Here is a 60,202-nt window from a genome sequence, read left to right as displayed (position 1 = left end):
GCAGGGGGAGGGGGCGGCTCTGCCTCTCAGCAGGCCGCTGCTCCTCTTCTGCCGGTGGGTCGCAGGCCCGCCTACCTTGCAGGAGTGATTGGAAGCTCTGCCCCTCCGCGGGCCACTGGGCCTTTTCTGTCGGTGGTCACAGTTCCGCCTACCTGGCAGGCGCGGGGGGTGGGGGGCGGCTCTGCCCCTCAGCAGGCCGCTGGGCCTGCTCTGTGGGTGGTCACAGTTCTGTCTCGATGATAACACTTTCTGTGAACATCAGCCAACCTTTCTCCAGTCACTTCAGCTTGAACAATGGGCTCATACACAAGACAGTCAAGGCATCAGGTATAGAAGCAAGACATGTGGTCATAAAGGGTAGTTTTCCCTTCAACAAGACTATTCCAACTGCCACTTTCGTTAAACACATCACATGCCATCAGTGGTACTTGATACTGACTCCTTGTGGCTCCATTCCCACTGGGATCTGCTCGCCAATTTGACTATTTCCATGATGGAAGAAGGAACATCCTTCACCAGAACAAACACAGTAGATATAAATTGCCTTCCCTGAGTGCTCTACTTTTTCAATAAATATTAACCATACGCTAATAGTTATTATGGTTCTCTATAATGATACCTACTCAACTTAGCTTCTGGCCAAAGAACACATTACCAGTAAAGAATTAGGGAGAGCTTCACATCTGTGGAACCTCTTATCCTATACCACATCACCTCAGGTTGGCTTGCTTGAGACAGCAGTGAAATATCCTATTGAAGAGTTATAGTGCTGGCTAAGCATTAATAATACCTCATTAGGGATGTCCTACAAGATTTTGTGTATTTTCTGAACCTGCTAAAAGTATGATACTACCTTTTACCATAGCCAGGTACATGCATCAGGGAACCATAGTTCTTCTCTCCTGCAATCCTTAAGGGCCAGTCACAAAGCTTTGCATCCTGTTTTCCCCTTTTGGCTCTTCAGGTTTAGAGGACTGAATTTCTGAAAACTAAATGCTTCCACTAGAAGACCTAACAATGAGTCCATGGAACTTGCCTAGTCACGTTGAATTCTTTATACCATCAAGGAAATAGACAAAGGATTTGCATACTAACTTGAGAGCATAATACTAATTACCAAAGAGAAAAAAGAGTTGTGGCTGCATGATAAATGCAAGAAGGATTCAAGGAATTCACTGAGTTGCCTCCTAGTACTCATATAGCTAATGTAAAAGGTTAACAGAGGAGAAAGCAGTCCAATGAAGGGAAAACTCTAATAACTCCAGACCTTTAAAAAGAAGGATGGATTTGCATTACATTTTTAGATAAAGAATGATGATGATACAAGGTATTTACTGAAGACAAAAGGAATGGGTAGTGGAAAGCGAATTAAAAATACAATTATGGGGCTGGGGTTGTGGCTCAGCAGTAGAGTGGTTGCCTAGCACATTCAAGGCCCTAGGTTCGATCCCCAGCACCACGTGAAAATAAATTAAAAAAAAAATAAAGTGTTTGTGTCCAACTACAACTAAAAATATAAATACTTTTTAAAAAATACTAATATGCCTCTTTATTTATTTGTAGAAATGAGGCATGTAGAAGTTAGGCCTATTTCTTTCCATTTTTTACCAATCATTCTCTTCTAATGATGCATATTAGTAACATTGGCCTTATAATTCAGCCTAAAAGTTACACAAAATTAATGGAGAATTGGAACCAAGTCCAGAAAAAAATGAACATCACTCAGAGATAGATGCAGTGGTTCACAAAACTTTGTATCCACCCCTCTGTGGAGAGGGTAAACTGGATGGCTATATAAGGCAGAGTTATCATATCCTGTGGAAGATGAAGTCAGGTGGTGGTTTTTGAAGCTCAAATATGCACAGAAGAGAGTCTAAGGATTCTGAATTGACAAAATTTGGGCCAGTTCAGATTTCAGTTCAAATTGACATCATTATTTTCCCTCTCATATATTTTTGTGTGCTTCAAAGGAGAGAAACCTGAAAGTCAATTTTCCAGAGCTCTTTTAACTGGATGGTTACTGAATTAGTCTGCAAATGACAAACAGGCATTATGATGCAGAAGGAAGCAAAAAATAAAACAAAACAAAACATTGATTTCTGGCAGAAATTTAAAGAAATGCACAGGGAGACAGGAGCTTCAGTGTGAAAGGGCTTCCAAATCAGTCACTTTGGGTGCTTAAGGCGGCTTGAACATTAGAAGCCACTTCCAGGAGATTTCTGAGATTCACAGTAGCATCCAGGTGAACTTGAGGATCCTCTTTGGGACTACTGGCCTCTGATATCAGCAGATAGGTTTCCCTGGACTTCACCCCCACACTTACAATGGCTACACCTATAATTTATTTATTGTAACCCCTGCTATTTGAATATTCAGAGTGGCTTCTGACATCTGGACTAAAATCCACTCTTTTCATCAGCTTTTTTACTGTTCTGGCCAAAAGATCTGACAGGAACAATTAGAAAAAGAAAAGTTTAATCGGTGCTCAAGGTTTCAGAGCTCTCAGTACATAGATAGTTGGCTTCATTCCTCAGGGCCTTAGATGAGGCAGAACAACATGGCAGAAGAGGATGAAAGTTTCCACTATATTGCATCAGGAATCAGAGAGTGAGGGAGAGAAAGAGAGAGAGAGAGAGGGAGAGAGAGAGAGAGAGAGATCTACTCTTCAGGTACAAAACATATACCCCAAAAGTATATCCCCAATTACACTTCTTCTCCCACCACAACCTACCCACTACTACTCAGTTAATTCTGTATCATCAGATTAATTTAGTGATTGGTTAAGGCTTTCATAACCCAATCATTTCACCTCTAAACCTTACACACATGAGCTTTTGGTGGACACCTCATATTTAAACCATACATCTACCAACAGGGAAAAATGCAATAAATTTGAAATGGCCCAAGTCTTCTTTTAGAGTATTTTAAATGGAAAACAAACAACATCAAAAACTACATCAATGTTGGTCCTGGTGAAGTCCTAGATCAGGACTTCATGCTATGCAAATTGTCTTCTTCAAGCCTGTGTGTATGGTATAGAAAGGCTATTGAATTTATTCAAAATAACCACTTTTCTCTTGTTACACTTTTTAATAGAAAATGAAGGGAAAACAGTTCACCACATAAGCATGAACTCAAAATCTTTAGTCCAATGTCTGAACCCCTTCACAGTCCCTAATCACAAGGCAGGATAATCCTTGATAGATATCTCTACAGACTCCACTGTTAATCTCAGAAAATTCATTATTAGATGATATTATTACATTTAGTCTAACAACATATTTAACCTAAAAACAACTGAAATATTTTATGAATTACCCATCATCTGAGTTTATTAAAAATATGGCATTTAATATGAGGTGATATTAAATCATGACTGGGACTGTGGGAAAGGAGAAAAAAATTCCAGTCTCCTGGGCCCCAAAACATTTCATGCCAATGACCCTAATTAAGGTTTTTATTTTAAAATTAGTCCTAAAATTAATGCTGATTTAGAACAGATTCTTATGCTTCCATAATTAGGGACAATACTCCATGGGAAATCTGAAGGCAGGCTGAATTCTAAGTATTAAAAATTCAATACAAAAGTCTCTTATGTTTGTGATTTTACATTTAGTTTTAAAGAGATTACCCCTGCTTAAAAGAAAATACTTGTGAGTGTCAAAATGATATTGTGGATAAATGCTCCCAGTTAAAGCATTCAGATATTTAATTGTTGTAGAGAATCCATCATTCAAATCACTGATTATTTATTCCCTTTTCATGTCTTAAAAACAAGACTAAGTTAAAGAAGTTATTCATTAAAGATCTATTTAGCCTATAAGCAGTAAATGAAGGTCTGGGGTTATGGCTCAGCAGTAGATTGCTAGCCACACATACAAGGTCTTGGGTTTGTTCCTTAGCACCACATAATAAATAAATAAATTAAAGGTATTGTGTCCAACTACAACCACAAAAATAAATATTTTTTTTTAAAAAATTAAGAAGTAAATGAAGCTTTTCAAAATAAAAATAATCCTGGCCTCTTGGTATGTTTTCAGCAAAATGGCAAATGACAGGCAATATGGGAAGAGCTAAACAGCCAGAATGAATTCACTGTCTTTCAGCACAGAGTCAAAAATCTATCAAAATTCTATCAAGCTTCATGACTGTCTACTATACAATGTGACACCTACACCTATCAGTTACATCATCTTTAGCTTCCAGATAAGTTTCACTGTTGACATGTTCTTCTTAGCATCAAGTGACAAGAGAAAGTTTCCAGTAAAAGTTCTGAACTGCAAGCACTCCAGAGGCAGGACAACCTAATCTACACCCAAGGAAGCATTTGGGTCAACTGATAAAAATGTAGCCAGTGGCAACCAATTGTGAAGGAAGTTGATTCTGAGGCAGTTTCACAGAGGGCAGAGTGCCTGAAATGATTCCATAACTCAGCACAATTTAGCCTGAAACATGCAGGGACAAGGAGAAGAGCCAGAATAACAGCAGAGCAGCCATCACTGTCAGAGAGAGTGCAGGGGAGAAAATGTGAGTTTGAGAAAGAACAAATAAAACTGCAATCAGCAAATATCTCTGAGAAGTAGGATTTTCTAAAGGAGAGAAAGCAGAGTGGAGAAGAGAAATGCTGAATATTTTTAGGGAATACCCTTAAGTCCTTTAAAAATATAGTATATGATGATTGGCACTGTGGGAAAGGAGAAAAAAATTCCAGTCTCCTGGAATTATTTTTATGAGAAAATAATGATAACTGCCATTTGTTGACGCTTAACGATATGCCAGACATTGTATCAGGCCCATTATTTCATTATCTTTTTCCATCCTTGGAACAGACAACACCTGAAGACACATGTTATTATCATTTTGTACATGAAGACACTATGGTCTGGAAGCTAAGTGACTTGTCCAAATCACAACCAGCAAGAGTCAATATTTGATTCCAAATCCACCTGGCTTGTGGTCCAAACTCTCTTCTCATTGAAAACTGTGTGAACCCTATACTTCACAGGGTATATGTACATATGTAGACACATTTAAACATAGACCAGTCATATGTACATATTCTCACAGTATCATTCATACACATATCTCAGGGCATTGTGACCACTGTGCTCAGCACTGTGAGGATAAAAATTAGACCATATCTGCACTTGGCTCACTTACTACTTTGAAAATCTGAGAAGGCATAAAAATCATGAGGAAAGGGATACATGTTTAAGAGATAAATTGCAATAGGTTAGGTTAGAATATGCAAAACATTCATAACCCTTTTCAGGGACTTTCATTGTATTGCAGCCTTTTCCCTAGAGAGGGCAAATACTACATAAAATTGTAAAGTGTAGAAATCAAGGAAGGACATTGTAAATTTCTTTTACAGGAAAAAGTATCAGTATTCAGTAAAATTCTGGTATCTCAAAGGGAATTTTAAAGTTCATTGATATTATTTATCACATAAATAAGTAGCCTTTGGGGGTATTGCAGGGGAGAGATGGGAAAGCACATAGAAACTATCCAAATGATTCATGAACTGAAGGTTGAGTTCCCAGATAAAGAGCTAAAACATAAATATACATGTTTCCAATAAAGAAACTTCCAGAGATTGGTAAATACTGTTATTGTGTTTTTACCTGCAATTTGAAACTAAAAATGGAGGCTTCTACAATGTATTCAAGATGATAATGAAATCATAAACTACCACTTTGTTTGTCCACCTTATTCAGCTCTCCTTTTTAAAATCTCTTCCATGCTCATTTTTAGTTCATGAAATCTAGGATAACTTTCCCTGGTAATGTAAAGAGGAAAAAACATGTGGATAAATAGTTTCTGTGCCTATAGGTGACATGAGAGCAAACCAGGATCTTCTCAGTACCTGCCAAGCTTCAGCAACTCCATAGCCTTCTTTGTATCTCATTGTTCTCTAAACTAAGGGAATTGGATTAGAGGATGTGTACAAATTTTCCAGGCCTTTCTTTTATGATTCTATGTGTTCAGCTGCTAACCAAGGCTGACTCCAGGGAGTAGCTTTCCATGGGAATGTCACCATCCATATCATGTACCTTAATTTCAGCTCCGGTTTATTTTGTTTTGGTATGAACTGCTTCACGTTTTTAACAGAAACATCAATATCTATTTGTTTAAACTGATATTGTGATAACTGACATGATGGAATTTTGTTACTTTGAAACCTCTCATGGAAACTTCCCCCTAGGTGTGTTCTAGAAATAATGCCCTGTCCACACATTTTAAACACCTGGCAGTGTCTTCTTTTCCTCCTTTAACAGAGGAGATCAGTTTCATTGGTCCTTTTCAATGAGGTCAATGAATACCTCATTCTTTCCAATCTCTCCTTTTCTTTCCCAACTTTATTTTATATATTCTAACAAGTGACTTTGCTGAGCCTCTTACACACTATGTGACCAAACTCAGTGTGACTTGAATGTCAGAAAAGAAAGCCCTTGCATTTCCATTTTGATCATTTGAAGAGTACGCCAATCACTTTCTTATTCTAGCAAGAATAAGTCTGGTCACCACTGCCAAGTGATTATCAAATTTCTCTTGCTTTTGTAATAAGCGTTTGGGATTTCAGCTAACTGAGGAAAGGCTCCCTGAGACTCTCGCTGCAGCTGGATTCCCTGAATTATCTTCATCTGGCCCACATCTCAGTACCTCACTTGAGCTAAGGCCTGACAGCTAGATTATAATGTTGCCTTTGTGTAACATGAAAAATTGTCATATTTGTCCATCATATGTAAATTTATCAAGTCTGGCATCCACCAGATAGTTTTGAGAAAAGAATGCTTTTGGAAGTGGTCTCTTTTGAGTTTTGAAGCAGCAGAGGTTTTTTGTTAGTTTTGTTGTTTTATTTCCAAACCAGTAATTTAATCCATTCATTTAAAAAGAACTGTTGTTCAGGTCGAGAAAACTTAGTCTAGAAACTTCCTTTATAATGGTCTCCATGTTGATAAACTATACCATAAATCCTGTTTACCAAAATCCATATGATTTTGAAGAGTAATGCAGAATTTTGAGAAATAACAAATGGACTATGGCCCCATTTCCCACCTAGGACAGTAACCAGAAAACCATCTCATCTGGGTGGTTCAGTGGAATATGTCAACTGAAAGAGAGACAGGCACCTAGGGAGGAACCCCTGCCCTCACGTGCTCCCCCATCAGTCTCCTCCCCTGTGGCCTTATGATAGCAAGTGCTCTTACCACTGTTCTGCTGACCTACCACCTCTGCAGACCTGCTCTTCAAAACTGATTTTACCTCTCATAGAATTACCAGCACACTATTTAGAAGGACTTCATCATAGCCAATCACACTGAGGATGTTCTCCAATGTAAGGGTTATTTTTTTTATTGGTTGTTCAAAACATTACAAAGCTCATGACATATCATCTTCCATACATTTGATTCAAGTGGGTTATGAACTCCCATTTTTTACCCCAAATACAAGTTGCAGAAGGGTTATTTTAATCACTGTATTCACTTGCCAGTGCTGCCCTAAAACAAACTACCACAAACTTCTTTGCCTAAAAGCACAGGAATTTTTTTCCTTATGGTTCTGAAAACCAGAAGTCAAAAATCAACATGGCACAGAACTGCAGTCCCTCAAGTCGCTGGTGTCTTGCCTCGCTTCTTCCACCCCTGGTGACTCCAAGCACATCTTGGCTTGTGGAGTCATCACTGCAATCTTTACCTCTATCTTCAGATCACTGCCTCCACTTCTGTTTGGCTTCTGTTGGTATTTCTGCATGGAATCTCCCTCTGCCTCTATTTTATAAGGACCCTTGGGACAGTATTCAGAGTCCACCAAGGTAATCCAAGGTAATCTTTTCATTTCAAAATTTAGTCCAACTGCAAATGACCCCTTTTTCCAAATAAGGTTAAAATATAAAAATTCCATAGCTTAGGACTTGATACTTTGTGCAGCCAGTATTCAACCTACTATGGTCAGACAGAAGTTCAGGGCCATAAAAATTTAAGTCCTTAGGATCCTTAGGAAAAAAAACAATTTACTATTTCCTCTGTTAAAGACTTACTACCAAGTACCTCCGTGTTCACATATATCACACTATAAACTGTCCTCTTAATATTCCTTATTAACAATGAATATTTGTCCGAAGATGGGGCATTTATCCTATGAAATCCTCTATATCAAAGTGTTCTCTGTATTTTATGTCATACCCACATCCTACTTATTCTCTGAAACACTTTTTAATATTTTGTTTAATAAAAATATTTGCTATATTAAAAACTATATTTATTTTCAGACAGGCAGGGTATCTAACTGGCAATACTAGAGTTATCATTCTTTTCTTCATCAACTATTTCTTGAGTTCCCTACACTGTACCAAGGTCTCTGAGAGAAACTGCCTTTAATGCCCAAACCCCTTACTTTTAATTTACCAAGGTGTCCTAGGGATTCTTAGGAGAACATTCTGGTAGCCTATTTTACCAGCAAACTCCTCAGTGGAGACAGGCATATGTGTAGTGAGGTGGAGCCAAGTTTCTGAGAAATGAGGCCCGCTTGATGTACCCACTTGACATCCCCAAGTTTTAAGTAACATTTGGGGCATTCAGTATATTACTAGAAAGTCCTTATAAAATTCCTTCAGGAAAGCATGAATTCAGCCAGGGTGTCAGTGAGCAAATGAAGGTAGAATGGAATGATTTACATCTCCATCCCAGAATGTATTCAGATAAGGAAGTTCCATAATCAATAGTTGACTATGGTGGGGGCTAAATGCCTAAGAAGAATAAACTAAAATCTTCTAAGTCTACAAAAAAAATCACTCTACTCTGAAGATTCAAAAATTAGCCAAAGATTTTATTTTCAGACAGGCAGGGTGTCTGACTGACAAGGTAGTTGGGCAGGGAGCCATGTGAAGGAAATCTTCCTGAAGAGAAGCCAGGAATCACACTGAGCCAGAAAAAATTAAGCTTATTATTGGAATAATAAATTGAATGTATATTTATTGTAGATTACTTGTAAATGCATTCTAAAAGACTAAAATCATTCATAATTCCTATCACCCAGATACAATTACAATTAACATTCTGCTCTATTTCCTCTCCTTCTGTAACAGTATCTGTTTATTGTTCAGTAATTTGAAGCTGTTTTACATATATTCTTTTGCATTTCACTTTTTCACTTAACATTGCAATCAGAATACTTTTCCACTTTATTAGGTATTTTTTGCAAACATGATTTCAAGAGTGTATAATATCCTATTATGTAACTGTACTTAAGCAGTCTTCATTGTTAGACATTTGTTTCAAATTTCATGCCATATAAATCATGCTGAAGCAAATACCTTAGTACATAATTCTTTATATGGATATTGATTATTACATAGTATATGGTCCTAAATATAGAAATACTAGATAAGGAAAATTAACACTTCTAAGACTCATGACACATCACAAATAATTGTTATTAAATTATATGTATAAACAGCATAGTTCCTGTCATATAAAAAGTACTAAACCATATGTAATTTTTATTAATTGGTTGCAATTCAAAAACATTAGACCAATTTATATTCCCATTTCCGTATCCTTTAACTATCATTTTATCAGAAATACTTCTCTGGATCCCATTTGAAGTTTGTGATGAATCCCAAGTTCTATCCATCCATCAACACCAACTACCTACTTCTAGTTTCTGTGCTGGAGTCAGATGTGGCACTAGCTGTATTTCAGTCCCTCTAACTGATCAATCAGAAATGTTCCAATGTTCCAACAAGCTCTCTCTAAATCTAATCCATTAGGGACATTCAGTACACAGTTAATACTTTCTAAAATGTGGTGTTAAGATAAGAAAGATTTGACACAGAAACAGACAGACAGCATATATGTCCACATCAAAATGAGGATTGTTCTGCATGGTTTGGTATTTCTACAAAAAATCTTTCTTTTACATAAACCCTGTCCAACACAAAAGTAGCAAAGTTAACTTTCTATTTCATAAAGCACTTAAAACACTGTTACTATAAACATTTGCTTCTCCATCCCATATTGTAAAAGACACTCTTGATTTAATACATAGACTTGTGTTGCAGTTGCCTTGCACTTGAACATAAGGATGATTTATAACAGCTTCTTACAAATGTGTTCTGCACACAATCCAAAAGGACTGACCTTTGGTCACTATTAAAATTGGGAAGAAATTAGCTTGCTAAAAGGCAATATCATATCCCTTATTCAGCTATTATGAACTTCCACTTGAAATATAACATATTTTAAACCTATGTTCCTATTCTTTCCATGTCTGGATTTGATATCATACTCCATACTATTACATCAGTGGGTCAGTGTGTTTTGTAAAATTGTAAAATTTCACCCCAGTGTTTCTTATAATAAGAAGAACTCATTTATCTTGTAAGAAAAATGATCTCTTCCTTGAAGTTTCATCATGAATTTCTCTTGTTTATCACCAAGTCAACATGGGGCCATTATCAAAGGCTTTGTGCACCACTGTTACAAGTGAACTCTACTTTACAAGATCAGTAACTGTAGACATTACATTGCATAGAATGTTCATTTCAGTTTGAAGGTCAAGGGTAGAGTTTCTGCCCCAAAGCCCATAACTTTCCACAGCACAGGCCATGTGTTCAGCATTACATTCATATTTTAGATTGTGAACAACCAAAACTCTGCAGATGAGCATTCAAGATAAATTAAACAAAGACAAATATTAACCTATGGTCTCAACACACATAGTCTGAGAACACTGTGAGGACAGGGAACACACATATTCATCATTATATAGACACTTTAAACAGTGCATTTGGAGAGATGATTGTTGGAAAAGGAAGAAAATGGGAGAAGGAAGTTGAAGGAAGAGAAAGGAGGAAGGGACGGCGAGAAGCAGGGAAGGAAGAGAATCAGAGTCAACACCCACATGCAACAACTCACTTAGCTTTACCACTCATTTCCTACTGGTCCACCTGTCCTTAAACTCTGATGCTATTTGTTTTGATTTATAACCTTTGTCATACCTGACTTTGACCTGGGTTCCTGGCTTTATTTTCTTTTATTGCTGATTTTGGCTTTTGTAATACAATCTTACCTGTTGGTGATTGTGTCTCTGATTTCTAATTACTATCCTTAGTCTGCTCTTCAAGTGCATTACTTTATTTTTTCCAGGTTCTTCTGTGTGCATCATTGATTTAACTTGGAACTCTCTAAACTGGACTTTAGCTAAATTTGCCTTTAAACAGAAACAGCCAAATCTCCTAATGCTGAATATGAACCTCACCATAAGTTCAACTAGCCCAGCTATTTCAAGAGAATCTATAGTCAGATTTCCCTAGAACTCTAAATTTTTAATTGCTCTGAAGGTAATTCCAAATGTTTTTATGAATCTTCAATAACAACCAATAGAATTCAAAAAGAAAGGATTGTTACATGCAATTTAGGAAGGATTTCCCCATCTGCCCAAAAGTAATTATCATGAAGGTTGTCTACACAGAGAACAGCTATAGGTAAATAGAGGCTCTCTGACAGATGTGCTTGTGTGCTTCCCACCCTCCCCTCTCTTTCCCCGTCCCTCCCTCCCTCTCTTTCACTCACAGACACCCAAACACCAACAAAAGTATTTGAAAGCTTTTCTTAGACTTAGGTAGTCAATCTTTGATAATAGTAAAAAGAATATAACCTTATGTTTCAAATCTGAGTTCTTATGTTTACAATTATGTGTATATGTATTATTGTTTTTTTCATTTCTTCTTTCCTTCTTTCCTTTTGCAGTACTGGGGGTGGAACCCAGGGCTTCACAAATGCTAGGCAAGTGTTCTACTACTGAGCAACATTCCCAGCAAAAATATATTGTTGTTGTTAAATAAAACTGAGACTAGAGACTTGGGAAGCCAAAGCAGGAGGATTACAAGTTTAGGCTAGTCTCAGCAATTTAGCAAGACACTGTATCCTGTCTTAAAACAAAACAAAACAAAACAAAAAATCGGGAAAAGGACTGGGGATGTAACAGGATTCAATCCCTAGTACTGGTGGGGATTGGGAGGGTGGGTTGAAAGAAAAGAAAACACCTTGTGAAATACTCATAGTCAGAAATTTAGAGTAAATAAAAGAATGAAAATAACCTGTAATCTATTACCCTGAAATTAATGCTAAAGCGAATTTTAACAGGTTTTTCTATTTTTATGTGATTCGCTGTTTTTATGTGATTCTGTGAGTCTGTCTTATGTTTTTAACTTACTTTTTAAAAAGGTGTACACACATTAAAAAAAACATGTATGCATCTTTTATCTATTTTTAATTGCCAATATCTACTATGTATTTTATGTCATCAAATAATAATAACTTACTACATTTTCTTTGCTTATTTTGTGTTGTGATAAAGAGACTATGAGCTTATTTAAATAATTGACTTTTGACTTTTTTAGAATGTTTACACCTTAGTTACTTAACTTCTTGGTATTTTTTTTTTCTTCAAACCCTATAAAATGCAAAAGAAAAAAAGAAAGAAAAAAATGAAGAAAGAAAAAAAAAGACAGAAAAACTCAGAACCTCAAAAACCTCAAAAGGCAATTGTGAGATTACTTATACAGTGCACATAATAAGCATTAAATAAGCATAGATTCTTATCTTTTATTTTTCCTAAAGTGAAGACATATTATTACCTCCTACACTCCTCCAAAAAAAAATTATCAACAGTAAAAACAGATCATAAGTAAATATTGCATGCATTTTCAAACTGTACAGATAATCTGGATAAACAAGAAGTTGACTTTTCCTATTATTACCAGGAATTGCAAACAAATTTTAGATGGCATACTAAATTCAATCAATTTGAATTGGAAATTTTGAGATTATTTTTAGAGTACATTTAGAGAAAACAAAATTCAGATTATTTCTATAAAATGAAACTTACTTTAGAGAATATAATTAATTGTAGAAATTAATTTCAAAATTATAAGATTAGAACTATTTCAAAATTAAATTAATTTACTTACTCAAATTCTAAAATAAATTAATGTTATGCACATCCTTTCTATTGCACACATTTAATGGTATTTAAATGTGTAATTTATTCCTCCTAATGTATTTTGAATCTTTTAATTCAATTCATATTTTTTATTTTTTTGAAAGCTATGATATAGACTATCTCAGAATATCCAAAGTTTATTTTAGGACCACAATATTACCTTCTAGAATATCATGTCTTTTAATCTTGATATTCCATGGAAATAAATTTACATGTACTTTGAAATTAATCACTTAAAGACTTTTAACTAAGTCTGTGAAGTTTTACTTATGCATATTGGAATTTGGAGAGAATGAGTAATTGAAGAAAATAAAATCTTATGTTTGAATGTTCTATATTGCACTTGATTTAAGGGATAATTATAGAAACAGAACTGTCCCTAACAAAGACTTCAGAACCACTTAGCACAGAAATGGCCATCAGACAAACTAAAGGGGAAGAGCTAGATGAAAAAAAAAAAATCCCTGGAATATACTGATATACTGAATAGCAATACTGAAAAACATTGGTATTATACTGAAAATATATGTATTTTTTTCAGTATATTGTTAATATACTTAAAAGCAATCACAAATACTGTATTCTATACCATGCCCTGGCTCTTCTTTCCATTTAATCCAATAAAAAAATGCTTAAATTTATCTTACAAAAGAGCATGCCAGGGTTGTAAGAGACAAAGTGAGGAGAGCCAAGAAGAATTCTAAACTCAAAACTCAGAGCTGACATTTCTAAAATGGGATCCAAAGTCAGAAGTAAAATTATGTTCATGAGTTGGAAGTACACAAAAGTCAAATATCCAGATGAATTAAATGATTGAATAAAAGTGCAGAGATAAGATGACCTTGTAATTGTACCACTTTTGACTTCCACAAAGAAACATTTCATGCTCTAGCCAACTGGCACATGACCATTGTGAAAATCAACTGTAGGAAGCAAGTGAGTAAGACAAAAATATAATAAACAAGCCATGGTGATAAGAGTGAAAAGCAAAAAACATGTGTGGACAAAAGAGAATTCGTCTGTCCATAGACTAGCAGGATGCCTTCTATTTTAGGCCCATTTGCACACTTCTGATAAAGAACATTTTGGCCAAAGTGTCTTCTGTCTGTCCTTTAAAATGCTTTTATACCTGCCTACTCTTCCTCTCTGTAATTTAATTGAATTAAAAATGAAATATTTGAGCATCAGATGTCTATCTGTTTATCCATCTATCTGATATTGGTCTAAGGAGACAAAGAATACATATCTCAACAAGAAACTGTGTTCCTTCCAGGAAGTTGAAAAAGAGTGTGGGAAATGAACAAGTAATACAAGTGGATGTCACAAGGTGAGGAGTGAGATTCTTTACAAGGGCAGCAGAAGGAGAGATTACATTCAGTTGAAGAGATTTAGAAAAGGCTTTAAAGCAGGTGACATTTCAGAAACAACCTGAAAACATGTAAGATTTTTGTCAGGTGGAGCAAGGGAAGGGTTATTTTCTAGATAGCATACAACCTATGAATCTAGTTGAATAAAAGAGATAGGAGCTGGGTGTCAGAAAGGAGTCACCCATATGTGGCCAGGGGTTCACAAGCAGGAGCTAAGAAACTGCCTCAACATCTCTAGTGTCAATTTTATTCATTCCAAATAGAGATTTTGATGCACTTTCTAATGCTTTTTAATTGTTCCCAACAGCCCTCACATTTGGAAAACTGGAAATCAATCTTATGAAATAATGTTTTATTATATCTAATAATAACTAGGATGTTTCTTAGGATCACAGAAATTGAAATACTTTTTCTTTGTGGGCAACTTTTGGCTATCATTGGTTTAATAAACTTTCTAGAGCTATATGCCTCTTTTACAAAGTATCTTTGTGCAGTTCTTTTAAAAATTATTTATGCCCATCAAGCAAGACATGAAGCCTTTTCTAAATCTCTTCAACTGCATGTAATTTCATGAAGACTTGAAAATTTTTTGTCAGAGTTTAATCTTACATTTCCTTAGGTTATATCCTAAATGAAATATACAACACATGTGTGTATCCATGTGCTTATATTGACAGGTGCTGTGTTTTTCCAAGTCTTAAAGTCATGCATTGTGCTAGATTATTGAAATATTTAGATAAACATTCTAATTCATTTCCCAACTGAGAACATTTTAAGTCAATTAGAAAGTAAATTACATTTACCAGTTATAGCTTCATAGGAGATTTTGGAAGTTCTGTGGTTATAATTTTCTGAAATATCTAGAGTGCCTTTCTGATTCAAGAGACAACAGTCTTCTGTCCCTCCTGATATGAATTAGATAATTCTATTGCTCTGTAGATGTTCTGAAGGCTAAAGACTCCAAATAGCAATGCTAAATTTATTGAGAGAATAGAAATCCCATTTTAGCCTTCTTGTCTCTGCCCTTTGGGTGAACAACAGACCAAAGAAATAAGAAGACATGTATTTATTCACAAAGGATACCCTCACTTAGGAAATAATATGTATTCTTGAAATCTTCTTTAGTTAATTGAAGAGATTATTTATTGAGAAATAATTTATTGAAACCTGGGATTAAATACATAATTGATTCAACATCTCCAGAGTTACTAGCCATCCGTGTTGTAAATGCTACATATCTAGGAAGCATAACTCACACAATCCTGTTTCAGAATGTGGGCAAATCCTTGGAAGCATCTCTTTCCTTCTTAATCCCAAAATGTTACTCTGGCTGGCAGTTTTTTCACCTGTACCCTCTCTTCTGATTTTCTCCTTGGCATACAGTTGAGTGCTTTCTCTGCTCTCCTGTATTGCCCAAGGCTATTTTGAGCTTTGTGTTCACATTACTTTGAAATACTTGTTGACCTGTTGTTTACAAGATATTGTTAGGGAATAGAGGGGAAACTTTATATTTTCTTCCTCTTCCCTGTCTTCATTGACACCAGATTTGAACTTTGTATATGTTGTCTCCCAAACTTAGAAGTTAAACTGGAAGATCTGAATCAAAGAGCAGAATCTCACTCTGGGAATAAATTTTCCTTGATGCTTTTAATTTGCTGATTAATTTGGTGAATCACATGGACCCCTTCATAAGAGATGCTACAAGGTTTTGTTGCTGTTTCTTTAAAATGAATTAATAGTTTGATGTAAAATTTCAAACTATAACCCCTGTAGCATGAATCTAGAATTGTTAATAATATGTCAGAAAATAACATTCTGAGTTATTCCTTAACATAATAAAGAAAATACAGCTAATGTCCTGAAAAAAAAAAGAGATTTGAGAAAGCAGTTTGTCATTTTTAGTAATATGGATTTACTAAAATCAACAATTGACTGAAATAATGATATTGAAGCAGCAAATAAAATAGCCCTTTTCTCTTCCTTTTCCTAAAAATGATCAAATGGTCCTGGAACATTTAGAAAAATAAGTAAATGTTTTTGTGATATCAGAATACTTTTTATTTCATTCAGTTTTCTCTCTCTAAATGAAATCACTTTACTAAAATTAAAAAAAAAAAAACACAAAATGCCACCTCATGATGGCCATTATGAATTTTTTACACCAAAATTAAATGGACAATTGTAGAGGTTTATCCCCCTGGACTTCTTAGTCACTTTTGACATTGACTCCTTCTTCTTGAATAATCTTAAAATTATTTTCTCTATCATCTCCCAAGATTCTGATAATTTTCCTTAATTCCTATTAGTAATGATGTTCTCTGTTAGTATCCTTCAGTTTTTATCTTCTCCTCCTCCCTGTAAATATGGGATTTTCTTCAATTTTTCTCTTATGATCCCAGTTAACTTTGTCCTGGAACATTTTAGTCAATCCTATAACTTCAACTACTGTCTGTTCAGCATTGAGTTTCAAATCGATGTTTGCCTATCAGATCTCTCTCTTGAGCTATAGTCAATATGTCCATATACTTTATACATCATCTATCTCTGAATCATTAGATTCCCAGGTACACTCAGAATTTTTCCTATCTTATTTCTGGACCTAACCCTTCAGCACACTGTAATATGGTCACCTTCCACCCAAAAAGCTGAGTCAGAACCTGGGCAGTCAAGTTGAATATTTCTATCTTTTCCAACCACATTCAAACTTTGACCCAGTCCTATTGATCCAACCTCTTTAAGTATCTCCCATACCAATCCTGTTCTCTCCACTCTTACCACTACTACTGCAATTCAGGCATTCATCATTTTTATGTGAAGTACACAATAACTTCCTAACATATCCCCTAAGTTCATTCTGAAATTATCTATCCACATTCCACACTGAACCTAAATCTTATATTTTCTATGCAGTGACTGCAAAGAAATCATATAACAATTTCATCCAAGTGTTGGGGGAGGAGTAGGGTAATATGAGGGTGACATCTTTAATTAAATAAATCATAATCACCATAGAGTAACTGGGAAGATGTTATTGATGAGATTATAATTGTTTTATAATGTTTATTTAGAATTGTCAAAATCTTTTAAAGGAGGCCATATTCTTTTTGTGAATGTTGAATGAGAGTATGTGGTGTAAAGAAAGAAAGAGGAAAGGAAAAGAAAAGCTAAGAAACAATTCTGAATAAAATCCAGTGGGTCCACATTATCCTTAGAATAAAGAGTCATTATGGCCCTGATTTGTCTGCCACAGCTTCTCATCAATGGTTACATAAATAGTATATAGAACTAAAAGTGAAAAACTGCTATTTGAAGCCTTAATGACTTTTCACATGCTTTGCACATACTTGAAATACCCCAATTATACTCCCCCATGAAAACTCTGCAAACACACAGCACACACACACACACACACACACACACACACACTCACACACACACACAAAAACACCCTCTGGTTCCTATTTTCTTTTCCTTCAAACAAACAAACAAAAAAGCTCTTATAGTTGCCTTACAAAATCTTCTTTGACAATAAAGAAAATTTTGCAGTTAAATAACATGCCTCTAGTCTTTGTTTGCAATTTTATATGTTGTGTGAATACCTCTATTATATTACTTATAACAGTGTAAAGAAACACATGGTTTCTGCATCTCTATTTCTAATGTACAGTGAACTTCTGAGGATAAAAATCAAGTTTTTTATCTTAGTAACCCCAACATCAAGCGTGGCATGTGAATAAATGTTTTCTAAAAACTTGAGGACGATTAAAAATAGTTTAGTAAATAAGAGGCCAAAACAAATTCCTTAATGCAGTTTTAAAAAATGTTAACACTTCCCTCATATTCACAAATTACTGACCCCTTTTGCAGGATTATGTAATGGGGGTACTAAAGTTTAAGGTACTACAATGAAAGTCATTAAAGGCCAAAGAAGACCAAAGAAGACATAAAATTCCATATATTTTTTTTTTATTCTGTAAAAGTAGCTAGTTAAATAAATTAGGCTGAGTTCATTTGGTGATTTTTTTCTTTAATTGACTTTAAAACTCAAATTTATAAGCCTATTAAGAAAAGAAGAAAAATTTCTTCTTGTAAGACAGTATGTAAAAAATTTTGTGAACATAAAATAGCCTGCATAAATTATATTGCAAATTGTTTAAAAAATAGCCCTATAAGAAAGATAACTTGCTATATTAGCTAAGATTATCTTTTATTATTTTATTATGTGTATTAATTATTATGTACCAACTGGTTAGACAGGTAAGCTTAAATTTGTTCCTGTTGAATATACAATTAAAAGATACCAAGAACTTTGAAGAATTACAATAATGATATATTGATGACCACTCTGAAAATCTGCTTAAAAAATGTCTGTTTGTCTGCTCTCCTTATCTATCTTCTGTTATGCTAAAGAACTGCACGGGGAACTGAAGAAATGAAAACAGCTTTTATTTAATGCTCACATGCTTTGCACATACTGAAAACCATCCAGTCTGAAAACCAGTCTTTGCACACATAGTAATTGTGTGAGAGGTGGTCTCTCTCTTGTCACACAATTACTGTATACACAGTATGAAACTAGAATCCAAAGTAAGATGACAGCTTGCAGTCACCTACACAATCAAGGAAAGAGTCCCCTTCAGGTCTTGTGATGGATGCTTCCTATGCTATATCAGCACCTGGGCACTGTGGGGTACTAGGACCCAACAGGCTGTCAATCAGGGCACATAGCCCAGTCTTTAGTCTTTTGTCAACTCTCCCTCTATAGCATTCTTGAACTTACTTCCTTGACTCTCTTAACCTCTAGCTATCCACTCAACTCGTTAGTTCTTCATTTACTTTTTATTTCACCTATTTGAAAGAAATTTATTTATATATTCTTTAAAAATTTATATAGTATACTCACCTTTGGCGAGATCTGTGCATGGTGTGTGGGGCATTAAATATGAGAACAAGTGATGTCATTGTCCTTGTGAATTTTTTATCTTTTGTGGGTGGGATAAGCATTTTTCAAAGACTCGCTTAAATCTGTAGATGCTGACTTGGCTGAGTTAAAGGAAGAGGCTGGCAGGGGGCGGGGGCAGGCGGCTCTGGAGCTGTGACCACTGCGGAGGCCACAGAGGCAGCTGCTGGGCCCTGGTCCAAGAGTCAGCCTGCTCCCTGTGGATTCGAATGGGCCTTGGCACAAATGGCGGCAGAGCAGTTGATGGGCCGGTCCAGCGTGAGCGCCCAGGACGAGGCCAAGGCAGGTCGTTCCTGGCCTGTCAGCGGCCTCAGCAATGTCGCTGCTGCTGCTGCACAGGGCCCAGGCAGATGAGCAGGAACACAGATTCTCAGAAAAGGCTCCATCCCGGTGGTCTGTACCTTGGGCCACTTCTGAACCTAAAGTCTCGAATTTCCCAGTCGAAGGCCTGGCCCTGGAATAATCTCTTGCATTTGGTCTAAAGTTGATCAGTGGTTTAATTGCATTTTCACATCCAAGCATGGATGTTAACGACTCTAGGAGTGGCTTTCACTTAGGACGGATGGTTTTCAGAATGGTGGACTGGAGCAAGGCAGGAAAGTCAGTTTCAAGATAAAGAAGAAGTTGTTTTATGGATGAATACTGTTGGGCCCTTCCAAAATCACCACAAAACATAAAAGTACTTTTCACTTCTAATCTGTGTGGGGTCAAAAAAAAGTAACAGTCATTAGCATAAAACACTGAGAGAAGCACTTCAAGGAGTTGAATTGGAATTTAATGGTCTGGATATTAAATTTAAAGATGATGTGATGCCAACCACTTACTGTGAAATTGATTTTGATAAAGAAAAGAGAGATGCCTTTGTTTATGCTACAAAACTCACTACCGGTACCAGATGTACATAGAAGATTTACCAATGTGGGGTATTGTTGGTGAAGCAGACAAAAATGGAGAAGATTGTTAAATTTGGACCTACAAAAAGCTTGAAATAGTTTTGGAAGTCAAATTGATGAAGGAAAGGTGAAACTGGTTCCCAATAACAAAATACAGATGTCATATTTGGTAAAATGGAAAAAGTCAGATGTAAAATTTGAAGATCGATTTCACTAATATCTTGATCCGTGCTTTTTTCAACAGAGGATTCACTGGTTTTGAATTTCAACTCCTTCAAGGTGGTAATCTTCTTGGTAGGCTTAGTTTCAATGATTTTAATGAGAACTTAAGGAAAGAGTATGCCCCGTACAGTAAGGAAGAAGAAATGGAGGACATGGATAGAGACTTAGGAGATGGATATGGATGGAAGCAGATGCATGTAGTTGTATTTAGACCATCAAGTCACCAGCCAATATTTTTCTCTCTCATTCTTTCTGGATGTCAGATAATTGCTGTCTCTCATTGGTATTATTGTTGGAATGATACAAGATTTATATATCTTTCTATGCTACTACATCTCCAGGGTATGGTTATTTTGGAGGAAGTCTCTATGCTAGACAAGGAGAAAGAAGATGGATAAAACAGATGTTCACTGGGGCATTCCTTATCCCAGCTGCAGTGTGTTGCAGGCCTTCTTCATCAATTTTATAGCCACTTCTTACCATGCTTCAAGAGCCATTCCTTTGGGAACAATGGTGGCTGCTTTTGCATCTGTTTTTTGGTTATTCTTCTTCTAAATCTTATTGTTATAATACTTGGCTGAAATTTGTCAGGTCAACACAAATTCCTTTGTCTGTCAGTGCTATACCTCGTCCTATGCCAGAGAAAAAAATATTTTATGGAGCCTGCAGTTATTGTTTGCCTGGGAGGAATTTTACCTTTTGGCTCTATCTTTATTGAAATGTATTTCATCTTCACATCTTTCTGGGCATGTGAGGTCTATTATGTCTATGGCTTCATGGTGCTGGTGCTGGTCAACCTTTGTGTTGTGACCATCTGGGTTGCATTGTGTGCACATACTTCTTACTAAATGCAGAGGATTATATGTGGTAATGGACAAGTTTTCTCTCTGCTGAATCAACTTCAATCTATGTTTACATGTATTCCTTTTATGAAGATGTATTGCTTATTTCAAACATCATTTTACTTTGGATATATGATGTTATTTAGCATAGCCTTGGGATAATGTGTGGAGCAGTTGTTTACATGGGAACAAGGACCTTTGTCCAAGAAAATATATACTAATGTGAAAATTGACTAGAGACACAAGAAAACTTGGAACTTTGGATCAATTTCTCTTTTGTAGGGGTGGAACTTGCACAGCAAAAAAGCACAAGAAGAGATTTGGGCTTTGGGCTGGGGATATGGCTCAAGAGGTAACATGCTCCTCTGGTATGTGCGGGGCACTGGGTTCGATCCTCAGCACCACATAAAAATGAAATAAAGATGTTCTGTACACCGAAATCTAAAAAATAAATATTAAAATCTCTCTCTCTCTCTCTCTCTCTCTCTCTCTGAAAAAAAAAAGAGATTTGGGCTTAATACTGGGTACTGTGTGGGTCTCTATCACCATCTATTTCCGGGGATCCTAGGTTTCTACTGACTGCTTTCTCCACCTGTTCACAGCAAATAGTTGGATTTTATGCAGTAGGCATTACTACAGTACATGGCTAACCTTCCCCAAAACCAGCTGACTAAAGATGAAACAGATAAGCTCAGTAAAGAGGACAGATAACTTATTTAACTCATTTGTTCCAATAAAATAAATAGAAGGAAACTTGGATGCTAATATTACATGAGTAGAAATCTTCCTGGCACTTAGTGTTTCTACATTGTTGAAAAATGACCTTCCAGAAAGATTACTTTTCTCCTCTTATTTTTACTGTCATCGTCGACCTATCGTGAGATATTTTCATATATTGAATCTGGGTTCTTTTTGACCTGTTATAGGTTTTCTCCCCTCCAATTCAACTGCATCCTTTTTTAAAGAGAGAATTAAAAAATATTAACTTCTGCATGTAATATATCTGCTGTCATCTTAATGGAACCAACTTCCCATTTATTCATCTTAAAATTGTCCAGTTACATCTTAATTCTAAGAATAGAAGATACAGTCTGAAGATAGAGGTGTACTCTCTACAATGTAATCTACTCTACAGTTAGAAAGTCAAGTTGTAAATGGAGAAGATAATTTGTTTTTATTAAAAATTTTGAGATAAACTACATTTTTAACTGAATGTCTAAAGGATTACCTTCCCCTCACCCAGGTTAATTTTATACCTTTTTGAGTTTGAATGAAGGCTTTACATAAGATATTAAAAGCAAAGGGGGATGGGTAATAAATGTATATAACATTAAGTAATATAATGTAGGTATAGATTCCCAGATGCATCTGGATGTACAGATAGACGATGGAGTATTTTTTTTTTCTGATGATGATTGGTGTAGACATGTGTGAATTTGGGTGGCTTTTTACATCTTGCCTACCATTGCATGAAACATTGGGGTTTCTTCAAAATGTGTGTGTCATACTTCTTTTGGAAGTGGGTTTGTTTTCTTCTGTTTCTTGTGTGAGACTCCTACAGGAGCTAAATTTGTAATTAGAAACATTTAATTTTGTTGATCCTCTCTGGGACACATAAGTAACATCTAAAGCATTACTGCTTTAGAATATTCAAATAAAATTTCCTGATATATATATATATATATATATATATATATATATAAACTTTCCAAGAGTCATAGGAGAAAATATACAGGATGATGAAAGTGTCTGATGAAGTGAAAGAGAATTTTCTTTCTTGTTTTTTATATTCTCTATTAATTCTTCCTTGTTCTATTTATTTCTCTTCTCAGAAATTGTCCATCAGTTGCCCATTGACTAAATTTTTGTTTTTCAGACATCTTCATACCATTGGGAACTATTATATTAGAATATTCTACAGAGACATTGCTCTGATGTATCCAAATATTTTTGAATACATGTATATAATTTTTAATTATGTATTTTCAACTTGTGTAATTTTTTGGAATAATTAAGCTTACTGCCTACTTTGTAAACATAGGAAAGAGAAAATTTGGTTATCAAATGACCTTTAAAGGAACTTTGGGGCCTATTCCAATTGATGAAGCTCTATTTAAATTGTATCAAGTTTATGAGAAAATGAAAATTCTCCTTTTTGTGAGAATTTGTGACTAGAACTAGATTGGAGAGAAAAGTAAGAATAGTGTTTAAAGTCCCATGATTTTCCTGAGGATTAATAACAAAGTTGTCTTATGTGAGATACTAAATTACAATGTGCTAAAAGTCCCAGCAGCCTCTTAAACTATGATAGTTCTATGCCAAGATAAGATTCAGTCATACCAGATGTCATTTAAAGCACTGTAAAACCAGTGTCCACTTATGACACTTGAGGCCGACTGATTTTGCATATGGAGTAAACTTTGTATAAATATTAATTTGACACTGTCAGCTCCACATATTCAGAGTTAGTGTTATATAAATTGTCAACCCACAGTCAGGTTGCAGAGGGGGTGGATATACTCTGGGGAACCCATCTTATCATTCTCCCCCACATATTTTTTAAGGAAGGGAACTGACAGAATCAAGGGCACAATAAGGAGAACTGCAGATATTATGGGTCCTCTCTGAGGATTGTGCTGTTTGAGGACAATTGCACACCTGTCTTTATGATTCCCCTTTTCTTAGTACAAATTTCCCTTTTCCTAGCACCAGAGAATGGGTTTACCAGTCAGGACAAAAATTAGTAAGAAACTTTAGTTCAGAACACAAAGCCTTTACCTTAGGAATTAAGGATATGGTATTATTTCCAGGAAACAGGGCTTTTCTAGACTTTTTTGAAATTTTAAGAGCTGTGAATTCCATCCCATGGGGGAGCAGGAAACACAAAGAACAGAGATTTCCTTAGCCAAAAAGAACCGAGGCAAGTCATTTACTCTCATAAGTCACAAGTTCATGCAGCTCTTGCTATGCTTGCCTCTGCCTCACCTATCTGACCTATTTGACATGGTGCCAGATTCAATCTTTCAGATTAAGCCACTTGTTTAGTCCCTTCTTAGGATTATGATTTAGGCTGACTGCAGGAATTGAGGTGCCTCTGGCTAGTTTGTTGCTCCCTCAATGGCTCATGCTGATTCTCACCCACCTGAGACTTTCAAAGTCATGGGCAAAAATAGCTAGTTCTTGTTGAAAATTATAAACACGTTCATGGTCAGTGCCTACTGCAGAGCCTCACCCTGAGCATGCAGCTCTATTTTATGCTAAGTTGGATTAGCTCAACACTTTTCTTGAGAAAGCTCCAAATACCCACTTTCTGCCTCATCTGCTTTCACCAACGTTTATCAGCAGCATCTTACTATACAGCATCCATTTTACGGTTCCCCCCCCTCCCTTCTTCTGGTGAAGGTTTTCTACCTCAACCTCATGGAGTAGCTATTTAGGTTTCCAAAAAGTATTAATTAACCACATACTTCCTTCATAACAAAGTTATGTTGCAACAGCATCATTTCTTTGGCAAAACAGTTTTGAGTCTGTTAAATCAATTTCTACTTATTGGTTAATATTAATGGTGGTTCAAAGATGACAGTGATAAAAATATGGTATATTTAACAGGTAGAGCTTACTAAGCCATATACAAAATTGGAAAGTACACTAGACTGTCCAGTTTGAAGTGCTTCTTTCCTGTATGAGTAGCTATTTGTAAAGCTGATTTACAGTGTGGCAAGGAAGAAAATAGGATGGTATATATCCCTAGAGATGCTTCAAGAATTGCAAAGAAGGCATTGTTCTCAAGCAGCATGTACCATAAATTCTTATGGTATAGCAGAGGAAGCAGTGAACCATTTCTTTATACTCTTTCCATCCTGCCAGAATTCTAAAATTAAAATAGGAGAGAGTGAACAGGAGCCACTACTCTGAAATCAGAGTGGACAGCACCAAACTGCAGATCTGTGACTGGTTCTAACTCAACATGAGCATGTGTGACCTTGGACAAGGATGGACTACAGTATTCTCCGCTGCTTTCTGTTGTTTATTTTTTGACAGACACCAAATATATTCTCTGCTATTGTGAAGATAACATGAAATAATAGTCTTCATATGTCACAAAATTGTGTAATATTTCATATACCAAAAACTTGTATATATGAAAGATTATATAATTTGACATGTAATAAATAATGAATACAGATAAATGAAATATATTGGTTGCATATTTCTAGCTACTGATTATGCAATAAGGCAGATTTATTACAATAATTCCATTGGTCTTACTTTACCATTCTACATGGGTTTCCTTTCACTTTCTTTACTTGTATCTTAATATACTGATTTCAATGGCTAAGTCTACTGACCAATAGGCAAATTTTTTTAGATGAATAGAATATTTTTATGCATTCATAGAATAAATCAAGAATCTGTGCCTTCCTGTTTTCTTAATCTTTTTGGATTACAAATGCCAAGTCACAGATACCTTGTCTAGGATTTTCAGTGGGTCCTCAAACATAGCTTATTAACTAGACATTATCTAGCTAATTGTTGGCTAACTAACAAGGGAGTGAAGAGTAGTTTCAGCATTATGAAGGCTCTCAGATTTCTATTCTATTCATCTTTAAATTACAAGATTCTCCTAGCTTTTTAAAGTTTACTTCATGTGATATTCTGAAAACTAAGTTTTTGTAAGAGAAAGAAATTAAGAAGAATTATATTTGATACAATCTACAAGTCATAGCAAATTAACATATTTAAGGAAACCAAGTGAGATATTTGAAATGTTATTTGAATTATTATAATTTACTTCTTTATTAAAAAGCAATTATATGATTGCTGAGAGCCATAGCCAAGTAGGAATGATGCATGGCAATTTCTTTGTCAGCCTAGGCTATGGCTCTCAGCATATGATTCAGATTCAAAGTGGTTTCTCAAAGAAATATGAAACCTGAATTGGAAAGTGACAAGACCCATCACAGAGCTATTTTGTACACTAGTAATGCAACCCCTGGTCAGTTTACTAAAGATCCCAAGTGGCAGATTAATTATTTAGCAGTGGAATAAATTGAAAAGTTGGCCCCATCTACTTCAATACAAATTGAAACAGCCGACTCTGCAAAACTCTCAGCAATAATCACAGAAAAATGCAAGTGCATTTGAAATCAGATTTTGTATTTGGTCTAACATTATTGTCTCCCATTTTTTTCCCACTGAAAAACCCTCAAATCCATTCGCCCTCCCCAGCTCATCCATTTTCCAGCCTCCAGTCCCACTCTTGACACTAACCAATATCTCCCTAATGCAGTATTTCTTGCCTGCATCTTCCCTCCTTCCCTGCTTCTTCCTTCCTTCCTACATATAATGTACACAGTGCACTGAGGGGTAGGTGAGAGAGCACAGGACCATATATTTCCAAGAGATAAGTTACCATCTAATGGTGAGTGTGGGGGACAGTGAGAATGACATGAAAAAAAGAATTAGGAATAATTAGGAATTAATTTCTGTCATTCTCAAGCAGGGATAGGTGACAAATATCTTCACTCTGCTTATTCCCTTCCCATCACTTCTAATGGGGACAATTTGGAATCTGGTTTGTCAGGTTCTGCTACCAAAATATGAAATTGGAATATAAAATTTATTCTGATGTGAACCACAGAAGATGCTGGATTTCACTTAATACAATGAAGGAACAGTTTAGCGATGAGGTCTCTGTAAGGAACAACAATCCTTAGTCCCTGTAGACCTCATCCCCCAATGATGATTGCTTTCTGCCACTCTCTCCTTTATCCCTCTCTGCCCATTTCCAAACTCTTCTTGGGATTTAGAAATAAGTGGGAGGAAGAAAGAAGCATAATCATTAGAGACCTTCTTATTCAGCTGTGTTAATTCTCCTTAGGCTGCAACTTTGCATATGAGCTCTTAACCCCACAAAATGTATTATTGAATGCATGGTCTATTTAATTAGTTTTAAGTCATCCTCCTTCCTGGCTTTTCTGAAATAACAAACACAAAATATCTCAGGATAATGCATACATTCAAACCAGAAGAATTTAAATAGGGTTCAATGGGATGCTGTATAGCAGGTGCCTTTTATACCCTTTTTTTCCCTCTAGTGTATCTGGAAAATCAAAATACATTTGGTGGGAAGGGAGTATGGAAAAATACTCACTGGTATAAAGAGAGAATAAAGTATGTTGTAATGTCATAGAAAAATAATTTAGCAAATTCATAGTAGGTTAGTGTAAAGTCAAACATTCTTTTTTCCCTCAAAACTAAATCTCTTAGTAATATCACTGGACTAAACATTCTAAAAATGGGGGAAGCTCTCAAGTGAGAGTGTATCAGCTCTGCAAGTGACTGTCACTTTCCCATTCCTCTACCTCAATCCAGTTCACACTTTTATGATTGGCTTCTTTTTTGACCCAAGTTTGTTAATCATGTCCATCTGTAGGCAAATTGCTCTTCCAAATTAGCAACACTGAGCTCTCAAGCTGCTCACATTTTTTTTCCTTCCCTTGATAAAATCTTTGGAGCATGCATTTTCTTGACACTTATTTCTGAAATAATCCCCAATTATGGATATTTTAAAGGGTTCAAGGGGCTCACAAAATAACTCTGGTTTTGCATATAGTGTATTGCTTTTCATCTGATCCAAAATTGCCTAGAGAAGAGAATTTCCTTAGAGAAACAGGCACATTGCCTTCAATATTCCTCTACTTTCTAGAGACTGGTGGTGAGATCTAAGTAGTAACTGGTCAGGGATTAGGGTTTCCTCTATTCCACCAGGCCAACACACTTCCAGAACAACAGCTTCCAAGGGTGTAACAAACTCCTTGTCTCCTTTCTGGATCTTCCTGATCTATCCAAGGGCTTTATTGTCAGAAATTCTCCATTATATTCTCTTTCCTGGGTACTCTATGACAACACACAAACACTTGAAAGAATTTTACTATAGGAAACTGTTTTTAATTTAGTGTTTTTTTTTTCTTTCACCTTTCAAAGATAAAATAGACCTGAATTTCCATATCCAACCCAAGGGGCTTTGCCTGATGAATTGGCATTGAGTAGGAGAACTAAGTACATAGGAATTGGGGTAGGGAATGAGATGTAGAGCCAGAAGACCCAAGTCAGAGTTACAGTTTTAGGATTATCAGCTGCATAACCTTGGGCAAGTATTTTCATCCCTCTGAGCTGTGGCTTTCTTCATCAGTTAAGTGGAATTAATAACACTACTTGACTTTCCTGATTCCCAGGGTTGGAGTGAGGCTAGATTGAAATCACATGGGTGAATATGCTAAACAAACTGAAAAGCATAACAGAACCAATTAGTTCCTATTAATATGCTGAGAATATTATCTAATTGCTTATAAATGCATGTTGCTTGTACACTCACACTGTCATTGGGTAAATAAAACCTTGCTTCTGCTGAGTACAGGTTTGTGCATATAACCCTTCAGTGAAGAAAATTACATTTACTTTTAAGCAACTATTTCATACTTATATCTGTTGCCAAGTTTACATCTCCAAGAAAAACACATCTCTCATTCAATCCTCTGAAAAATCAGATTCAGGAATCTCATTTTTCTCTGCAGGAAATTGAGATATAAAGATACTAATTGTTATTGAAGGGAGGGCTTCCCATATTTTCTTTCCTGTAACTCTAGTCCTGAGTGATATCCTTGTCACAGATGGGGTCTTAAATGTCAACCAAAAATTCATCTGGTGAGATTTGGTCCTCAACCTATGGTTCTATTGAAAGTGGTGGGACCTTAAGGTGGGGAACTGGGGTAGCAAGGTAGGCCACTGGGTTGTGTCCATAAAGGGAATATTGGGACCTCAGCCCTCCTCTCTTGGCTGCCATGAGTTCTACAGTTTCTCTCATCATGTACTTTCCACTGATGTACTGTTTCTCCACAGGTCCTAAAGCAATGAGGCCAACTGATCATGCACTGCAACCACTTCAACCATGAGCCAGATATCTTTTCTCCTTATAGGTTGATTATCTCAGCAACAGAAAGCTGACTAACACACTTGTTTATTTGTGTTCTGTTGTCTACAACTTTGAGATATGTTGTGTTTTCCTTTCAAATATGACCCAGTGCATAATCCCATATTGGTAAGTATGGGAAAGTTTCTATAGTAAATAAATCTAGTTACCTTGGCTCAGTTCAGAGTTCTCTTATGTTGATCTTAAGACCTTATTTTTCAATTACACATGTTAAAGTGTGGTAGAACTAGATTCTAGAGAAAACTTTTTTTTTTTTTTTGACAAGTGCAGGTTTAAGTTGATGACTGGAGTTAGTATGTAGTAACTCTGTAAGAATGTAAATCTGTGCTCTTTAAAAGGCTATTACTAAACATGCCACACAAATAGGAAAACAGAGAATGGTAGATATAAAGTTTTGTAATTCTATCTCTACTGCTAATTATATTAACACAACTATTAATATATTGTTGTACACCTCCATCCTTCTCTAGAAGTTACATCTTCCTACACTAAAATTCTGTGTTCTTTTTTATCCAGCATTCTCTCATAATCATTCTTCCATTTCACAATTTACTTTCTTCATGATTTTCATTTGTAGTGATCATGAGTTATTCTCTCATATAATGCCCACAAATATACCTATTTATTGGATATTTATGTTATTATTTTCATATTTTGGAATATGTCCCTAGAATATTCTGCCTACTAAATTAAATGTTATTAGTGATTTTAATGTAAGTTATGAAGTCATTTCTCAATGTTATAGAAAAATTTTTAATTGATCTATTGATTGATTGGTATATTCTTTTAGTCTTTCAAATAAACACAAACTTAATAAGTTTCTAATATTTGCCAGATACTTTGGTATATGGAAGAAACACATGATCTTCATTCAAATGATTTTAATTCCTATGGGCCAGCATTACTTAAGGATCCCAAGGACAAAAGGACTGACTTGTTCAAATTTTTATTGAGAAGACATCATTGTTAGTTTGCTAATTCCCTTTGAGAATTTCCTTCTTTCTTTTCCTTTCCCTCCTCTACTTCTCACTTGTATAGGTGTCCTGGGGTCAGTTACTGATTTCCTCCTTTGTCAAATGAGAATAATTGTATCTATGCCAAGGGATTGTTGCCTGAACTCAGCATTGTATGTCCCAAGACAGTGCCTAGTATATAGTAAGCACTCTCTACACATTACTTGTTATTGTTTTTATTTCTATGATAGAGAAAGTGAAATAAATCCTCTCAATTGTCCCAAGGAATGGACAAGTAAGAACTGTGGCATCATGTCCATCTTTTAAGAAGCTGTTTGTGTATTTAAACAAACAAATGACAAAGCAGTAAATTTCATCTTTCTTGCAAGTATAGAGGAACAGATGAATTAGTACACAGACAGTAGGATTTTGTTTGTTCTTACTGTGGCAAATTGTTGCTAAATGTTACAAAGGTCTGCTAAGTCCGGAAAAAGAAAATATATGCCATTCAGTTTTTGGTTACCTGTAACCTAGGAAAGTTTCTAAATTTAAGATATGGGAATGGTGACAGTGTGCTCAAAGTTATATGGGTTAAAACATCTACATTGTACCCTAAGATAAACTTAACTATGCTGAATTGAATTGATAGCGGTCTGATAGGTGTGCTGAATGATCAAGCCACACAACTCAACCTGCTGTTTAATCCAACTTGTGTTCTAATCAAATTTTTAAATAAGTCCATTCTTCCTTACATGTATGTATAATATACATATGGTATTTATTTTCATTTATATTTCTAGGCTTTGTTCTAAGCCTTATCATTAACAGCATATATTTGAGTAAAGAAATATGTGGCTAGGTAAGTTCTATGGATGGTATATAAATTGAAATTCACATTGTCTTGATTTAAAAAGGCTAACTCAACAAGGATGCATATCTTAAGATGTCTGACATATGTATGTCAATCAACAAACTATTGTTAGAAATTACATATGACACAAAAATTCTGAGTAAGTTTTATTTATTCCATTGTGATCACACCTATTTTTGCGATCTGCTACATATAAAAGTATGTACCATATGTTCTTACCACAGAAGCAAGTCAGGGTGGTATATGGCAAAATTATTCCAAGCTGCCAAAGGAATAAAAATACTTCACTGTCATAGCTTTACTTTCCTACAGATCAGTCCATACATCGCTGTTTTCATTGTCGGGGTAAAGTCGCTTTCTTAAATACTTACATCTTAAATAGCTACAAGATATTTTTTAAAATCCCAAAGTCTTTTGTACTCCATTAGACCTGTACGAAAGGAAAAGAATACACTGAGCCCTGATGCAATTCTTAGGTAACAGAGAAGTGGGAAAAGGCCAGAAGGTTTCAGAACAAGCAGCGAAGTCAGTGAAGCAGAAAGTAAATTCAAATATTTGGCCAATGACAAGTAAACCAGAAAGGAGACACGCCAGCCGTTCACCCTGGAAAGTTACCGAACATTTATTCTGGTCCAAGTTTTATTTATTATACGAAAAAGGAACAAGTTTTCTATGGGGGTGGAGTCTCTTACTCCTTATTGGATAAATAAGGAACTAAATTTCCCTGTAGGTCGATATTGCCTTAGGGGTTGCGTCTACAGGCCCCTTTCTTCCTAGGAATAATAATGTAATGCCCATGGGCAAATGTTCTGGTGGGACTGCCGCCTTGGGGACATAACCCCTAGACACCTCTCCTAGGGCGGCTGTGGGGCTGTGGTCTATCGCCTGCGCTCAATCTTGGAAGTCAGGCCACACTGTTTGCAAACTCTCCTCTCAAACTCCATCTTCTGGAGCAGGGCAGTGAGCTGCGCCGCATCCTCTTTCCCGCTTGCTACCTCTGAGCGGCTGCGGATGGTGAGGCTTAGGCGGCCAACACAGGCAGCAAGTGGCGCTGAGCACTGAGCACCCAGCCAATGCTGTTGTGCCTCTTTCCTTCAGGAGGCGGCGGTGCAGAGCCTAAGCCCGAGCCGAGCCCAAGCAGGAGCTCAAGATCAAGCTGGAGCCCAAGCCCGAGCCCAACCGGAGCCCGAGCCGGAGCCAGAGCCCGAGCCGAGACCCAGCCCGCCTTTCTTGGAAGCCTTTTGAGTCAGCAGGGCTACGTCGCCCGAGGCTGCGCCTCCGCTCCTCCCCAAGCAAAGTAACAGTAACTGAGGAGCAGCCTCTGCCGAGTGAGCAGAGCTGTGGCTGTGGGCAGCCAGCGGCACAGAAGACCCTTTGGGCCCCGAGGTAGTTTGGTTTCTGTGAAGAAGAAAGAGGGGTTGGCGGGCAGCTGTGGATTCCACAGCCACCACCACCACCCCCCCACCCCCACCCCCGCAACTCTTTGCAAAGCTGCTTGAAAAGTCTCCACATGGATTTGGTGGCAGCGGCGGCGGCACTGCCTGCTTTTGTGGCGCTCTTGCTCCTCTCCCTTTGGCCTCTTCTGGGGCCAGACCAAGGCCAGTTCTCTGCAGCTGAGTGTCCCTGGTGGCTTGCGGGTGGGTTGGGCGTCAGGCGCCCCGACGAATGACCCCAGCCCCAGCCCCGGGATTGTGCGATGTGGAGCTGGCTCCTTGTCTGGGCGGGGAGCAAGGATTTGGGGAAACTTTCGCGGCCCTCTGAGGTGAGGTGGTCACAGGGTAGAAGAAGAGATGACCTGGAGTTTGTGTCACATGGGACGCAGGACACTGAGCTGGGCTCCACTTGGCGCAGGTAACTTTGGTCTTCACGATCCGATCCAGTGTTCTTCCCTGAGGCTCTCTTGGGGAGCAGGTTGGCACGACTGTGCTGTAGTGTATGGAGACATTGCTTTTCCGGGGGAACTAGTGGCCTTGGTGTCCAGCGCAGGCTGCACTAGGTTATCGGGGAAGAGAGAAAGAAAGAGTAGGTAGGTTTCTGGGGACAACTGCTCTGTTACTCGCGGTGCTGGATTGTTGCTGTCTGCCACCAGAGTGTTCCAAAAATGCTCCGGGGAAGCCATTGTCAGAAACGCAAAGGCACTGACTGACCTTGGCGCTCTTTGCCAGGTGCTTTTGTCCTGGGAATAACCTTCCTTGACTCTTGTCCAACTACTTCCCCATCTCTCCCCTAGTCCCCATTCTCCTCTCCCAGCGCTGCATTGCTCCTGGGTTGGTCCTGTGGGTTAGGGCACTGCTTGGAATATGTGTTTGTTGGCAGAGTCTTTTAAGATGTTTTGATTCTAAGGATCTCTGCAGAATTGTCCTGTGCAGCCAGGTCTGGGCGCCCAGTCCCAGGATCCTGAGCCACCAGTAGGAGCCCGCTCTTCTGCAAAGCCAAGGAGAAGCTGGCTCCCCACCTCTCAGAGCCAGCCTGCTTGATGGTGGCTCTAAACAACTACTGTTCACTGGGGAACCCTGAAAGAGGGATGAGAGGGGATGAGAGTGGTCTTTCATATTAGGCCTTTGGGTTCTAAGGAAAGTCATTCAAATGAGTCCATGACCTCTGTTTTCCTGGACCCGTCCTCTGTTCTCTTCCAGTTTTGTTATTCTTTCTATAGGTTGGTTGCTTCTATCCTTCTCTCCTCAGGGGGGTGGGGGCTCTGAAGTTTCACCAGGTGGACGCTGGGGAGTGGGCTCCAGGGCGCTTTTCTGCCTCCCACTGATTATGACAAGTTTTTTGGCTAGCCCACCCAGCTCAGTTTGGCTGGTGGGCACATCTGCTGCCTTGGTTCCAGGTGCAGATGGAAACGCAGCAGTGGCCAAGAGCTGATGGTGAAGAAGGGAAAAGTGACAGCGACGCTCCTGGCTGAGCCTGCAGGATACAGAGAAAGAACTTATTTTGTCCTTGACAATTTCTCTCATTGTTGTGACTACCTGGTTTCCTGGAAATAAATTCACATTGCTTTCCAGAGACATCATTTATTTACTTTCCATCTCCCCACCTCCCCCCAGTAGAAAAGGAGTAAGACCACAACCTGAGTCTGATCAAGCGGCAGCATGTACTGTCCACCCAGGCAGCGGTTATGAAATGATAGCACGCAGAAGGAAAGCCATGTATATATTCGATGGGCAAAGAGGGCAACAGCTCTATGCAATGAGTGATCAGGTGGCTTAATTAAATTCTCTTTGGACTAAGTGTTACTGCATGCATCATTATTCAATGCCATGTTTGGAACCATGCTTGATGTGACTCATTATATGTGACTCATTATATGCAGGCAAGTTGGAGAGAGCATTGATTTGTGCACACTGTTTGTCATTCCACGGAGAGCCTAACTTGAACGGGCATGTAGTTTGTTAATTGAATGTTTGAACTCTACCAGTTGTATGATTAAACTCACATGTATTCAAGAGTTGTAACTTAATGCCCCAACAGCTGATGGAAACTTTTTTGTAAACAAACTTTTTAAAAGTGTTATTAATCCTTTCATGAACAAGTAAATATTAAACAAATGCAGAAGTGCTTTTCTAATACCTGCAGTTAGATTTCTCAAATGAACAACCAGATTCTTAGATATTCAGTTCTAAGTGATTTAGCTAATATGACTGGATTTTCTTTAGTGGCAAAACATAACATTTGACTTTAAGTTAAATTTTATGCACAGAATGTATAGTCCTAACAAATGCAATTCTCACAGGATTGTATCTCAAAAATTTGCCAATAGTATCTACATATAGATCTGTATATGAGTTAAGCCTGTAGAAGGGTCATGGCAAATTTTCCTACTATTATAACTATGGAAAAAAATTAAATCACGTCTTTGGCCTTTTGTTCAACTGTTGATCCAGCTTTTTCACTTTGTGTGGAGAATAAATTGCAGCTTTTAGATGCAGTCTTCTCAATGACCTAGAGAGGGACTATTGTCTCTTTAGTGTGATGCAAGTCCAGAAATGCAGCTCAAGATCAGTCTGGATGCCAGTTCCTGGCAGGTCCCAATGCTGATCCCTGAGGACCTTGCAACTCATTTAAGCAGTGCCACTTCCCTTGTTCCTGACTCCTTGTTATCTCTGACACAAAATTAATTGCTCTTATGATTATTTCCTATTAGGGAGAGTCACTGTAGCTTGTTTTAAGGTTTGCCTTTTACTTTTCTGGTTTTGATTGGCCAGCATCCTTGGTGTCTCCATGCCTTCAAACTCCAAGTTCTAATCACTAGTAATGATATGTAACTGCACATTTCTGGGACTGGTTTTCCTCTCCCTAGTTCCCTTATATCTGACTGCTGATTTTCCTAGATTGTGAGATGTCATTTGTGTCTGGCCTGCCAAGATGGAAGGAGGCAGGTTGGGCTGCTCTTTGGGCATTGGCATGTGTGCAGTTGACAGCTCTTCTCTTGGTGAATTTGAAAAATAAATCAACCCCTCTGCTATTCCACCCCTCTCCCACACTTCCTCCTACTCCTCTAGCAACAAAAAGTTCCACATACATCTATACAAACTTACAACTTTTGTGTTTTCTTTTGGAGCCAGATATATCTTAAAAATTGGCAATAGGACTATCCACTACCCAAGGTCAATACCAATTCTCCCATCCAATCTTACATGTCCAACAATGATGACTGATTACATATTTTATAGCCTTAAATATATAGTCATCCAGCATAATTTCATATAGAGGAAGTGTGTTGGTTCCTACTAATATTTTTGAAGTGCATATTTTTGAAGTTTACTCCAGGTGTTATTAAAGAGAGTGAATCATACTAAATTTGGATCTGTGCTGCTCCCAAGTCTCTTATTTGCTCTTCATGAAGGTCAGGAAGAGGAATGTTGGAAGGTGGATAACAGGAAACATCAAGGGAGTTTACAGATTATCCTTACAGACAAAAGAAAGAGCACAGGGATTGTGTGTGTATATGTGTATTTTTGCTCTCTTAATTTTTGTTAACAAGGAAAAAAAAGTCCTATTTTTGACTTATGTATTGGGATCAGCCTTTGACTTTGTCCAAACAGATTTATTTCTTATTCTGTCAATGTAAAAATTTCCCTCTGTGTATTCCTTTCAGACTCTCCCATTTGATCATATGTATTTGGTCTGTGTTCTTATATCAAATGATGTTTCTCTACCTAACAAGGTTGTAATTGCTTTTGAAACTGACTTGTTTTTTCATCAGAATCCATGCTGTTTGTCATGGTTACTGAAAAATAGTACAAGACATATCAATTTATGATATATCTTTAAATGGTATTTGATAACAAAGTGAATAATACATCAGACAGGCTACTTTTTATTTCAGCTGAAGTCAAAAGCAAACCTCCATATCTATGAAATAATCTTTTAATGTCATAGAATGTTTATTTGTTATGCTTACCTGTTTGTAAATGAAAGAGAGACTTTATGTTTCATTTTTTAAATGGGAATGGAAAACTAGAGTACTACATTGGCTGATTATTTTTGAAATAAGTGAAATAAATTACATTAAATGAAATAAGTTACATAAAACTACATTTTGGAAAACTTCTTTAAAATTTTTTTAATATTTACAATGTGAATTCTGAGGTAGACAGTTCACAAACTTGATACTTCATCTTATTGACAACATGTTTTATGAAAACATTCTTAAACAATGTAGCTGCACATAAGAAGTCTTGTAAGTTCTGTGAAGACTTTATTTTCAGAGGTGTGTTTATTTTCCTTTTAGATTCTTGCAGCAATTCTTTTGATTTGCAGTTAATATTTTGGTAATAAAAACTGAATTTACATAATTAAAAACTTGGTTCTTTGAGGTTTTCCCAGATTGTTGAGACCAGGCCTGGGATGTGAGATTGTATTGATTCTGTGGTGGAACATTGGCGCTTCTCCACTTCACTCTCGTTGAACTTTCTGGTGCTCTTCTTTGTGTGTTGATAATCCATAAAAATTCCAAGTGGCTTATTTTGCCACTTAAAGTTGTTTTAGGAACAAATTATGTCATCCTAAAGAAATTATTTGTGTTTCTGCTTGAATTGTTGAATTCTGTTAATAAAAATGATGTGGGCAGTGCTGATTAAATTCTTCAGGTGTCATTCTAGTAATTTTAATAAGAGAAATTTGGAAATAAATACAATGATACAGCATATAATTATTTCTTACATTTATTTTGTTGGGAAAGCTGAAAATTGATTGTATCTTAACAGTGATAGTATTTCATTGTCCCAAGTTCTAGGTTTGAAAGAAGCTACAGGCATTCAGGGATAGGATTCAAACTTTGTATTTATATTATTGGGAAGACTGTGGAAAATAGCTCATTATTTTTCTATAGTTGGAGAAACTGAAGTGGAAAATAAACTGTATAGAATCTATATAGTCATCCTTCCCTACCACAGTCTATCTTCTGCTTTTTTAAAAAAAATTTAGTTGTAAATGGATACAATATCTTTATTTTTCATTTATGTATTTTTATATGGTCCTGAGAATTGAATCCAGTGCCTCACGAATGCTAGGTGAGTGTTCTACCACTGAGCCACTACCCCAGTCCTCTCCTCTGCATTTTAATGAGAGAACAATCAGTCTTCTTTCAGATTCGGATCTATTTATATAAAACCTTCCAAATTAATTCTATTCCTTAAGCAGTTGTTCAGGCTGATTCCCGAACCCTGTTCAAGGCAGTAGCTGACCAGCCACAGAAATCCTCCTAATCCTAGCTGGACAGTGAGTGACCCAGCAGCTGCTTAGGTGGTGTTCTTGTCACAGATTCTTGTAGTGATTTGCCTTGGGTCATTCAGCAAATTCAAAAGGAGAGAGGAAGCCTTTCTAGGGTCCCTACTATCACCCAGGGAATGATGGCTGACTGCATTATGACCATTGGGTTCTTGCGCTGCAAGGTGCCCTAGGGTTTTGCTACTTGGAATTTGGTCATGGACCAACAGCAGCAGCACCTGGGAACTTGTGATGATTTGTGATCAGAACCAATGCCAGACCTACTGGTCAGAATTTGTGTTTTAGTAAAAATCCTTGGGTGATGTTTTTGAATATTTGATTTTTTATCAACAACTAAAAGAATTTTTTTAAAAATTATGTTTTGGGCTGGGGATATAGCTCAGTTGGTAGAGTGCTTGCCTTGCATGCACAAGGCCCTGGGTTGAACATTTAATTTTGAGAATCATTGCTCTAGGACAAAGTGAGCTTAAAAAGATGGCCACATGCACTTTGTTGTAGAATTGTAAGACTGTTGTGAAAGATAAATTATGACATGCAACAAATTTCCCTGTATTGATATTTCACATTTCAGACACATCAGAACAATATGACATAGGCTTTTTTAAAGAAACCTCAGACAATATGAAGTAAATATTTTCATAAGAAAAGAATAATAAGTCTTAGTAGTTTGGGTTATGAGTTTTTCGTATAAGAATGTTTAGAGGTAACATACTATCTAAGGAACCAAATGGGCTATATGCAAATCATTTTTACTTAGCATAATGTTATGTTGGTACAGGAAATAGCATTGCCTTTTGACATTAAGTTTCTTGATTTATAACACTTTTTTTCTTCCAAGTATAATCTAAGACCTTTTTAATAAGCAGTTGATTTATAGGACAGTCAAATTTAATGAGAGAGAGCTAGGTAGAATGCATGAACTATCATAGCATTATTTTTATCATCTTTTATGCTCGTATTTAAGAACAGGAATTCTTGTCAGTTTTCTCAAGAGAAAAACTATGATGTAATGACACTATTCATATCAAAACACAATTTTGCTTGCATTTTATAGCTTGCTTTACCATTCTTTTAGAAAATGATTTTTTCCCAGAAGACCTAATTGCCTTCTTATTAATGAGCCTGTAAGTGGTTTTTGTTATCCGTATCCTATTCTAAATGTATCTTCTTGTTCTAGCTGTTTCAGCAGTGAGGTCTCTGATTAAGTCACAATTGGTATATTTGTTTTTGCCATTCACTAGTGATTCAGAAAAATACAGGCAGAATGACATGGCTATTTCAGGGACTACTAAAAGGCAAGAAGTATAAATTAATGTTAACCCATAATAGTTGGTCACATTTTGACATAAGCTGGATTTGGGTGCAATATATGGCTGCATTCTCTGTATTTTTATACTATCATTGAAAATCTACTTACTTTGCACAAAATTCAAAGAACATAGTTTTTAGATTCATAAATAGTCAACATGACCCCTGTATTTACTTAATTCTAACATTCATGTTTGAAGAAAGAGTCTCATTGAAGACAGATCACTAAAAGGGGAGAGCTAGTAATGGAAAAACTCTGAAAGTCACTTTCATACATCCCCAAGAGTTATAGTGTTCTGACTTGCTACTTTTTAAATTTTACTCCAAATTCTAGAGCTTGTCTTTTTTAATGCCTCTACTTTTATTCCTGTCAACAATAGTAAGGGTTATTTGTTCTTTCATGTGTTAAAGAGGACAGTTTTTCCCAAGGCGATTGCAGAAACAGTGATAGGATCTACCATTTATGGAGGGCCTGTGACCTGCCAGCCCTTATCATCAATGCCTTACACATTTTCCATTCCTTACAATAAAACTTTCAGATTGGAATCATCTCCATTGCAGAAAAGGCTGAGAGGGGGAAGTAATAGCTGGCCCTAATATGCTGTGTGAGGAGTGGGTCAAGTCAAGCTTCCATGCACAAATACATTCAATGTATACTGAAAGCAAAGTTTTATAGACTCCAAAAACTTTAGAGTGCAGGTATTTAAGAAGCACTTACTGTTGTACTTCATTGGTCTCTAGCACTTCTTCAAGATTTATTTTAACTTTTCTTTCTATTGTTACCAGATTTATATTTAGATTTAAAAAGGCATGTGGAGCTGAAGATGGATCAGGCTTTGCTACTCATCCATAATGAACTGCTGGGAACAAACTTGAGTCTTTAATGGAAATCGGAACGCTGTTACCGTGTATGTATCGTGTTCGAACTCATAGTTTTGTTTTCCTTGGTGCTTATTTAGTATGATCCTTAATGCCCTCACATCTAAGGCCCTTCAAGTTACTTTCAGTTTTTATAGGTAAGGAAACAGACAGGTTATAATAAGGAGTTAGAAGAAATGTAATCAAGGGAGAGTACCTGGGTCATCTCTGAGGACAAGCATAGTGAGAACAGTAGGAAGGTGCAAGTTGAGGGAAAGAGCATTATTGCAGGAATCTGCCTCTCTGAAAATAAAGATTTATAGTATGTAGGTGTGTACTTATTTATTTATTTTTGTGTGTGTGATACTGCAATTGAACCCAGGACCTCATATATAGTAGGCAGGAGCTCTACAACTAAGCCACATCCCTAGTTCTTTTTAAATTTTATTTTGAGAGAGGGTTTTCCTAAGTTGTCTAGGCTGGCCTTGAGCTTGTGATACTCCTCAGCTTCCCTGGTAACTGGAATTCAGGTATACACCACCATGCCAAACTGTAAACAGCTTTCCAGAACCAAAATCATCAGTACAGGCATCAGCTGAAAAGATGATGGACAGTATACAATACCCCTGTATTTGATTAAACCCATCGAAAAATCTATGAAAAAAGAAAACCTGGAATAGTTAAAAACAAAAGTAGCTCAAGACAAAATTTATTAGCCAGGAGCTGTGTTGTGATGCAGTGGTAGAGTACTTGCCTAGCATGGGTAGGGCCCGGGGTCCTATCCCTAGCACTTGGAGAAAAAAGTTTATCAGCCTATAAAGGGCCTAAAAGAAACCTAAAAAAGTCAATAACAGCTGAAATTAAAGTGACAAGAAACATAATTCAGAGAATGGGCAAAATTTCTTCTAAAAGATTTTAAAAGTCTAAAGTTGGGCTGGGTTGTAGCTCAGTGGTAGAGCACTTGCCTAGTATGTGTGAGGCACTGGGTTGGATCCTCAGCACCATATATAAATAAATAAAATAGAGGTTCATTGACAACTAAAAAAAATCAGAGAAAACAAGTTGTTGGTTGTGGGTAGGTAGGACTGTACTGTCAATATACGAGATGTAGGGCAAGTAAGAGCATTATTAGAATAAAAAGTAGCCAGGCATGGTGGTGCATGCCTGTATTCCCTGGAGAGGCTCAGGCAGGAGGATTGCAAGTACAAAATCAGCTTCAGCAATTTGGCAAGGCCATAAGCAATTTAATAAGACTTTGTCTATAAATGAAAAATAAAAAGGGCTGAGGATGTTGCAAAGTGGCTAAGCGCCCCTGGATTCAATTCCTGTAAAGAAAACAAAACAAAACAAAAACATCAGTCTTACTGATACAAAACATTAAGTCAGGTGACAGATTAAAGAACCTAAAAAACAGAAGGGCTGGGATGTAGCTCAGTGGTAGAGCAACGTGCCTGGTATGTATGAGGCCCTGGATTTGATCCCCAGTACTGCGCACACACACAAATTAGTAATTTATTAAAAGGGCTTAGAGATAATTGTGTCTAAGGAAAATGTGTAAAGGAGTGGGACAGAGTTATAGTAAGAGAATATCCTGCAATTGAAAAAGAAACTTACGACCCTTTAAAGGTTAAGCAACCATAGAATGATATCTGTACTAATTTGGAAATCTTTTTTGGGGAGAGAGGGGTACTGGGGATTGAACTCAGGGGCGCTTGACCATTGAGCTGCAACCCCAGCCCTATTTTGTATTTTATTTAGAGACAGGGTCTCACTGAGTTGCTTATTACCTTGCTTTAGCTGAGGCTGGCTGTAAACTCAAGATTTTCCTGCCTCACCTACAAAACTGCTGGGATTACAAGTGTGTGCTACCATACCTGGCTAATGATTTGGTTATCTTTAAAAAATATAGATCAAAGGAAAGATGAGTATTCAAAAGAATGCAAATTATTATAACTTCATATTTAGTAGCACAGATAATAAAAATCTGGGAATGATAGACAGATATTTTTAAGATATTTAAAGGTGAAGGCTTGCCTTAGAGACTAATTACCTAGTTGAGAATTTCCTATACCCTTTTCTTTATCTCTCTTTCTTTAAAGTAGAAAGACTTTTATAGATCCATAAACATAGAAAAAAATATGTAGATCAATTTTTACAGCTTGACAGGTCTTTTTATTTTTTATACTTATTTTTTGGTACAGGGGACTGAACCTAGGGTGCTTAGCCACTGAGACACATCCTCAGTCATTTTTTTTTTTTAATTTTCTATTTTGAGACAAAATCTTGCTAAGTTGTTTAGGGCCTCACTAAGTTGCTGAGACTGGCTTTGAATTTGTGATACTCCTGTCTTGGCCTCCTGAGTCACTGAGATTACAGACATGTGCCAACATGGCTGGTGATAGACAGCTTTAAGACATCTAGAAACAATTATAATATATTGCCAAGTTCTTTCAACTAGAGAACAAGATCTAAAGAAAGTTTGATATTGTATTGTTAGCAATGAACAACTATTATAATGGACTGAATTAAGATGTAACTGACAAAAAGACAATGAAAATTGCTTTTAAGGATACTAAACAATATTTCTTAAGGGATCTGGAGGTAGAAGAATGGAAAAGAGGGAGTAGAAGAGGAATATAGAAATTCTGTGCTTTTATTGCATTGAGGGAATTCAAAGTGGTTATCTATTATTTTTGACTGATTATTATTTTCAAGCATAAACTAGAATAAATAACATTTTTGTAAGTAGACATGCTCTATGTGTGATAAATATACATAAGGTTGCTGTATATTTAAAATATTACTAAAGAAAGAAAAATATACAAAATAGAAAACATATAAATGGAAAAAAAATAAAAGCAGAGGAGGAAATTCAGGAGAATTAAAACTAGAATAATTATAACAAATGCAAATGTGCTAACTTCTATAAAAATAAGACTTTCAAGGGCTGGGGTGTAGCTCAGTGGTAGAGCCTAACATGCACAAGGCACGAGGTTCAATCCACAGCATTGACTGAAAAAAAAAAAAAAAAAAAAAGACTCTTAGATTGTATTGAAAATAGTGAGGATGATTTAAAGTCACTTTTGGAAAGAGACAGTGAAACATACATAATATGTTAAACATACATAAACAAATATTGATAAATAAAGTTTTAAAAACCAAAACATGATATTGTACTTATAAAGAATACATTGAAAACAGAAAGGAAATCATTCTTTTTGATGAGGTAGATGTTGGAGTAAAATGGGAAGTAACTGTAGGCAGAGGAAATAGGTCCCTGGAGGCATGCTGTACACCTTGTTCCTGGCATCTCCCTGCTCCTTGGCTTCCCAGCTGCAGCTGTCCTCTGCCACCCACGTCCACCATGTTCTACCTCACCTCGGGTCCACAGCTATGGAGTCAGTTGACCATGGACTGACACTTCTGAAACCATGAGCCCCAAACACACTTCTCCTCTAAGTTGTTCTTGTCAAGTATTTTGGACACAGCAATGTAAAGCTGACTAATGCACCCTCCCACCAGAACTGTTTGTGAATCAGTTTATGCCCCTCCTTATCTATGCCCCTCCTTATCCACGCCCCTCCGCTTCTGAAAACACCTACTGGGCTTTCCATAAACAGGTCCTGCCTTTCCTGCACCTTCACCTCACCCCATTTCCCACTTGCTGTGCATTCCAACAACATCGAAGTCTCATGTGAGGTCACCTCTCTGTGGCTGTGCCATGTGTTTTTCATGGCCTGCAACAGTCAGCAAACTTTTTTTTTCTTCTTGAAAAGAGGGCTGGGATGTAGCTCAATGGTAAAGAGCCTTTCTTGTGAGCACAAAGCCCTGGGTGCAATAGGAAGGAAGGAAGGAAGGAAGTCAAAGCTTTAGCATTTACATAAGTGATAAAGGAATATTAATACTAAAATATGGATAGCGTAGATAAAACGTCTCCCAATTTATGCAAAAGCAAATAGAAAATAATGGTAGAAACTGTGAAACAAAGTTATAGACACAAATGACAAGATACATTTATCAGATTGTGATAGAGCAAGCTGATTGGGTTTCTTTAAAAAATATTTTTTAGTTGTCAATGGATATTTATTTTATTTATTCATTTATTATTATCAACGTCGTTGTTGTTGTCATCATTACTATTATTATTAGGTACTGTGCTTTGAACCCAAGGATGCTTTGCCACTGGGATACATCCCTAGCCCTTATTTTGTATTTTGAGACAGGGTCTCATCTGACTAAATTGCTTAGAGCCTTGCAGAATTGCTATGGCTAGCCTTGAATATGTGATCCTCCTGCCTCAGCCTCCCAAGTTGCTGGTTTATAGGCGTGCACCACCATGCCTGGCCTCTGTCACTTTATATCTGTGTGAATTAGAGTATGGCAGTTACCTTCTCTGTGCCTCACTTTCTTTACTTGTGAACCTGGGGGTAAATTGAAACTTACTTACTTTTTCCTTGTGAACATTTCATGACTTAGTGTATGTAAATTGAAGCAGAATAAGGCCTTTCTATCTAAGTGACTTATTGGCAATAAACAAGTGACACTTACCACAGGAATTAAATAGAAGAAAGTACATAACTCCAACAATATCTGTATTCATTTCACAGTAACATTGATCATGTGGGAGGTCAAATGAGATGAAACAGATAGCAAAATGAGGGATTATATATGCCACATTCCTTTGCACAATAAAAGACAAACTAAGGAAATAAGGGATATAATACAAGTATTTCATTGAAAAATCTTTAGGCTAGGACAAAGCAATTCTTAAAAAACATTATTCCGATTTTTTTTTTTTTTTTGCAGGGGCTTACTGGGGATTGAACGCAGGTTTGCTTTACCACTGGGCTACATCTTCAGGCCTTTTCATTTTTTATTTTGAGGATCTTGCTAAATCATTAAGGACCTTGCTAAGGTGATGAGGCTGTCCTCAAACTTGGAATCCTTCTCCCTAAACCTTCCAAATCCCTGGAATTACAGGTGTGTGCCACTGTACCTGGCTAACTTAAATATTTATAAAAATAAAGATGATGATAGCTACTGTTGACAATTACAATAAATTTGGGGAGGGTTGTGGCTCAATGGTAGAGCGCTTGCCTCATACATGTGAGGCACTGGGTTCCATCCTCAGTGCCACCTAAAATAAATAAATAAAATAAAGGCACTGTGTTCATCTACAACTAAAAATATGTATAAAAAACAAAACAAAAAATCACAGGCTCAGACAAAAAAGAAGAAATTACAATAAATATATCATCTGAAATTTAAAATATTATGGTCTAACATTTTTTCCAACAAATATTCAAAACAAAAAAAGCAGAATATTTTTAAGATGTTAACTTTAAGATTCAAAAATTGATTTTCTTAGTCAGATATGGTGGTACATGCCTGTAATCCTACCTTCTTGGGAGGATTGTAAATTCAAGGCTATTCTGTGCAACATAGTGAGACTCTGTCTCCAAAAAAAAAAAAAAAAAAGGAAAACAAAAAGAGAAAGAAAGAGAAAGAGAAGAAAAGAAAAAGGAAGGGATGAGGATGTAGCTCAGTGGTACAGTGCCATAGGGTTCAATACTCAGTTCTAGAAATTAAAAATAAAAAAGAATATAAAGTATTATCACTAAAATTATGGGGAAGATATTTCAAATTACTATATTTCATCTATCAAATACTCCAAGGAGATTAAATGTAAACAGTATACCCTACAAACTAAAGAAATTAAAAAAGTAGAATATTCTTAAATTAATGAAGCAATAGAAAAAATAAGCCAGATTAGTATGATTATATAAAATTTTTTAAAATTTAATTAAAAAATAGTAAAATATAACCAGTTGAAAATGGAAGTAGTGGAATGGAGAAATATTTGAGATGGTTAAAAACTTATTATTACAGTTTATGGGGACATTTCTCAGATTAAGTTCAGGAGAACTTGAGGTCTAATGGCTCACACCATGGAAACAAAATAGCAAAAGACTGACTTATTTCATCTCTAGATAATTTAAAATTTAATCTTAGTGTTGTGATATAGATACCTAGTAAATGGACAAATACCCAATACTAATAAGAAATTGATATATTTTTGTTACTTGTGTACTATTGACCACTCGGGACAGGAATCATTAAAATGATTACTTTTTATCTAGTAATCTTAATCTTGAAAATTTATCTCAGGGCTAGAATTTAAAGAAATGAGAATCTCTTGTGGAGATATTTTAAACAGCATATTTATTTATCAAAAAACATCAAAAGGTAAACAAAAGAGCTTTGAAACCATCCCAAGTACTCACAATTATAGTGATTGTTGAAATATGGGGCATCCATTAAGTGATATAAAGTGTATGTTAGATAGAATTATGGAAGTTTATTTGTTAAATAATAAATAAAACAATAGGACGAAAGATGTAACGTAGGCTAGAATTGCTAATTTGTGAAAAGATTGTTTAATTCATTCATACAATCATTGTTTTACTATAAAACAATAGGTAAGTTTTATGTTATTAAAATTTGGAAGTTTTTTGTAAGTGTGAAGGGAAATTCATGATAGGATTTTCATTTGTGTAGTCACATCCTCTAACAACCCAGAGAATCTAAAAATCCACTAACAGGGCAATGGGTATAACTCAGTGGGAGAGAACTTTCCTCTCATGCTAAAGACGCTGGATTTGGGGTTTGATCTGTAGCACTGCACAAAATCCCTCCCAGTTTACCTGTTGTGCATTTATCTTATAGTGCTTGTTTCAGTTTCTGGTAAATGTTTCTCAGAGTGGAAAACCTGGGAAGCCCAGCATTGCAGAGGTCACCCAACACAGATCTATTCTGCAAATTAATGATACTCTGGAAGAGAAAGAAGTCTGTAGGTTCGTTTCTGCTTTGATGTGACCTAACTGAAACCTGAGTTTCTCTCTGCTTTTTTTCTTATCGGGTTTTGTTTGTACTCTTATTTTTCTCTCTTCTGATCTGTACCCAGGAAGGGGTATCATTTTCTCTTGGTGAATTAGGAAAGTCCAACTCTGTGGTCTAATCTAGCCATTTGTCATATTTTTTAATCTTTTTTTTTATTAGCTACACATGACAGTACAATGATCTTGACAATTCATACATTTGAATCAAATGGGGTATAATTTCTCATTTTTATGACTGTACAGGTTGCAGAATCACATTGGTCATACAGTCACCTATATACATATTTTTATCTCATCCTTTTAGGCTGGAATACAAAATTTGGAGAATTTGGAAACTATTCTGTCTTGGTAAAGGACTCTTACAATGGAGTTGATGAAATTGTGTGTGACCTAGTTGTTAATAAGAATCCAGTTGACAGTGACCTTCGTATGTATATACTCTTTGTTGATTTTTTTTAATTTGCATTTTCAGAGCTTTTAGTTTCTGAGTAATCGCTGTAAAGTGAAGCAGTCTATGGCATGTAAATGGAAACCTGGTTTACAGATATCTAGACCATTTAGTTACAGTATAGTTATATTTTTCTTTGATGCTAAAAATAGAAGAGGACTTGTGTATGCTAGTAAACCCTCTACCACCGAGTTATATCCCCAAGCCCAATTGTAAACCTTCAATTGTGTCATTGATGTACACTAAGAAAATTAGGTGATATATTAAAAATTGTATAATATGTCAACACATCCCCATATCATTGTTAAGCTTAATTACGAACATAAATAAAACAAAAAAGTTAATTCAATAGAAAGAAATAAGAAATAAGATAAAGGGCTTTCCTTGTTTTAGGATTTAGGGTATAGTGCTTCCTGTATATATCTCCTGATGTGAGCCTAGAGGACCCCTTACATTAGAAGGGATCCCAGAGATTCCTTTACATTAAGAAGCAATCATTCATTCTATAGTAATTCTATTGAAGAAAATCTGTCATCCTGAGCTCCCCTTAGATAATTGTTATCCTGTCTTCCAAGAAACAGTAATGAATCCTGGTGGCGCTAATATATACTGTTCACAGAGAACTATTGGAGACCAAACTGAAAAAGAATATAGAAGACAATATGAAAGGGCCAATGTGGGACAATTTTAAGCATTAAAAATAAAAATAAATGTTATTGATGAAAAATAATGGATACATAAAAACTACGGGGTCATTATCCCTCCCCAATTAAAAACAAAAACAAAGTAATGCTTTGGTTGTCTTTAGAGGTAACTAAGGCACTTGACGTTGACTAGGGTGATTAAAAATATCAGTTGAAAAGACAGATTTAAACAGTATCCTATTTTAACTGTAATTGAAAAAGATAATTAAATAGTACTAGTTGATGAGTGGATTCTTTAGAGAATCCCAGCGAATGTAGCCGAATGGCAGGATATTTTGCAAGCCCTAATGAAATAATTGATTCAGGCAAAAATCCTCATTGGAGGGATCAGGCTTTCACCAGCTCAACACATCCGCCAGTCACATGGTCAACTGCAGAAGGTGCTTCTTCAGAACTAGAAAATTATTGTAAACTTTTGTATGACATTGTGGTTATATTAAGGAAATAGTTCATTTTAAAGAAACTTTTGATTTTGAAATCGTTTTATTTTAGGTTTACAGACATGTTGCAAACAAAACAAAACAATTCCCAAATACCCTTCACCTGGTCTCCCTTATACCCTTAAACTGTATAATCATAGTAAGAGTAGTCCATATGCAATTATTGAAACCAGGCACTTAACATTCTTACAATATTGATCTATGTAGACTTATTTAAATTTTTCAAATTGTTCTTTTTGATGTCCATTTTCTGGTCTAGGATCCAGTCTAGGATCCATGTGCATTTAGTTGTCAGTTCTTCCTTCATCTTGTTCAATCTAGGACAGCCTTTCCTTTTCTTTCATGATCTTGATAGTTTTGAAGAGTACTGGCTAGTATTTTATAGACTGTCCCTGGATTTGGAGTAACTTGATGTTTTCTCATGAGTAGGTAAATGTTTTTCATTTTTTGGTAGAATACTACCAGAGCGATGTTGTGACCTTCTAGCTATGTTATGTCAAGACTTAACAGTTTGTAATTCCACTGGGTTATGAATTCTCATCATAAGGCCAAGGAGGGATGAGATAAGAGATGGACATAACTGTGTCTAGATGAAGATAGCAAAGAAATCACAACTCAGTTTGTGGTTCTCTTTACATTTGTTTATGTATAATTGGCTTCATGAGTTTACAAAAACTTGGATTCTTCATGAGGGGGAAAAAGGTTCATCAAATGAAAGATAAACTTCAAAATTAAATAGTGAACTTGAGGTGTTGAGTATACACACAGAAAACAGGCGACTCTCAATTGAAGTATTACATGGAATAAAGCCAGGAGCCTGGTAAGCATTTCTATATTCATAAAGTTTCAATATACTCCAAGAATGTTAAGGACCTAGTATGGCAATCCCCAGAAAAATATTACCACTACTGAGAAAGAATAGCAGGCTTTTAGCTTCAGAGGTAACCACACTGCATACTGTGTTAAAAACCAAACACGACTCCTTTATAGGTAAAGGCCTAAGTTTTGTTTTCCGAAAAGTTACACATGTGCACATTAAAAAGCCAGTAAAGGCATATTATAGAAACACAGCATGAAATACAAAAAACAAAATTTCAGATTCTGAAGGAACTCCCCAAAGAAATTAAAATATTCTTGCAAGAATCAGAATCCTTGAACAAAAGTGAAATTTGAAAATATTTCCTGAGATTGTGCCAAGTGAGAAAGATATTGAGCAATTAATTCTCTTCTCTTTTCCAATAAACTTAAAAGGCTTGTGATGCAAAGGCCCATGCCTTAAACAAGTATGCATGATAGGTGTCCAGTACAGCGCCCAGCACAATGCATAGTGAGTGTCCCATTCATATTTCGTTAGCTGAATTAATGAAGAAAAGGCATGCATTAAATGCTAAGTTCTTGGTTGCTTGTAGGTCAAAAACAAAAACTGAATATTGAGAAAAATAAATATCGAAGTCCTACTTGGAGAGATCCATAATCGACCTGTAGAAAGTAAATAATCCAACTTAGAAACATAAATCACAGAGCACGGCACATGACAAAGTGTTAGCCTAAGTACAAAATGAATAAGTGGAAAAAGGAGCTTTCAGTGTGAGTGAGCATCCTTAGGGAAAGCTCCCAAAGCAGGGACCTGACACAGACAGAAATCAACCAGGAGGCAGCCAAGCAAGGCCTGTTGTTCATCCTCTGGTGCTCTTGCCTGGAGGCACAACTGGCACAGCCCGCGGTATTCCCTCCACGCCACCTGAAGCCCAGGCATGCTCACTGACCACTCACCTGGCCCCCACCCCGCGCCAGTGGACAGGTGGGTGCAGGTTCACTCACACACTCAAGTGCAGCCCCTACCCACCTCCTGGGCAACCTGGGCGGCCGGGTGGGCTGGGTGGGCTGCTGCACCCAGTCCCCATCAGTGGGCACCACAGGGACCAAAGGTAAGAAAGATACCGGTTGCTGTGCACCATGGCCACCCACCGCGGGTCCCAGTGGCGCCTCCTGAACATTCTGGTTCAGGCACCAACTTCCAGCTGCCACAGGCCGCGGAAATAAATGGCCGCCTCAGCTGGTCCACCTTTGGTGATGGGTGGAGCGTGAGTCCTGGCCAGCAGATGCTTTTTGCCCTGAACAGCCCAGGGAGCAACTTGAGCAGGACCGGAGCAGTGCCGCCATGCCTCCAGAGTCCCGCCGTCCTGCAGAGGACAAGGTGGACAGTGCACATCCTACCTGCAGAGTCTGGATCAGCATCTAAAGCCTCCAGTTGGTGGGCCACACCAGGAGCCACTTACCAACCATCCCCCCAAGGAAAGCACAGGACTCTGCACCTATTTCAAATCAAAGGCTGAATGTTCTGATAACCCACAGCCTTGGGCCAGGGTTCTGCCTGCTTCCTCACAGGCTGTAGCCTCTGTCCCAAGACCCAGAACTTGACATTCACTGTCAACATACCCCCTAGAAGATTCTAACAAAGTTTTCTTTTCCTTTACACACCCCAGTACAGCTCCTCCCCCAGCTTCCCATACCTCTTCAGACTCCATGGCCAGGGGTGTTGCCACCTCAGAAAGTCCATTTGTCTCTGGTGATGGGGATGCTTTGGGCTACAAGGAACCACATTCCCAACTAAGTAAGTTCTGAAAATACCGAGAAATTTAGAACAAAACCTGGAAGGATGACATTAGGCATTACCTACACAAGGTTTGCCCAGAAGGGGAAATGGCCATTTAGCGAGCAACCTCTTTATACTCCTACTTGGACAAGATATAAGAACCTTTCCCAGGACCCCATTGGCCAGACTGAGGTCATGGGCAGCCCTCACAAAAAGGAGCTGAGAGGAATCTGATCAAGTGACTGGGAGAGCCAGGACTGGTTTGACCTCTCACCATTCCTTTCCATTTTGCCTAGAAAAACCATGCAGCAGGCAGAGAAGTGGGCACGATCCAGAGGCAGACCTTGGATTCCCCACTCACTCCCTTCTTTGCCAGTGTCCTACCTGGGCTGCAGCCTCGTCCTTTCCTCCCCTCAGGTGCACCTCTGGAACTGCATCTTCCTCGACCTGCCTCAGATCATCTGTCTCCCCAAATAATTAGAAATGCTGAATCCTCAAGCATGATGCTCAGATGGGCACTCTAGCACCCAATTGTGCTGGTGGATCTTTAACCACTCTTGTTAGTTGACTTACCATCACTATCACCATAATACCCGATAAACTCCCTAGAGGAGGAAAAGCTTATTCCAGCTCATGGTTTCAGTGCTTCAGTCCATGCCTGACCGACTCCATCACTCTGGGCCTGAGGTGAGGCAGAACATCATATTAGAAGGTGGAGGAATGCTTCTCAGCTCATGGCCACCAGGAGAGAGAGGGAGAGAGGGAGCTTCACTAGCCAGGGACAAAATATAAACAAAAAGGTACACCCCCAATGACCTGCTTACATCCTACTCACCTATAATTATCACCCACTGACCCCTTCAAATTATTAACCCACCAAATTGATTAATCCCTTAATTATGTTACAACTCTCAGGATATAATCATTTCACCTCTGAACAATTCTGTATTGTCTCACACATGAGTTTTGGGAGACACCTCCTATCTAAATATCATGTACCTTACGAGGTATAAACCTCCTCTCACTGAAACTCAAGGCCTTCGGCAATATGGCCATTGATAAAATAAAGTCAGTGCTGTTTTCATCTAAACCCTGAAAGGAACTGAGAAGGGGAAATGGCCTTCCTGACAATAGGTGGCTCGTCCATGATCTCCACAAGTCAACAAAAGCACTGCTAATAGAATGAAAACCACAGGCAGGACCACATGGTGGTCATATCAAAAACTATGTGGAGACTGACTGTGAGGCAACAGAAATTACTGAGCCAACCTTTTTCTTACCAGGCATTACCTACCCCAGGTTTGCCCAGAACAAGTGGAAATGGCCATTTAGCGAGCAACCTCTTTACCAACATGGACTGTGACTCTCCAGTAATCTTCCCACCCCTGAGACAAAAGTACAAAAGTGATCGAGATGCTCAATCACCAAGCTGCCTCACTTCTTGACCCTGTCCTGACTCACATCTTGGAGTCATTGAATAGAAGACAGAATCTTCTAAGGGTCACTGCTCCAGGTTTCTTTCTGAAATGCTTGTGTGTGGCTGTGGAGCCACCAGAAATCTAGGTAAACTGACTCTGACCACAGGTGACAGCCTGGTGAGCTTCAATTGGTGGACATTAGCATCATGATCTTGTTTCTAATGGTATTTGCCTCAGGTCCCAATATCTACTTTAAAATTCAGAAGTATTTTCAGCATCACAGATTACTCTGAACAGGTCTCTACATCCAGCTGCCATTTTGCAAGAGATATGGAAGAAAGAGAAAGGAAGGTGTGTACAATATTCTAAATATGAATTAGCAAAATCCACATGTGAGGACCTCCATGGGTCCCAGGGCCTGCCACTATAACAAAGAGACCAAGGAAAAGACACACAGGGCTGGGAATCTGCAAACCAAGAACTGCACAAAGACATACCAAGTGGTGCATGGGGTGTCTCTCTTAGCCCTTGAGCATGTATGCCCTGGGGCTGGTAACTTCTGGAGGGAGGAGGGACTAGGGCTAGGATGCAGCCATATGGGATGCTGACAAGGTGCTGTTCTTGACTTGGTTCTAGGGTGTTCCACATAATTTTTCACTAAGTTACACCTTTTTCACTGTGGTGCCCTCCCCTGCTTTGTACTTGAATTGCCTTCCATTACTGTGACAAATATCTGAGGTAATCAGCTTAGAAAGACAAAGGTTTATTCTGGCTGACTGTTGCAGGCTTCACTCCATGGTTGGTTGCTCTGTTGTTCTTGGACCTGGGGTGAAACCACATATCACCCTGGCAGTGCATGGTGGCAAGTGACTCACTTAATGGTGGCTGGGAAGCAGAGAGTGGGAAATTAAGAGACCAGGGTTCCTCAGTCCCCTCAAAGGAGGCCCTTAACAGGAAGCTCCCCACTAGCCTCCCCCTTAAAGATCCCACTTCCTCCCAGTAGCACCTGTAGCTGTGATCAAAGCTTTCTCACCTGGGCCTGTAGGGATCATTCCAGATTCAAACTTTAGTAGTGGCAGTGCTTCATTTAAAAAGGAAAGGATTGGAAGTATACCCTCCACTGGTCTTTTCCTACAGATAGGAATCTAGAGGTGGAGAAGCCAGGAGCCCACTGGGGTCATCCCAGCCACCAGGAGAGGCCACAGCTTGACCAGGGAGGCCAGAGCAATGGAGGCATGGAGTGGAGGCCAGGTTCTGGATGCACTGGAAGTAAGAACCAGCACAGCTGCTGACTACTGAATGGAGCATAAAGAAAGAGAAGATGGCACCAGGGAGGAGCTCAGGGGCACAGCACTTGCCTGGAATGTGTGAGGCCCTGGATTCCATCCCTTGCAGAACAAGAGAATTTTTTTAAAGAAATAAATAGGAGACACAAGGTCAGGCCTGTGTTTCTCCTTCCTTTGTTGCACAACCAGACAATACAAAACTCTTTCAGCTTAGGATGTTATTGGTCACCACTGGGGAAAAACAGCAAAATGCAGGGAGACGTCAGAGAAATCTGCTTTGCAGCGATAACAGTCCCAGTTCCCCTGGCCTGCATTCTTGTCCCTGACAGGGGACTGTAACTTTGTTTCTGTTATCCCATTAGCTGAGGATGCCTGGCCAGGGCCCAGCAGGCAGCATTTACCCGGTCCAGGGAAACTATCAGTCTAGACCCCAGAAGAGTCCTGGTTCCCCTGTGTCACCAGATCACCCACTGGGAAGGTGCTCTTGGAAGGAAGGCTGTCTGCAGCTTCAGTTGTTACAGGGTGGGGACTGGGGAGTCTGTAGCCACCTGCCCTGGGAGTGAGGGAACTGATCCCAGTAACAAATGCAGCTGCCTCCTCCCCCAATTCACATGGTTAGTTGATTGGTGAGACCAGAAATCTGCTGCTTTGGGAAAAGAGGGAAAGCAAAATCATTTCTGCTTTAAGAAACTGCTGATTCCCAGTTATCTTATTTGTTAAGAAAAGGGGATTTCATTTTCCATGTACTTCTGCATTTAAATCTACATTCAGAGCCAAGGAAAAGAGTAGCTCAGATCGGGATCTACACCTTGCCTTGACCTTTATCCCAAAAGACTTGCCCCTGAGGTAGAAAATCTCCTGTCCTTCAGGGGCAGTTGTCCTGGTTTTCCCAGCTCCAAGTAACATACTGTATGCACTCAATTAAAGTTAATTTTGCATGAGTCAATGAACGAGTAATCCAGTAATATTTCTGAAGCATCCTTAGCATCAATATGTAGCCTGTGCTTCATGACGCTTTCCTTACACAATCTCTCTTACTTGCAGGTCACCTGGCAGAATTCCTTATCTTTATTCACCAGATCCACATTTTAGAGTTGTAGTTAGTTTTGCATTCACTCACACAAGCACTTATACTGTAACCACTATTTGCCAACCACTGTTTCACAGCAGCTTATGATACATCAATAAACAAGAAAAATAGTCACCTGCCTTGTGGGTGCCATTCTGATGAAGAGAAGCAGACAACAAATAATAAATACAATAAATAATCCAGTAATTCAGAAAAAGTAGATCTATGGGGGTGCAGAGTATCAGAGGGATATGATGCAGGGGGAGGGACTTACTGTATCATCTTAAATCTAATCATAGGAACACAATTTCCAGAACCTGTCTCATATGTCTGCTGAAGAGCAACCTTGACTTTAATTTTCATTTAACAGTGTGCCAAAATATATTAAATGAGAATACCAAAACCCTAGAGAAAATACAGAAGTATTACTGAGCCTATGGAAAATGAAATAAAAAAGAGAGTGCCTAGGATTCTCAGAAGTTAATTATTCATAAATAACTTTTTAATCATGTTTTGTTTACAAAACTTCAGAGAATATGGAAAATATTTTAAATTTGTCGCTAACTGATATATAAAATGTAAAAAATCTATGTATTTAGAGAGTACCATGTGATGATTTGATACACCAAATAAGGTACAAGGTTTATATCAGGTTAAAGACACCTACCTCCTTAAAAATTTCCCCTTTTATATAGTGAAAACATGTGGGCTCTTTTCTTCCACCTTGTTGAAATATACCATATCTAACTGTTATCAAAACTCACCACTTTACTGTGCAATAGCATTCCAGAAAATGTTTGCTATTGGTTTTCTTTCTTTTATTTATTTATTTATTTATTTATTTATTTATTTATTTTATTTGCCAATGAGCCTTAATTTTATTTATTTATTTAAATGTGGTCCTGAGATTTGAACCCAGTATTTCACAGGAGCTAGGCAAGTGCTCCGCCACAGAGATAGAATTGCAGCCCTGTTTGCTATTGTTCTGCTTTACTTATTTCTCCAGCACCAGGGACTGAACCCCAGGGCCTTTTGCACTGGGTAAGGGCTCCACCATAGAGCTACACTCACAACCCAGCAGAAAGCATTTCTGGAAGGAGTGAGAGGATGGACTGAATCCTCTCCTGAAAGGAACAAAATTGGGCTACTTCAGTTATTTTTTTCTACTTGGTCTCATGGCTTTTCAATTACAAAAGCCATGCATACTCTTTGAAAAAAAAACAAAGATCCATACTGCACAGAGGTTTATCAATTAAGTCTAAATTCCTCAGAGAACTGAGGAGAGTTCTCTTACTTTGACTTTCCAAAAGTATAAGTATGTTAATATATACCTATATTTGTTTCAAAAACATGGAAATGCATATCTCCTTAACAGATATTAAATCCAGCACAATGGCCTATGTTCAGAGAAATGAAGGAGGTTCTCATTCTCTATTTTTTGTTTGAGTGTTGACATTGAGGACCTTACATGTGTATACTTAAAATCTGATTAAAATGAGAGATATGCAGTGATATTTTATAAACTAACCAGTGCACAGTATGAAAGTTAACACCCAGTAAGCTGAATAGTAAGTACTAGTTTTTCCCTCCAAACTCATGAAAGAGTAGAGTTTGAAACCTAGCTTGAATATCCAACTAATTACCTGGGGATTGCCATTAGGAAAAATTCAGACTTCCTTCCTCTATCAATATGTCAAGAAGAAAGCACTTTTTCCTGATTCTACCCACGAGGGCATTGGTCTAATGCATCTTCCATGGCATCTCACACAATCGTCCAACCCAACCCCAGCCAGGCTCTCCACCATCCCCAAGTCCTCACCTGTGGTGTCCTCATGCAGGCCAATGTCAAAAGCCAGCTTACCAGTTAGAGACCACCAGGTAGAGAGGCAGCACAGATACTAAGAACACAGAACCAGAAGTCATTGCTCAATATTTACAGTCATGGTGGAGTCCTGTTCTGACAACTGATTTGATATGTATCTCTCTCTCTGCTGCTTAGCCTTTTTCTAAAAATCTGGATCCCTCTGGACAAAGCCCAGGTCTTTATTGGCTGAGACAGAACAGCCCTAGCACAGCATTCATTAGGAGCAATATTTAAAGGAAATGTGTAATTTTTCCCTCATAAAAGAGTAAGGAAATGTGCTGTGTCACAACAAGACAAGTAACTGGATATGTGTTTCTACATCTCTCACTTCATGTGATATATTCATGATCCCCAGCTAGAGCACAGTGTGATCTGACAGTGAGAATGGGATCTCAAGCAGAAATTGAAAAACTATTCAATTTTATTTTCTACTTCTGTTTTCCCTTCATTTTTTTAACTCTCTGAAATCCATCCAGAATTACTTGGTTTTGGTGTGCAGGATGTCGTTTTACTAAAATGAAGTTTGATTGTGCATGTGTTTCCCTAGGAGGAATTGGTTTCTCTCCAGACTATCATCGCCTCCAACCCCTAGGCTTTAATAACCGTATGGGTCATGAAGTTTTGGGTCATTTTTCAGACCAACTCTCAGCACCTTGCTAAGTGCTATAAGGAAGAGGACACAAAATGAATGTGGTATGAGCTTGCAGTACACCACCATCTGCAAAAAGCACACTCAGAGCCACTAATAACAGGACCATGTGAAGAGGACACAGAGAGAGTTCTGGGGGTTAGGAAAGGCTAGGCCCCTCTCCAAGAGCTCTGAACAATTAAGGCAAAGTCTAGAAAATTCCCATTATGGAACAGGGCCTTCCAGCTAAATGACAGCCAGTGAGTATGTGAAGGCAGGAGATGAACTGATTGGGGGGAAGTCAGCACCATAGGGATATGTCATCTATGTGAGCTGGAGACTCAGAATTGGCTGCTGACTATGAAGCACTGGCTCTCATGGTTATAGGAGAGGCTTCAAGGGTCTCCAAACCTGTATTGAGTATGCACAGAACTGTGTGTCTGACCTGGAGACAGGCAACCCACAGGGATCCCTGAAGTTCACAGGTTTCAGATATAAACTGTGTTAAATGTCTGTTTTTCTCACGTGGGGGCAGGCCCCAAATTCCTTAATAAGACACCTAAAGCACAAGAATCAACAAATGGGATGAATTCAACCTAAAAAGTTTTTTTCTCAGCAAGAGAAATAATATGTGAGGAGAATAGGGAGCCTACATCCTGGAAACAAATTTTTACCCCTCACACATCGGATAAAGCTCTAATCTCTAGAGTATAGGAAGAACTCAAAAATTTAAACAACAACAACAAAAAATAAATTAACCAATCAACAAGGACCTGAACAGATACTTCTGAGAAGAGGATATGCAATCAATCAACAAATACATGAAAAAATGCTCACCATCTCTAGCAATCAGAGAAATGCAAATTAAAACTACTCTAAGATACCATCTCATTCCAACAAGAATGGCAGCCATTATGAAGTCAAGCAACAATAAGTGCTGGGGAGGATGTGGGAAAAAAGGTACACTCATGCATTGCTGGTGGGACTGCAAATTGGCGCAGCCAATTTGGAAAGCAGTATGGAGATTCCTTGGAAAGCTGGGAATGGAAACACCATTTGACCAAGCTATTCCCCTTCTCGGACTATAGCCAAAAGACCTAAAAAGAGAATACTACAGGGACACAGCCGCATCAATGTTTATAGCAGCACAATTCACAGTAGCTAGACTGTGGAACCAAACTAGATGCCCTTCAATAGATGAATGGATAAAAAAATGTGACATTTATACACAATGGAATATTACTCAGCACTAAAAAATAACAAGATCATGGCATTTACAGGGAAATAGTTGGCATTAGAGCAGGTTATGCTAAGTGAAGTTAGCCAATCCCTAAAAAACAAATGCCGAATGTCTTCTCTGATATAAGGGATGTGACTCAAAATGGGATAGGGAGGAAGAGCATGAGAAGAAGGTTACCACTAAATAGGAAAGAGAGGTGGGAGGGAAAAGGAGGGAGAAGGGGAATTGCACGGAAGATAGAAGGAGACCCTCATCGTTATACAGAATACATGTATGATGTTGTGAGGAGAAAAAAAAAAGAAGTATATCATATTAGATTGGGTACAGAGATTTCAGGGGAGGGGGGGAAGGGGGGATAGGAAGGGCAGCAGAATAAAATAGGCATTATTATTGCTGTATGTATATATAGGTGAGTGTATGACCAATGTGAGTCTGCAACCTGTACAATCAGAAAAATGAGAAATTATACCCCATTTGATTCAAATGTATGAATTGTCAAGAGAATTGTACTGTCATGTCTAACTAATAAAAAAATGTCTGTTTTTATTACAGAAAAAGTAACAACTTTATATTGCTCTAACTTCCCAGACAAAAACAAGGTGGTGCCTGATGAAATCTTCTGTGAATTTCCTCAACAATATTACAGTCCTCAGCACTGCCGTTATTAACAGACATACTGTCTTCTAAGTTTCACAGTAACATTGAGGTAGATGTAGATGCTATAATTATCCTACAAACTTCATTAAGTGCCATGGAAGCAAGGACTTGGCCTATTCACTCTGTACTCCACACCTAGTATAGTGCCTAACACACAGAAGTTGATCAAGCAAAGTGGTTAAAGGACCCAAAGAAATTTTCAGACACAATTAAAAGTTTAAAAAACCCAGAAAAATATCCCAGGTTGTGTGGTGGCAAAGTGTGCCTGAATCTAGACCTCAGCACCAACATGCAGAGTTGACTCAACTCTAAGACACCATTAACACCGAAGTGCAACAAGTAACCTCAGCTTAGCCACCACCCAGTGTGCAGGAGATAGTAGCTGGCTCAACAGACACCAGTGACCAGATAGCTGTCAGGTCCATGGTGAGCTGGGATTCTTTTTCATAGTTTTAACTAATTTGTGCTTGGGCATAAATTTTAATGGAATTCATATAAAAATCGCAAAGACAATTCTTCACAGAACTAGAAAACGCAACCATGAAATTCATGTGGAAAAATAAGAGATTCAGAATAGCCAAAGCAATACTTAGCAAGAAGAGTGAAGTAAGACATATACTTAGCAAGAAGAGTGAAGTAAGACATATCATAATAGTATAGCTTAAACTGTACTACAGAGCTACGGTAACAAAAACAGCATTGTATTGGCACCAAAACAACACAGAGACCAATGAATGGTACAGAATAGAAGACACAGAGACAAACTCACAAAATACCGTTATATCATACTAGACAAAGGCACCAAAAACATGCATTAAATTTAAAAAACTCTATTCAATAAGTGGTGCAGGGAAAATTGTAAAGCCACATAAAACAAAAAGAAAGTAAAGCCCTCTCTCTCACTCTTTACAAAACTCAATTGAAAATGGATCAAAACTTAGGC

General features: G+C 37.6%; 1 long non-coding RNA gene and 1 pseudogene across 2 annotated transcripts; both read left to right on the top strand.

The window, feature by feature from the left end:
* The first annotated feature begins 19,560 nt into the window (after positions 1-19,560).
* On the top strand, positions 19,561-21,715 carry LOC107145130 (annotated as a pseudogene).
* A 10,830-nt stretch (positions 21,716-32,545) lies between these two features.
* LOC125613704 lies at positions 32,546-48,734 on the top strand. 2 transcript variants are annotated; one of them, XR_007344252.1, is made up of 4 exons: positions 32,546-32,960; positions 39,939-40,060; positions 44,817-44,990; positions 47,214-48,734. It is a non-coding gene; the product is annotated as an uncharacterized LOC125613704 (long non-coding RNA). The 2 variants fall into 2 exon arrangements; XR_007344251.1 differs by lacking the exon at positions 44,817-44,990.
* Positions 48,735-60,202: the final 11,468 nt, after the last annotated feature.

This window comes from Marmota marmota, unplaced genomic scaffold (assembly GCF_001458135.2).
Source record: "Marmota marmota marmota unplaced genomic scaffold, marMar, whole genome shotgun sequence".
In the NCBI taxonomy this organism is placed as follows: domain Eukaryota; kingdom Metazoa; phylum Chordata; class Mammalia; order Rodentia; family Sciuridae; genus Marmota; species Marmota marmota.
The sequence above is the reverse complement of the archived record's forward strand: the minus strand, read 5'-3'. Positions and strand labels throughout refer to the sequence as shown.